The sequence below is a fragment of the Pseudochaenichthys georgianus genome, chromosome 24 (genome assembly GCF_902827115.2).
Source record: "Pseudochaenichthys georgianus chromosome 24, fPseGeo1.2, whole genome shotgun sequence".
Taxonomy (NCBI): domain Eukaryota; kingdom Metazoa; phylum Chordata; class Actinopteri; order Perciformes; family Channichthyidae; genus Pseudochaenichthys; species Pseudochaenichthys georgianus.
Genome location: NC_047526.1, coordinates 4,254,806 through 4,326,894, shown reverse-complemented (window position 1 = coordinate 4,326,894; position 72,089 = coordinate 4,254,806). Strand labels below are relative to the sequence as shown.

At 44.1% G+C, this 72,089-nt stretch overlaps 1 protein-coding gene across 3 annotated transcripts; it reads right to left on the bottom strand.

Annotated features, from left to right (window-relative positions):
* Positions 1 to 24,296: 24,296 nt before the first annotated feature.
* On the bottom strand, positions 24,297 to 54,140 carry map3k7 (mitogen-activated protein kinase kinase kinase 7). 3 transcript variants are annotated; one of them, XM_071201853.1, is made up of 18 exons: positions 53,906 to 54,140; positions 53,296 to 53,415; positions 53,107 to 53,217; positions 52,806 to 52,871; positions 52,644 to 52,689; positions 50,431 to 50,569; positions 44,571 to 44,699; positions 43,214 to 43,338; positions 42,524 to 42,654; positions 41,200 to 41,281; positions 39,788 to 39,918; positions 39,518 to 39,665; positions 38,068 to 38,148; positions 35,008 to 35,075; positions 29,425 to 29,524; positions 27,397 to 27,458; positions 26,734 to 26,849; positions 24,297 to 25,754 (listed from the first exon to the last, which is right to left on the bottom strand). In XM_071201853.1, the coding sequence occupies exons 2-18, from the start codon at positions 53,386 to 53,388 to the stop codon at positions 25,574 to 25,576; spliced, it is 1,809 nt and encodes a 602-aa protein (XP_071057954.1). In that variant the 5' UTR covers positions 53,389 to 53,415; positions 53,906 to 54,140; the 3' UTR covers positions 24,297 to 25,573. The 3 variants fall into 3 exon arrangements, with proteins under 3 accessions (XP_071057954.1, XP_071057953.1, XP_071057955.1); XM_071201852.1 differs by having other exon boundaries at positions 53,933 to 54,140; XM_071201854.1 differs by lacking the exon at positions 38,068 to 38,148 and having other exon boundaries at positions 53,933 to 54,140.
* Between the last annotated feature and the right edge of the window lie 17,949 nt (positions 54,141 to 72,089).

Below are 72,089 nucleotides of genomic sequence, written 5' to 3'. Positions count from 1 at the left end.
TGTTGAAACTCAGGTCAGAGTCCATGACTACACCTAGATGTCTCTGTTGTTTTGAACATTGCAGACTGAAGCTCAGCGCTAACTTTTATACGTTCTGACTTGGCTCCAAAAACCATTACCTCAGTTTTATCTTTGTTTAATTGGAGAAAGTTCTGACACATCCAGTCATTGATTTGTTCAATGCACTTACTCAGTGTTTGAATCGGAGCATAGTCTCCTGGTGAAATTGTTACGTACATTTGTGTGTCATATGCATAGCTATGGTAACTTATTTTGTTGTTCTTCATTATCTGAGCCAGTGGTAGCATGTAGATGTTAAAGAGAAGAGGCCCCAAGATGGAGCCTTGAGGAACCCCACATGTCATATTTGTCAACTCAGATGTGTATTTACCTATAGAAACAAAGTTGTTTCTGTCCTTTAAGTAGGATTCAAACCAATTTAGAACTGTTTCCGAAAGTCCCACCCAGTTTTCCAGTCGGTCTAGTAATATGCTGTGGTCAACAGTGTCAAACGCAGCACTGAGATCTAATAATACTAACACTGAAGTTCTGCCACTGTCTGTGTTTAAGTGGATGTCGTTAAAGACCTTTACAAGAGCAGTCTCAGTGCTGTGGTTTGGACGAAAGCCTGACTGGAACACATCGAAACAGTTATTTAAATGCAAGAAATTACTCAACTGTTGAAAAACAACTTTTTCAATGATTTTACCTAGAAATGGGAGGTTTGATATGGGCCTGTAATTGTTCATTACTGAAGCATCTAGATTATTCTTTTTTAAGAGCGGTTTAATGACTGCAGTTTTCAGGGCCTGTGGAAAAATACCTGAGTGAAGAGATTTGTTTACTATATGAAGTAGATCTGAGGCCATGCAAGGCAAAACATCTTTGAAAAATCCTGTTGGAATAATATCAAGGCAGCAGTAGGAGGATTTCAGAAGTTGTATAATGTCCTCTAGGTTTTTATCATTAATCTGATGGAATTGTGTCATGATGTCTGAATTGATGTTAAGTGGACACAGAGACAACACATTTGCTGTTCCTGATGCAGAGGCACTGACTGCTTGTCTGATTTTCTGAATTTTGTCAGTGAAAAAGGAGGCAAAATCATTGCACGCCCTGGTGGATAGAAATTCAGAGGCTACTGACACTGGGGGGTTAGTTAGTCTGTCGACGGTAGCAAACAAGGCACGTGTGTTGTTTTTGTTTTTGGTAATGATGTCAGAGAAGAACGATTGTCGTGCGTTTTTCAATTCCAAATTATAAAGGCCAAGTCTCTCTTTATAAATGTCAAAGTGAACCTGGAGATTTGTTTTTCGCCACCTGCGTTCAGCTTTTCGACATACTCTTTTTTCTGTTTTTACGGTCATGGCCTTTTCTTCCCAGTCACTTCCTTTACCTTAATTGGAGCAATGGCATCTATAACATTTTTAATTTTTGAATTAAAATGATCTACTAGCTCATTTACTGAGGTGTTAGCAGGGGCAAGTGTGGTAGAAAAATTCTGAGTAAACATTTCCCTAGTATTTTCAGTTAAATATCGCTTTGTGGTTACCTCTTTTTGAACACTTGTGTGAACAGAAATAGAGCTCTCAAAGAAAACACAGGAATGGTCAGACAGTGCAACATCAGTCACCACAACCTTAGAGATATTCAGACCTTTGAGATAATTAAGTCCAGAGTGTGCCCCTTATTGTGCGTGGGCTCCGTCACATGCTGAGTCAGTCCATAGCTATCAAGAACACAAAACAGTTATTTAGCCCCTCTGTCCTGGGGGTTGTCAACATGGATGTTAAAATCACCAACAATGACTAGACGGTCAAAGTCAATACACACTATAGACAGCAGTTCAGTAAAGTCATCAAAAAAGCTTGCACAGTATTTGGGTGGTCTATAAATATTTAGGAACAGAGCTCGAGAGGAGCATTTCAGCTGAAGGGCCACATATTCAAAAGAATCAAAGTTTCCATACGATGTCTTCCTTCATTGAAGGGAATCATTCTTATGCATTCTTTCCTGACTCATAAAACTAAAGTTGGGAGGGGTTGATTCGATAAGAACAGCTGCACTGTTATTTTGTTCAATCCAAGTTTCTGTTAACAACATAGCAGGCAGGGCCCCGACATGTCCTGGAAAGAGTTGAGAGTGCCATACGCCCTTGAGCCTGGACCCCACACATATCAGTAAGAGTTTGTTGTGTTTTGTACACACACATTCCCATCAGGCTTCGGAGACTGCAGACGCCTTCCCGAAGGGAGGGGAGGCGGTTGAGACGGGGGAGATGGTGCGGGGGTGGAGGACATGCTGCCAGGGTGGGGAGGTGGTTGATGTAGGCGCGGTGATGAAAACGGAGGAGATGGTGCGCGTCTCTGCGGTGATTTTGGTGGGCGTCGTTGAGGGGCGGGGGTAAAGGACATGCTGCCAGCCCTGCGTATCGCCTTAGTTTGGTCTTTGAACTCCAGGAAGGAATCGGTGCCAACCCTCTGTATCTCCTTCATGTGTTCAACGATCGCCAGGATGGTGGGCGAGGGTGAAAGGGTGAACGGAGTATCCTCAAAGGCGTTGACAGGGGGGGGGGTGATGGGCGGTGGAGACTCCTCCGTGTGTCTCATATGTCTCCCATAATCAGAACATTCCTCAGGCGGGTGCAGTGATAATTCTTCAGGGTTTTCTGAGCGATGTGTTGTGTCTTTCTCCTGTTTTGATTCCTCTTGCCGCTTGTCCTTGGCAGAGGAAACAGATTGATGACGCAGGCAGTTGAATATGTTAGAGATAAACAATTTCACTCCTGACTTGTTCAGGCAAACTCCATTTGCCTTGAAAAGATGTCTGCGGTCCCAGAAACAAGTTAAAATTGTCAATAAATGAACAGAATGGTCAGTAACGACAGTTGAAAGCCAGGTGTTCAGTGCAAACAATCTGCTGAATCTCTCCACTCCTCTTCTGACTGGCGGTAGAGGGGCCACTGATGAACACATCTGCATTTAGAGAACTGGCAGTTTCCAACAAACATTTAAAGTCTTCTTTTCAGCACTTCTGACTGTTGTTTCACAACATCATTTGTTCCAATGTGCAGTACCACATTCTTCACAGTCGGATGTTCAGCCCCCATATGCAGGATCTTCTAGCCAAAGTCAAGACTACATCCTTGGAAAACCAGAGTATTTTGGGTGTTGTTCTTAGTACCCAGACCTTTTAAACTCTCTTACAGCAGAGTCACCCACAATCAGAGTTTCAGGCCCAGTCGTTAGCTTGCTCCCTCTAGCCTTTTACTTTTGGAGTAGCTATTGGTCCTTACCCTGCTATGTGAAGAGGACAGGTTATCCAGTCTTCAGAAGAGATCTCCGGCCTCGGTCAGCGGAGCGTATCTGTTCTGGGATGGGCACACTTGTGGTTTTGGAGGATTGTTTGTAATTCTCCCTTAGCAGCTGTCCACTGCTGTTTAGGGGGTTGAAGAGGCGCTCTTCCTGGTGATAACATGCAGGCCAGCCGGTCACATCACAGATTTCTGAGCGCTGGGCTCTGCCTGTCATCCGTCCTCCCAATCCCTTGAAAATGATTTACTCTTCGGCCTTGCACCCAGAGAGTTTCCAGGAGGACTACCACGTGTAGATTTATTACCCGATACACAGCCTCCTGTTCCTTGGAATCCTTGTAGCTGCTAACTAGCTGTGAGTTAGCATACCCTTTTTCATTATTTTGCAACACTGGTAAAGTGGTGTCATTCCCCACGACATAGTCCATTCACTTCCAGTTAACTTCCAACCGTTGCATTTTCATTTCCAACACGGCCATCTTCTGTAGAAGTTTGTGGAAGTCCTCTGTAGAGAACGGAGGCATTTTGCTACCAACTAGCTTAAGCTAAATAGCATGCAGTAGCCTACCAGGCTTTAGCTGTTGCTAGGCCATGCTACTGTAAGACTGAGGTCGTCGTAAACATTTTGAAATATGGCTGAAACTCTCCGTCTATTTACGAAGATGAACTGTCCCAGTGATAAGTTAATGTCCAGGAGCCGCTGCTCGAAGTTTTCAGAGAATAAGTAAGCAGAGGCAGGAGCAAGCAGAAAAGTGTCTGCACTGTAAGAAAGATAAGATAAGAGCTGTCCAATCCAACAAGAATCGGGTTTGTTATTATGTAAATATGTTTTTACCACTGCAATCAACTCGCTACCACACAGTATTCTACAACTTTACACTTATTTTATAAATGCTGCTTACTTACTGATTTTCCCTGAATGTGTACTTTGTACATTTTTTTATTTTAAAATAATATGTGCATGCCTTTTTATCTAATAGTGTGTTATTTATTTATTTTATAAACTTTGTTTATTGATTTTCGTACACAAATTAAACAGAGATGACAGAGCAGTTGTGATTGACAGTGTCACATTACAGTTGTGCAGATCACATAACATAATGAAACATTACAAACAAGACAAAAAAAAACAGTCGGCTTGGTCACACAACAAAACACAACCTCATTCTTCTTAATCATGGTAATAGTACAATAAACATTTAAAATGCCTCACATATACATATATATATAATATAACAATACATATCCATACATATACATATAAATAATAATAAAAAAATTCAAAGATATATACACATACATATTCGGGTCTATATTCCGGAATATCCGGGAAGGTCATCCTCCCTGTATAGGCAAATAAAGGCCCCCAGACACTCCGGAACTTCCCGGAGGAGCCTCTCAATGTGTAAGGGATTTTTCTCAAGCTGCAAATTATTAAAAATGTCCCTTATCCACTTTGAAGGTGGTGTTAGTGATTTCCATCTTGTTAGAATAAGACGTCTTCTAGTAATGTTGCAAAGGCTATAAGGTCTGCTTTGAGCCTTGGCAAAGGCAGGTTTGGGATGCCAATAGTGCAGTAATGGATTACCAGTTACTAGTTACCTCTGACAAAGTACTGCAAAATTGAAGTCCAGTAGTTTGTGCAGAGACGTACATGACCAAAACATATGCACCTGGTTTGCAGGTGTTTGGTGACATTTTTCCACAAGAAGGATCTATATGTCAAACACTTTGAACAGCCTGACTTTAGTCCAATGGGTGCGGTGAACAACTTTACACTGAATCAAACCATGTCTTGCGCAGACGGATGAAGTATGCACACGCTTAAGAATATTGCCCCAAAGGTCCTCTGAGATCTCCTGCCCCAAATCCTCCTCCCAAACAGCTTTCAGAGAGTTTAGAGAGGTTGAAGATAGGGTTTGGATTTGATTGTAAATACACGAGATAATTCCTTTCATCACACGGGGCCTGAGTGAGAAAAGCATCTAGAGGCGTGTCATCGGGCAGGTTAGGAAACTGAGCATATCTATTGCGAGCAAAACTCCGAATTTGCAGGTATCTAAAAAAATGATGTTTAGGAAGAGAGAACAATTCTGAGAGCTGTTGAAAAGATGCAAAAGTGTTCTCAATATATAAATCTTTAAATGTTTTAATACCAAGGTTTGACCATATAGAAAATGCACCTTCTGATATGGAGGGGGGGACACCTGATTTGCAGCTAGTGGAGCCGAGGTAGAAAAAGCTTGCAGACCAAAGTGACGTTTAAACTGATTCCAATCCTTAAGGAGGTTTTAACAACTATATTTTTAGCATAGAGGGAAACCGGGCTGTTGATGGGGGAGTGCACAAGTGATGTCAGTGACACAGGCTTAGAGGAAAAAGACTCCATAGCCAGCCAAGCCGGGCGAGGATGAAGTGTATTGGACCTAAGCCAATACTGTAAGATTCTTAGGTTGGAAGCCCAATAGTCAAATCTAAAGTTTGGCGAGGCCATTCCTCCAAGAGGCTTTGGCCTTTGTAGAAAGTCTTTACGAAGTCGAGGTTTCTTTTTGTTCCAAATAAACTCCAAAATTGAGCTATCAATTTTCTGAAAAAACGCTTGAGGAAGAAAAATAGGTATACACTGAAACAGATAGGGGAGAGTATTCATTTTTACTGAGTTGATCCTCGCGGCCAAATTTAAAGGGAGCAGTGACCAGCGTTCAAAGTCTTGTTGCATACGTTCTAAACAGGGTGTAAAATTGGCCTTAAAGAGACTTTTAAATGTGCTAGTAACTTGTATTCCAAGATATGTAAAGCTTTGCAGAGATACTTTAAATGGGAAGTTATGTAAAGGACATTTACGTGCGGTTGAGTTTAGAGGAAATAATTCACTTTTACCAAGATTAAGTTTATATCCTGATATGAAACCAAATGAGTCCAGCGTGGCAAGTGTAGCAGGGATTGAAACAGACAAGTTCGAGAGGTACATAAGAAGGTCGTCCGCATAAAGAGAGACTCTCTGTTCTGCGCCATTTCTGGTTATCCCAGTAATAAGGGGGTTAGAGCGAAGCGCAATGGCGAGGGGCTCAATCGCGAGGGCGAAAAGCAAAGGACTCAAAGGGCAACCCTGTCTGGTGGACCTATGAAGAGGAAATATCCGATTGACTGTTTTTAAGTTCTAACGGAGGCCTGAGGCGAGGAGTAAAGCAGTTTAATCCAGGTCGTAAATTTGTCTAAGGAGTAGAAAGAGATAGCCCCACTCCACACGGTCAAAAGCCTTCTCTGCGTCCAGGGATATTAATGCTTCTGGAGCACTAGAAGAAGATGGGTTATAAATTGTAATTAAACAACCGTCTTAATTAAAAAAAAGAGTGTCTATTTTTTAAAGAAACCTGTTTGATCAGGGGAGATAACAAAGCGCAAAGCTAAGAGTTTAGACAGTAGTTTGAAAGTCTACATTCAGCAAGCTTATAGGACGAAACGAGGCACAGGGCAAAGGGTCCTTATTCTTTTCAAAATGAGGGAAATCGAGGCCTGAGTGAGAGTCCTGGGGTAATTTAACAGATTCAAATGAGTCATTAAACATGTCAATTAAAATAGGAGCCAATTTATGTAAAAATGCCTTATAGAATTCAGCAGTGTAGCCGTCTGGTCCTGGACACTTGCCGCATTGCCATGGACTTGGCTGCAGTAGCCAGTTCCTCAATAGTAATATTTCTTTCCAAATCGTCAACAAAGTCAGGGTGAACGGTGGGTACATGGAGTGAGTTAAAGAAACTATCCAAGTGTGAAGAGTCGGATGTGTTTTCAGAAGTATACAACGATACGTACACATCTTTAAACTCATCATTGATTTTCTTAGGATCAATCGTCGAGCCTGAAGAGGTCCCTAATCTGGGGAATTTGGTGAGACGACAATGTCTGTCGCAATTGATAGGCTAGCAATCTACTAGCCTTATCCCCATGTTCATCAGTATGTCTAGATTTCAGTAACATTTCTGTTGTGTGATCCGTAGCTAAGACCTCAACTCAGTTTGTAAAGAGAGACTGTTACGGCTGCTGTTTGTCTGCTCCTTAATCTGTCTGGGATTGTTTGCAGCTGTGTGTGTGTGTGATTATGCAAATGATCTGTGTGGTAGCCCCAACATCATTGGCTGCCCATCTCCTGGTCTGCCTCTGAAGATGGTGATTGGATCGACGTCGTCCAATCGCAGCGCACAGCCGGCGCACACCTGCTGGGGAGGAGTACAAAGGCTGCGGACTATCACCACTCTGGAGGCTCTGACATGTGGACAGACGCCTCTCGCTACTTGCTCTTATAGAATTATGTTAACTGTGTTTAAACTTGTGTGATTAGTAGTGTCTAGAGTAGCTTAGTTAGAGTGTAGAGTAGTTTAGTTAGTGTTTCGAGTAGCTTAGGAGTTTGTGACTGTTGCCTTTTAGTGGTGATGGTGAGATGAAGCCTTATGAAGCTTTGAAGCTTTCCAGCCAATTGGTTTGCAAAAAGGTTCATCTCATGAGGCTTCATCATGGGCTTCATCTGAACACAAACCCCCTGCTGGTCAAAGTGTGTAAAACAGGCAGATTGGACATCTCAACAGTGTGCTCTATCTCATACCGAGTTCCCAATGAGTAAAGCCTTAGAATAACTCTAAACAACCAACATTAAATCATATTTTCATGTTAACAATATTGTATTTATTCCAGTTGAATGATTGTGATTGAAAAGCCTAAGGAGGCTGGTAAACATTGCAAAGAGGGATTTGTATTCCTTAATAATATTCATAAACGTAACCATGTCGTAGCCTGAGAAAGGCTAAACCATATCAAAGAATACATTTATTAACTACATTATCTCGTTTAGCTGTAGCTTTTATAAACAACAAATATGTATTGTTCAGTCGTTGAACCAGGGACCCTGTGTCATGAGTCAACTGCTTTCACATACTGAATCTCACTGAAAACACTGCAAGATATGTATTCCTGTATTTATTTATTCATGTTTTTATTCCTACATTTATTTATGCTTGTATCTATTTATACTTATGACATGTTCCGACTCATGTTCCGACGAGTGAGGGTCTGAGCTCTCTTGATTCCATCGTGTCACCGGGCCCGGGTACAGGAGGGGTAATATGGTTCTTAGTATACATCCATGGGTATTATGAGCGTTGTGGTTCAACGGTTCAACCGATCTGAATCGCTTCCTGAAGCAGTCACGTGGTATCGACAGGCAGCGAGGCTTCGTTTGTCATCGATGACGTCACTGGCCCAAAACGATACAAGCCTCGATACATGCTTCACAAAAAGCTTCGGGGATTACTCGACACACGCTCCGAAGCCTCAGCGCAATACGTAACATCACTACCTTTTAGTTTAGCTGCGTGTTTTGTATATATTGCCTGTGTTAGTCTGTACCACTTTTAAAGTGAGGTTTTGTTTCGTTCTTTATTTAGCATATTAGTATTTATTTTTCCCTGTATGCCTTTAGACTCCTTTTGAGTCCTCCCTTAGTTTGGTTATCTGTCAACCTGTGCCCTTTTGGCCCTTTTGTTTGTTTCAGGCTGCACGCCTTCCATTTTGTTTACAGCTGCTATTTAAAATAAATCACCTATAAGTATACCAATCTGGTCGTGTCGTTTCCCTTTTGATCCCCCTAGCCAATTGGGAACGTAACACGTGGGGGCTCGTCCGGGATAATTAACTACTTTCCGGGGGTTATAAGTGGTTTTGTACAGCTAAAAACAATTTGGTAAGGTTGTGTGCAGTTTTAGCTGAGTATGGCAACTTTCGATTTTGAGTCGTTCTTGGTCTGGCCGTCCTATGAGCAGCTGGACCGGTGTAAGAAGGATGACCTAATAGAGATAGCGCGGCACTTCAGGCTCGTGGTAAATCGGCAGATGTTAAAGAAAGAATTGAAGGCGTTGGTGGTGGATGAGATGGTGCGAAGAGAGGTACTTGTACCGGCTGTACCAGCTGAGCTACCCGTGTCCGAAGTTCTCACTGAGGGCCTGTTGGTCCGGCAGAGGCAGAGTTTACTTTTACTGAAGGAAGGGGTGGTGACAGCGAGGGGGGCGAGCCGTGGGAGGCACCGCGCACGCCGCCTCGCAGATGCCCACCCTCTCCTGTTGGTAGTACAGAGTCCCGGGAGGGGGCTAAACTCAAGGTACTTCTCGCCCGGCTCCAGTTGGAAGCCAAGGACAGGCAGATTCGGTGGGAAACTGACGACAGGGAGAAAGCCAGGCAGTTACAGCTGGAATTACGCAAGTTGGAAATGGACAAGGAAGTCCGGAAGTTGGACATTGACAAAGAAGTCCGGAAGTTGGAAATTGACAGAGAAGTGCGGATACGTCAGCTGGAGCTAGACTCCGAGCTGCGCGCGTCCGGTGGTCCTGGTAATGTCGGAGGAAGCCTTCCACTTCTTTCTCATCCCTCTGCATTCAACGTAGTCAAAAATATTCCGTTAGTGCCACTTTTCCGTGAGACTGAGGTGGATGCGTACTTTGGTGCTTTTGAGCGCATTGCAGTGGCCCTACGGTGGCCGGCTGAAGCCTGGGCTCTGTTAGCCCAGTGCAAACTTTATGGAAGAGCTCAGGAAGCGGTTGCTGCTCTTTTGTTAGAGGACGGTCTAAATTACGACGTAGTGAAGGATGCCATTCTCAGGGTGTATGAATTAGTTCCCGAAGCGTACCGACAGAAATTTAGGAACCACAGGAAGGGTCTTAATCAGACACATGTCGAGTTCGCCAGGGAGAAGGGAATGATGTTCACTAAGTGGGCGGATTATGCTGCTCTGAGGGAACTGATCATGTTGGAGGAGTTCAAGAGATGTTTGCCTGATCGTATTGTGGTATACTTGAATGAACAGAAGGTAACCTCTCTCTCTGCTGCCACTGTGGTGGCTGATGAATATGTACTCATTCATAAATCTGTGTTTTCTCCTGTGTATACCGAGAGGGTCCCGTCGGGTGTCCGACGCCCCATTTACCGGGCGGTTGAATGTGCATGATGTAGTTACAGAGGAGAGAGAGAGCCGTTATTGTCACCAACCTGGACATGTCATCGCCAACTGTGCAACTCTGACGTATAAGGCGCCGCCACAAAACATGGCCCCCCCAAAAGGCATTGGCCTGATTTAAAGGTGAGTCATCCCTTATCCCGGCATCTGACCGTGACGAGGGTGAGATAGAATCCTGTTTTGAGCCTTTTGTGTTCGAGGGGTTGATATCCTTAACCGGGGAGTCTGCCGATCAGAGACCTGTGCGCATATTACGAGACACTGGAGGCTCCCAGTCTGTGATTGTTGCCTCCGCACTGCCATTTTCCGAACAGTCAGCCTGTGGTTATGGTTCCACATTTTGCGGCATTGAGATGGGGTATATCCCACGGCCCGTACACAGGTACATGTACAGTCAGACCTAGCAACCGGTTTTCTACCCAGTCTCTGTGTGTCCGGCGTTACCGTTAAAAGGGATAGTGTTTTTAATGGGAAATGACATTGCGGGTAGTAAGGTGACCCCTGCACTCAGGGATGACTCAGATGTTTTTGCCTAATCCTGCGATTGTGCCGGTGCTCCCAGACAAGGTTGTGCCCGAGGGAAAGCCAGTAATTGTGGCTTCCCCTCCCCATGAGGATGTCGCGAGCACGGCGCAACCCGTCGGCTCGGACAAGCCTTTCGACTTTCCGACTCTCTCAGTAATCCGAGAGTGTCTGCTGATTTATCGGATACTCATCTTAGTTTTGGTGGTAGCTCTACAGCACGTTGAGATCTGGGTAGGACTCAGCCTGTGGCCAATCATAGTCGTGTTCCTCTGTTATGATCCCTACATAGCCTGTCTTAGCATACACCAGCATGATCAGCGTCTCATGCGCTGGGCTCTGATCGTGCGGGACTACAAAACAAGACATCCGTCTTAAACAGACCTTAGAGAACGCGTTGGCTGATGTATTGTCCAGGTTAGTATGCGATGTTCGGGAGTGATATCAGGTCGGTTTAGTGCTGTTAGTGGGTGTTATTAGGTAGATTTGTTAGTGTGTTTGGTTCACAAGCTGTGGGCTTGTGTTTTAAGGGGGGCGGGGGTGTTACGGCTGCCGTTTGTCTGCTCCTTAATCTGTCTGGGATTGTTTGCAGCTGTGTGCGTGTGTGTGATTATGCAAATGATCTGTGTGGTAGCCCCAACATCATTGGCTGCCCATCTCCTGGTCTGCCTCTGAAGATGGTGATTGGATCGACGTCGTCCAATCGCAGCACACAGCCGGCGCACACCTGCTGGGGAGGAGTACAAAGGCTGCGGACTATCACCACTCTGGAGGCTCTGACATGTGGACAGACGCCTCTCGCTATTATAGAATTCTGTTAACTGTGGTTAAACTTGTGTGATTAGTAGTGTCTAGAGTAGCTTAGGAGTTTGTGACTGTTGCCTTTTAGTTTAGCTGTGTGTTCTGTATATATTGCCTGTGTTAGTCTGTACCACTTTTAAAGTGAGGTTTTGTTTCGTTCTTTATTTAGCATATTAGTATTTATTTTCCCTGTATGCCTTAGAGTCCTTTTTGAGTCCTCCCTTAGTTTGGTTATCTGTCAACCTGTGCCCTTTTGGCCCTTTTGTTTGTTTCAGGCTGCACGCCTTCCATTTTGTTTACCGCTGCTATTTAAAATAAATCACCTATTAGTATACCAATCTGGTCGTGTCGTTTCCCTTTTGATCCCCCTAGCCAATTGGGAACGTAACAGAGACGCTCCTTGTATAAATCTGGAGAAGGAGAAGCAGAATAAATGCTGTGCAATGCGTTTCGTTAAATTATTAAGTCTTTCCCTCCTCACTTTCCTCTCATAGCCGCTGTAAGAAATTATTTCACCTCTGATGTATGCCTTTAAAGGAATGGTATGCCCATGACACTCATTTTTAAATAATTATCATCCAATAAAACAGACCAGTCTCTGCCAGTCTTTCTTTTTTTTTTTTTAATCCGACGACATTATCAGTGATTTTAAACTGATTACATACCGAAATAACATCAACACTGTGGGCGCCGCCATTTTCCGGACGTGACGTAAACCATGCGTTTGGTTTTTCGAAGACACGTTGATCTCCATGTTATTTACTGTAGTTTCTCTCTTCAAATATGCCTCACTGTATCGCGAAATATTGCCACAATCCACGGAATGCTCGGTTCCATCTGTTGCCAAAAGGTAAGCGTAAGAAGTACATTCGGAGGCAGTGGCTAGCGAAATGTGGCCGGCCCGAACCGAGAGATTCACAGGCTCATGTATGCAGCGAACATTTCACATTTCCGGACGACTACTCCGAGAGTATGGTAAAACATAACATGGATTTATGGAACAACCATTACTTAATGGAGATGCAGTACCATCGGTCTTTCTGGTGTCATCACCGACCAGGACACCAGTTCGGCCAGTTGAGAAATCGCCCTCTGCAAGTGTGAAGCGACGGAGGAGCAGAAGTAGTGCTCGGAGTAAGAATAAGGTATGTTATAGCGCATTTCCATTGCAGCGGCTAGCCCCGTTTTAACGTCCTTTAGCGTCCAGGCCAGGACAGTTTTTGGTGGCCTTTCCATATAGCGTAGTACCGGCTAGTGTGTATTTCCCCCCAGTTTTTCCGGCCCCATAAAATCGTGATTCTATGGCCAGGGACAATGAAGCTGAGTATGCTAAACTAGAGAGGGAATCGCTAGCAAGGGTGGTACTACATGCATACATATAGTATCTTATATCATCTTCCCATTATACACACATGCATTTCCAAACATCTGGACTACCTATGTTGCAAATGTATTATCTTTTCAATTTACACACGGCATCTATTGCACGTCTGTCCGTCCTGGGAGAGGGATCCCTCCTCTGTTGCTCTCCCTGAGGTTTCTCCCATGTTCCCTTTAAACTGGGGGTTTTCTTCGGAAGTTTTTCCTTGTACGATGTGAGGGACTAAGGACAGAGGGTGTCGTATTGTGATACTGATATGTATGGCTGAATTCCCCCATCCAATCTCTTCACATTGGTCAAAACTTCTTCCTCTGCTGACGAGTCCGAACTGAAATACTCCACCATGTTTCCGTGTGTTGACAAAGTGAACGCATGGATGACGTCACGACCATCACGTGACTACTGAAAATGGCAACAATGGCGGCGGCCAGACGGAATATACAGGTCTTGATAAAAAATAGCTATAAAATCATTATTTACCGGGGAATATCGCTGATTTCTTCAGGGTATGGTTTAAACATAATGTTTCACTAAATACTGAAGTTTTGATGAATTATCTAATGAGTGGACCATTCCTTTAAGGTCTCCCACAACAGTGACGCGGACACATCAGGAGTTTTGTTTATACTAAGACAGAGATCTATTTGTCCGGAAACAAATTCCACAAAGTCTTCATTTGAAAGCAAACGATTATTGAAACGCCATGGAGCACGGTTTTTATCACACCCTGTGAAATGTATCCTCATAGTGACTGGGGCATGGTCAGATATGACTATCGCATTATGGGAAATTGATTTAACAGAAGGAAGAATTCTATTGTCTACGAGAAAATAATCTATACGAGTAAAAGTGTGGTGGACATTTGAGAAATTAATATTCCTTTCCAGAGGGATTAAAAAAACGCCAGGGGTCAGAAATGGTAAATAGTTTTTTAAAGGATTGAATTGCCTTGGCAATTCAATCCTTTTCTCCTGTGTATACCGAGAGGTCCCGTCGGGTGTCCGACGCCCCATTTACCGGGCGGTTGAATGTGCATGATGTAGTTACAGAGGAGAGAGAGAGCCGTTATTGTCACCAACCTGGACATGTCATCGCCAACTGTGCAACTCTGACGTATAAGGCGCCGCCACAAAACATGGCCCCCCCAAAAGGCATTGGCCTGATTTAAAGGTGAGTCATCCCTTATCCCGGCATCTGACCGTGACGAGGGTGAGATAGAATCCTGTTTTGAGCCTTTTGTGTTCGAGGGGTTGATATCCTTAACCGGGGAGTCTGCCGATCAGAGACCTGTGCGCATATTACGAGACACTGGAGGCTCCCAGTCTGTGATTGTTGCCTCCGCACTGCCATTTTCCGAACAGTCAGCCTGTGGTTATGGTTCCACATTTTGCGGCATTGAGATGGGGTATATCCCACGGCCCGTACACAAGGTACATGTACAGTCAGACCTAGCAACCGGTTTCTACCCAGTCTCTGTGTGTCCGGCGTTACCGTTAAAAGGGATAGTGTTTTTAATGGGAAATGACATTGCGGGTAGTAAGGTGACCCCTGCACTCAGGGATGACTCAGATGTTTTTTGCCTAATCCTGCGATTGTGCCGGTGCTCCCAGACAAGGTTGTGCCCGAGGGAAAGCCAGTAATTGTGGCTTCCCCTCCCCATGAGGATGTCGCGAGCACGGCGCAACCCGTCGGCTCGGACAAGCCTTTCGACTTTCCGACTCTCTCAGTAATCCGAGAGTGTCTGCTGATTTATCGGATACTCATCTTAGTTTTGGTGGTAGCTCTACAGCACGTTGAGATCTGGGTAGGACTCAGCCTGTGGCCAATCATAGTCGTGTTCCTCTGTTATGATCCCTACATAGCCTGTCTTAGCATACACCAGCATGATCAGCGTCTCATGCGCTGGGCTCTGATCGTGCGGGACTACAAAACAAGACATCCGTCTTAAACAGACCTTAGAGAACGCGTTGGCTGATGTATTGTCCAGGTTAGTATGCGATGTTCGGGAGTGATATCAGGTCGGTTTAGTGCTGTTAGTGGGTGTTATTAGGTAGATTTGTTAGTGTGTTTGGTTCACAAGCTGTGGGCTTGTGTTTTAAGGGGGGCGGGGGTGTTACGGCTGCCGTTTGTCTGCTCCTTAATCTGTCTGGGATTGTTTGCAGCTGTGTGCGTGTGTGTGATTATGCAAATGATCTGTGTGGTAGCCCCAACATCATTGGCTGCCCATCTCCTGGTCTGCCTCTGAAGATGGTGATTGGATCGACGTCGTCCAATCGCAGCACACAGCCGGCGCACACCTGCTGGGGAGGAGTACAAAGGCTGCGGACTATCACCACTCTGGAGGCTCTGACATGTGGACAGACGCCTCTCGCTATTATAGAATTCTGTTAACTGTGGTTAAACTTGTGTGATTAGTAGTGTCTAGAGTAGCTTAGGAGTTTGTGACTGTTGCCTTTTAGTTTAGCTGTGTGTTCTGTATATATTGCCTGTGTTAGTCTGTACCACTTTTAAAGTGAGGTTTTGTTTCGTTCTTTATTTAGCATATTAGTATTTATTTTCCCTGTATGCCTTAGAGTCCTTTTTGAGTCCTCCCTTAGTTTGGTTATCTGTCAACCTGTGCCCTTTTGGCCCTTTTGTTTGTTTCAGGCTGCACGCCTTCCATTTTGTTTACCGCTGCTATTTAAAATAAATCACCTATTAGTATACCAATCTGGTCGTGTCGTTTCCCTTTTGATCCCCCTAGCCAATTGGGAACGTAACAGAGACGCTCCTTGTATAAATCTGGAGAAGGAGAAGCAGAATAAATGCTGTGCAATGCGTTTCGTTAAATTATTAAGTCTTTCCCTCCTCACTTTCCTCTCATAGCCGCTGTAAGAAATTATTTCACCTCTGATGTATGCCTTTAAAGGAATGGTATGCCCATGACACTCATTTTTAAATAATTATCATCCAATAAAACAGACCAGTCTCTGCCAGTCTTTTTTTTTTTTTAATCCGACGACATTATCAGTGATTTTAAACTGATTACATACCGAAATAACATCAACACTGTGGGCGCCGCCATTTTCCGGACGTGACGTAAACCATGCGTTTGGTTTTCGAAGACACGTTGATCTCCATGTTATTTACTGTAGTTTCTCTCTTCAAATATGCCTCACTGTATCGCGAAATATTGCCACAATCCACGGAATGCTCGGTTCCATCTGTTGCCAAAAGGTAAGCGTAAGAAGTACATTCGGAGGCAGTGGCTAGCGAAATGTGGCCGGCCCGAACCGAGAGATTCACAGGCTCATGTATGCAGCGAACATTTCACATTTCCGGACGACTACTCCGAGAGTATGGTAAAACATAACATGGATTTATGGAACAACCATTACTTAATGGAGATGCAGTACCATCGGTCTTTCTGGTGTCATCACCGACCAGGACACCAGTTCGGCCAGTTGAGAAATCGCCCTCTGCAAGTGTGAAGCGACGGAGGAGCAGAAGTAGTGCTCGGAGTAAGAATAAGGTATGTTATAGCGCATTTCCATTGCAGCGGCTAGCCCCGTTTTAACGTCCTTTAGCGTCCAGGCCAGGACAGTTTTTGGTGGCCTTTCCATATAGCGTAGTACCGGCTAGTGTGTATTTCCCCCCAGTTTTTCCGGCCCCATAAAATCGTGATTCTATGGCCAGGGACAATGAAGCTGAGTATGCTAAACTAGAGAGGGAATCGCTAGCAAGGGTGGTACTACATGCATACATATAGTATCTTATATCATCTTCCCATTATACACACATGCATTTCCAAACATCTGGACTACCTATGTTGCAAATGTATTATCTTTTCAATTTACACACGGCATCTATTGCACGTCTGTCCGTCCTGGGAGAGGGATCCCTCCTCTGTTGCTCTCCCTGAGGTTTCTCCCATGTTCCCTTTAAACTGGGGGTTTTCTTCAGAAGTTTTTCCTTGTACGATGTGAGGGACTAAGGACAGAGGGTGTCGTATTGTGATACTGATATGTATGGCTGAATTCCCCCATCCAATCTCTTCACATTGGTCAAAACTTCTTCCTCTGCTGACGAGTCCGAACTGAAATACTCCACCATGTTTCCGTGTGTTGACAAAGTGAACGCATGGATGACGTCACGACCATCACGTGACTACTGAAAATGGCAACAATGGCGGCGGCCAGACGGAATATACAGGTCTTGATAAAAAATAGCTATAAAATCATTATTTACCGGGGAATATCGCTGATTTCTTCAGGGTATGGTTTAAACATAATGTTTCACTAAATACTGAAGTTTTGATGAATTATCTAATGAGTGGACCATTCCTTTAAGGTCTCCCACAACAGTGACGCGGACACATCAGGAGTTTTGTTTATACTAAGACAGAGATCTATTTGTCCGGAAACAAATTCCACAAAGTCTTCATTTGAAAGCAAACGATTATTGAAACGCCATGGAGCACGGTTTTTATCACACCCTGTGAAATGTATCCTCATAGTGACTGGGGCATGGTCAGATATGACTATCGCATTATGGGAAATTGATTTAACAGAAGGAAGAATTCTATTGTCTACGAGAAAATAATCTATACGAGTAAAAGTGTGGTGGATATTTGAGAAATTAATATTCCTTTCCAGAGGGATTAAAAAAACGCCAGGGGTCAGAAATGGTAAATAGTTTTTTAAAGGATTGAATTGCCTTGGCAGACCTAGACGGCTTACAATTTCGGGTCGATGATCGGTCCAGTTGAGGATCCAGCCAGCAGTTGAAATCCCCTCCCAAAATAAGGAAATGTGAGGATATATCTGGTAGAATGGGAAATAAATGTGTAAAAAACCCATCGTCATCCCAGTTTGGTCCATATACATTGACAAGAAGCACTGGAGTAGAATTAATTTTACCACTAACAATTAAGTACCTCCCGTTTTGGTCTGCAGTCACATTTGAACACACAAAAGGAATTGACTTGTGCAATAAAATAGTTACTCCCCTAGATTTCGCCCGTGAAAGAAGAGTGGTAGGTATGGCCAATCCAACTGGCCTTTAATCTGCTCTGATCAGAGACCCTAAAATGAGTTTCTTGTAGAAAAATTGTCTGTGCACCCAGGTGCTTGAGATGGTGCAACACTTTGCTGCGCTTAACAGGATTGTTAAGGCCCCTACAGTTCCAGGTACAACATTGAAGCCCCTCTCCATCTTGTTGTATTAATTCAGGTGAAACCATAGAAGCATCTTAAGAGGCAAATAGTGAAACATAATATAACATATTTAGCAGAATGAGGTATAACGAATAACAGCATTTCATCATGTACAATGTTGATAGACCAAGCCGACACGAAAAACACAAAAAAGAAACAACCAAAAAACAACAACACACAATATAGAACAACCCGTTGTGGTAAAAGAACCACGTTACTCCCTCCCACCTTGGCAGAAGTGCCTCCCCATGCGAGACACGGCGATCAAACCTTATAGGAATTGCTAAACGCTCCATCTTAGCTACCATCCTAGGCTACTACTAACACAGCCAAGCTACCCAAAGAGAAAGGTGACTGGGTAAAAGAAGAGTAAACACGCACAAAATAAACAGAACATTAGTACGTTCGTCACGTTTAGACATGTTGTCAGTGACTAATTATCATGGAAAGCTACAATGACTTACTGGGAGATGCAGTCCAAGTTGTCATGAACAAAAAAAGAAGAAGTGTGACAAGGAGCCGGCTCTGCTCCGTCACACAGCATTTGGAGTGACTGCTTTCTTGAGTTTTGTATTGACAAAGTCATTTGCAGCTGTAGGGTCTTCAAACCGATGTGTGTCTCCGCTCGGCAGCGTGATTCGGAGCACCGCTGGGTAGAGAAGTCCAAACTTAATGCCCGGACATGAGTGCAGCTGGCGCTTGACAGTTCCAAAAGCAGCTCGCGTTTTAGCGACGGTGGAGGTGTAGTCAGCAAAGATAGAAATCCTCTTACCCTGACAGAGGAGGGGAGACAGTTCCCCGGCCCGACGTAGGATCTCATTGCGAATGTGAAAGTAATGAACTCTTACGACGAATGGTCGGGGTGCATCTCCCTCTCTGGGCCTGTCCCGCAGTGTACGATGAGCTCGATCTAGCAGGGGCTTTTCATCCAGGCGAAGTATTTCCTGAAGTAGTTTGGCGATAAACTCAGTAGGACGAGGTCCCTCCGATATGCCCACCAGCCGAATATTATTCATTCTGGATCTCCCCTCCAGGTCCTCGCACCGATCATCAGCATGTTTAGCCTGAGCCGTTAGCCTGCTAACTGTAGCTTCCAGCTCCGTTATCCGGCCGCTATGGTCAGTAGCAGCTCGTTCAAGCTCAAGCACAGTTTGCCCGTGTTGCTCGACTTTAGCTTGTAATGGTCCTATTGACTCTTTTAGTTCTTTTCGGACAGAGGTAATCTCGGAGCGTGCGCTGGAAGACAAAGAGTCAACTTTGCCAAAAATGTCGGCTTTCAGGGAGTCCATCATACTTTGTAAAAGTTCGGCATCGAGTGCGTTAGCTTCAGCCACCCCTCGAGTAGCGTTAGCCGGGTCAGGCAAAGGCGAGGTTTTGCTGCGGCCTCCTCTGTGCTTCGGATTTTTGGCGAGAAGAAGACATTTCGGTTGTTTTGGTTAACAAAAGTCACGTACGACGAATCCTTAGTTTATGTTCTATTTCATTTCAACAATAAAATACCAAAATTGTGCAGGATTTATGAAATGAAGTCACATTCTCAGGAGCAGCGGAGAAACACGTCTTACATCCTCAGTGCCCGTGGCTCCTCCCCAATAGTGTGCTATTTGTATTGTTCATTTCTATCTATACTGATGTTACAAAGTCCATTTCCCCTCTTTGGGAGGACTAAAGGAATTCTGATTTGACGCGCATGATGCAGACATAACCGCACTGTCCAAATGTAAACGTTGACTTTAATTAAATGTAACACATTTCACACAACTGTATTAGGTTTAATAATATCAAGTTTAAATAAAGAAATATACGAGATTCAACTTAATATTATTGCTTTCAACTAACATAATAGATTAGTTGAAAATACTTTTGATTAAAGTCAATGTTTCACAGTGTGCTGCTGGTGTAGTGGTGTCATGCAAGGTATCCAGTTCTAGAGACCCTGGTTCCATTCCCGGGCAGTGCAGGGTTTTGGGGGCAACAGTACCTGAGACTTGGGAACCAGTTCGAGTCCTGATTGGAACATGAGCGGAGCGTGGACTAGCTGGAGAGTGTCAGATTGTCCAGGCCGAAGTGTGGGATGTGTATGTGTGTCTGTATCTCAGTCGGACGTGCCTGCAGGAGGTGTGAGGAAGTTGCTGACGCAGCAACAGTGGGCATTTTTTTTTCATTTATAGCGGCTCTCATCACTTCCCACTCATTCAATCCTGAACCTGAGGGCAGAAGATCATCTCACCGTGACTCAGAGAGAAGTCTCACCTCCGAGCCACGGCTCTGCAGCATCAGATCCACATAAACAAATATACAATAATACTGTTGTGATAATCAAGCTGTCTTTATTAAACTCTTAGACTCTTAATTAGATTCTTTTTTTAATGTATTCTTCCTCTAGATGTTTTTTTGCAGTTCAACTAGTTCAGAAAATAAAGGTTTATTTATTGTCCAGCTACCATGACATGCGTTTCCTTTCATGTTCTTTTAAATGGAAGTAAGTCCATTGTCCAAGTTTGGAAAGCCATACATGTCGTACTTTGCATGGGGCACCAACAAACGAATGGATTTCCATGAAGTAATATGTTTTTTCAATTTCTATATTTTGGACATTTTTCAAATATATAATTAGTATGTTGTCCCGATCAGTCTTGATATTCTTTAACTTTTTCATTGTAATTCTGCAGCATGTATAGAACTGTACCTTGTTTTATTACCCAGTTACCTTTAACCTGCATATGTGTATGCATCCATGTGTTTGCACATGGATGCATACAGGTCTTTTAGCAATTGACTTACACTAGTGACACTTCGACTCAGACCTAAAACCTCCAATAAGAGAGGGGAGGGAAGCTTTAAAGATTCAAAGGGCTTGTTTTGGTCATATGCTTAATAGCTACAGCGTATTTGTTGCCGATGAACGAACAGTGCACCATACAATAACACGTACAAAACAAGAGACATCAAATACTGAAAATGGTTCAAGTGAGATGAACAAATGAAAAATAGATGCACTTATAAAAATAGAATACGATGAAACTAAATATACAATTAAACACTGAAGAGTGGAATAAATACAGTTTACTGTAATAATATATAAGTATTGGGATATGAGGACTATAATGAACAGTATGATGGCCCTTCCTACATCCAGGACATGGTTAAACCGTACACCCCAGCACGTGCACTCCGCTCTGCATCAACCAAACGGCTCGCTGCACCCTCGCTGCGAAGGGGACCCAAGTTCCCATCAGCAGAAACACGTGGGTTTTCTATCCTGGCTCCAAAATGGTGGAATGAGCTCCCCACTGACATCAGGACAGCAGATAGCTTACACACCTTCCAGACTGAAAACTCATCTCTTTCGACTCCACTTCGAGCGATAGAACTATTAACAAAGCACTTATATACTAATAAAGGGCTGGCTTATCTAAAGCCAGTTGAGTAGCACTTGAAATGTTTTTGCTCTATGAAGCCTGATGTACTTTTCTTCAAGGTTGTATCTTCTTGGTCGAACGCACTTATTGTCGCTTTGGTTAAAAGCGTCAGCTAAATGTAATGTAATGATGAACACACAGAAAGTGAGTGGTGACGCTTCAGAGCTCAGCAGTTCAACAGTCTAATAGCTTAGTCTCACAGCTGTATCTCTCCTCACGTCAGTGCTCTGATCCAGCTGCTTGAGACACTTGTCGGACAGCACACATCATTTAAGGTTTGAAACGTCATTTTAAAGACTGTTTATAACGGTTTTAAATCTGTCCCTCAGTGTGTGTTTGGTGCCCCCTGCCCTCAGTGTGTGTTTGGTGCCCCCTGCCCTCAGTGTGTGGAGTGGAGATGTAATCACTGAGTCATACCTGCCCCCCCCAGGATGAACACCTTTCTCCCCTATCAAATCACAGGAGGTTAATCTTCTCTTCACAAGTCCATTCAAATGAATCGTTTACTTTAGAAAAGCGTTTGCTACTAGTTTTTGCATCAGAGAAGCAGCAGCTGCTCACTCCCCCCCCCCCAGCCTCATTAGTGCCCCTCTATACCCGTGGTGAAATCATGAATGAGGGAGTTCCAAATAACAAATTAATTATTGATCCCAATTAGCATACTTACACTGTTACTGTATCTAACATGCAGTGTGTAATTACATAATGCATGAAGTGTAGTAAACAGAGAATTGGAAGTGGGGGGGGGGGGGGCGGACTCGTCGAACACCAACAGGGACTGCTGCAGATTAATGGGATCCTAACTGGCACACGACACAGTTTATAGACCAACATGCAAGATTTTATGACCCAAATTCTGTCCATTATTAAAAACGGCAACATCTCTCTCTGCCACTGCTAGCCTATTTATGTCACCCAGTTTCCATGGCTACCATGCTATGGATAAAATCTAAAGCCCTCACAGGTTTCCAAGTGCAACAACTTTCCCTCGCTATGGGAAGGGGGATGACATTACAGCCCAACAATCACTAATGCACTTGAATGAAAATATTAGAAAGGGAGTTAAACAGATCTACATAAACCCAGAGAAAACGGTTAAAGATTACACTGAACAAACTGAAACGTTGTATAAGGTTATCTGAAAGCAATAATATCAAGTTCAAATAAAAAATATTGGGTTCAATATTAGGTTTCAACTAACCTAATCCAGTTATGTTAAGTCTATTGACATAATACATTTGATTACAGTCAACGGTTCAGTTTCTTTCAGTGTTATCTTTAACAGTTTTTGATTCGCTGGGTGATTTTTAGTCATACAATTATAGATTTGACCTAGACTACTAGAACCAAATCCAGCTACACAGGTGTTACAAGACGACATTGTTGTTTCATCAGTGCTTGTGGAAATGAAAGCTGACACAGTGAAATGGACATGTTCCTTCCTTCCTCACACACACACCCTTCCCTCGCAGCCCACACACTGCAGGTCCTCCTGAGAACAAAAGGGCTCAGGACAAAGCTGGCAACAATCCGCGGTCTTCCTTATTTCCACAGTTCAGGGAGGGCAGGCCGCACCACACACACTACCTGCTGCTGCAGAGGGAACATGACATCATTCCTCCACCATCAAGTGACTCATTGTTCCCCATTTAGCTATCGACTTCAAACACACAGGAAGCAACGGAAGCCTTTGTCAGCAGAAAAGCTAAGATCATTTTAAACCTGAGATGTAAACCAGAAGGAGCCGGAGCTCTTTTTACAGCCAACAGTCAAACAGCTCGTCCTCCTGGAGGCCAGACGGCTGATGTAACGGATCCGTTTCTGCATTAGACACATCCGCAGTGTTCACACGTCAGTAAAGTAGGTCGTGCTGGTCGGCAGGACATCATAAGGATTCACTTTGATCCCAGCCATTGATATACTGAGGATGTCTGCTTCTTTGTCTGAGAGAAACGGCTCCTCTGCTGGAGGCTCAGCGCCCCCTGCTGGCTGAGGGGGGCACTGCTGTCTGGGGGAGCAGCACACGGTAGAGTTTGCAAACATACATCAAATACATTACTAAGATGAATAAAAGAACACTCATTTGATGCCTTGATTGAACAAGAAATTACGGGGTTTTTTTAGGGAAACGTAATATTTTATTAAAACCTATTTCTGCAGTGAATCAGCATTTTAACCCATCTGTGGCTTTAATTAAGGAGTGCTTTCTCAACACAAGGAGCATTTATCCATCACCGACTCACCTCGTGTCCACTTGTTTTCCGTCAGGCTTCACGTGAATATCACATGTGCTCCTTTGCAATTGGACAATTGGTTAAAAAGAGAGTACATTTCACCGTGTGCTCGGCTCCAAATCATCCTTCTCCATAACACATTTACTTTTTAGGAATTCTGCACAAACGGTACCAGCAGAGAAGTAGTGCAAGACTTTTCTGCATGTTTGGATTCTTAGTTCATCATCGACACATGCAGGGAAATAAGACATCTTCACAAGTTCACATGCGGCGGGTAATCGATATATAATGATCATTTAGTGAGGACCTTCTTCTATCATCGTCACACGCAGTTCCTACTCGCCTCTCCATGAAGGACCTGGCCGTACACACAATGGAGACGCTGTTAAGTGAAGCAGAACGGTCAAACAGACACGAGGAAAAGTGAGTCTTTTCAGCATTCAGTTTATTTCATAATGCCTTCATCACTGCCATACTGTGGTGTGTGCTAAAGCCATGATCAGGATTACTCCTGCACACAAACACATTTCAAAGTAAGACTCGTCAAGTCTTGCTATTTTAAAATGAGTTTAAATGAGAAATAAAAAGTGTACATGACCAGACAAAGCTAGATTGATTGTGCAAAAGTATTCGTGGGATATGAGACCAAGAAAAGAAAAGGCATTCTTTAGAGTAAATCATAGACGCTTCTCACCCCCTCCGAGAAGCCCGTTAAAACATATCCTCTTCTTTTACCCCCACGACATGTCAAATAAAACAAGCACTTAAAATGCAGGCAACTTCTAAGGCACCATGTGAACTAAAAACAAACGAGACAGTACGGAGGTATACGCTGCTCTATTTGTCCGCAAGGGCATCCCCCGCCAGATACAATATTCCCTAGCGCAAAAATGCCACAAGAGCTATCATACATCTATCATACAAAGTGAACTACTGGATAGAAAAGACGAAAACATCGACACGCTAACAGAAGTGGAGAGGGGGTCCGCCGTCGCTCTGGGAGCCGGGAGTAGTTTGAACAGCACGAGGAGCTGGGCTACACAAACCCCAGCTTTGCTTCATCAGAGACAGGAAGTACACGCCTCTGGCCTCAAGGCCTGCGGGGCCCACGCCAGGTGGCTCATGCTCACGATTAGAACACAGCTGGAGACACATGTGTTGACTTAAGGGGTGGGGGGTTTGCATACGAGGGAATCCATGCGCCCAAACCTCCTCAGGGACCCTGCACATTGTTCACTGAGCAGCCTGCGTCTTGGTTTTCACATCGTGGACGACGGCGCGGCTGTCCGGAGCAAACATGTGGACGCGCTCATCAGAGGGGGGGGGGGGGGGGGGGGGGGGGGGCAGTGATTGTTTGGTCTGCGCTCACCGAACACACTGTGAGGATGTGCAAATGTTCAGAGGACGTCACTTCCTGCCCCACCGGAGCGAGGGTCTTCAACATGCAGGACACAGTGCAGGTCTCCGACAGCACAGTGTGTGTGTGTGTGTGTGTGTGTGTGTGTGTGTGTGTGTGTGTGTGTGTGTGTGTGTGTGTGTGTGTGTGTGTGTGTGTGTGTGTGTGTGTGTGTGTGTGTGTGTGTGTGTGTGTGTGAGTGAGTGAGTGAGTGAGAGATGCATGAGGGTGGGTAGTGTTCTGTTGCTGGGGTGAGGAGGAGGGGGGGGGCAGGGGAGGGGGGGTAGGAGTCCGTTTGTCTCCGCCTCATCAGGACGTGCCCTGTCTCTTCTGCTGCTGCACCCGGATCAGATCCAGCTGTTTCTTGCACTTCTGGTAGTAGGTGGACAGGCTCTTGTTCTCCTCCAGCAGCTTCTTGTGCTCCTGCACCAGACGGGACGTGTTCTGCTGGTCCTTCTCGTCCTGGTCCAGTTCGACGATGAGCTCCTTCCTGCGCAGGGACACATGTAGAAACGTTACCTCTCCTGCGTACACCTGACTTACAGATCACCACATCAGGACATCAATTGTTTATCTTCTCAATTTGAAACAAGACCCACATTCCGGCACTAGACGGACTTTCTTCCACTTTCATATTTCCTATTTTATTTGACCGCACTCAGTTTCTTACATATTGTCTTTATTTGTTACAAAAGTCTTTCAAATAGTTTTTGTAATAGCGTACGTCTCTCCTCTTTGCATCGATAGGGTTTCTTCTTGCTGTGTGTGCGCCATCTACACCGAGCTCACTCATCGCTTGTGTAACCCTACTTGTAATCAAAACTATTCTGAATCTTCAATTGCTGCGTGGCATTTATCGACTTCTACGTTTTAAAAGATACAAAATAAAACATTGCGGATGTGATTCCACCCTCTTTAACCCTCCAGTCATTAAAGGGTTTCTTTACGGCTAGAATATATATGTTTGAAGGCATCAGTCCAACTGTTACAGGTCAATAACTAACGACACAACCACTCGATAGTACGTGCACACAAAACAGTCAGCAGCAGCCTAATATTATTTACCAATGTACAACTTCACCTTTCCCAAGTCAAAACACGAGTATTGTAGTATTTGGAAATATGAATTTAAACTTATTTTCCTTGGTCAAAATAAGGAAAAAGATGCAGTGGTTTTACACCACAGACAATGCAGCTTTTTGGCAAATAACTCTCAAATAAATTACATTTATTTAGAATAAATGTCAGTGGTTTAAAGAATAAAACCAAAAAGTTAATTTTATTTAAAAACATACAGCTATTCAATGTAAAACTAGAGAAACAAATATTTTTTAGATTTTCTGGAGCCCGTGATAGTTTTCCTCGTTCTGTACACTTCTCTGGGGGGGGGCCGGTTATTGTGCTTAGAGGTCAACTGGAGGGGCTCAACACTGAACACTGCGTGGATCAGAAGGAGCGGCTGGACCTACTTCCTCTGGATGAGCAGGGCGATCTCAGTCTGCACCTTCAGGTATTCCTGCGCCATCTTGCAGTGCTGCTCAAACACGGCCATGGACTCTTGGGAGTTGGGACAGGGAGCGAGAGGCTACACACACACACACACACACACACACACACACACACACACACACACACACACACACACACACACACACACACACACACACACACACACACACACACACACACACACACACACACACACACACACACACACACACACACACACACACACACACACACACACACACACACACACACACACACACACACACACACACACACACACACACACACACACACACACACACACACACACACACACACACACACACACACACACACACACACACACACACACACACACACACACACACACACACACACACACACACACACACACACACACTATATCAGCTGTGTATAGTCTGGGCAGATAAGAACACAGCAGAGAGCTCAGAGATGTCCGGGGTAATCCCTTCATAATGAAGTCATTTACAATGTCCTTCAATGCTTCCTGGGAGTGAGGCGGGAACGCCACAGTGAGAGCTGATGCAATGCTGACAATATTTCAGTTATTAAAAATCAAATGAGTTTCAGGTGGTGCCGTGTGCTGGAGGGGGGGGGTGTACCTGCAGCTGGTGATCCAGAGTCAGATAGGCCATGGGAATGGAGTTGTCTGAGCCGTTTGTGTCTGAGGACAGAGAATCAGAGGGGGGAGGGGGGGGTTATCTTCAAGAGTGCTGGCAGTCCACACACTTCTCCTCAGGAATAATCTCCCGGGTGACCAACAGGAGTGGCCCCTTTTTCATAAAAAACTGTTAACAAAATACCATCATGGCCCCCTGGTAGACCCGCACGGATAAAGGTATTCTGATTCAAAAAGTAAATAATCACCTATTCCTGCCTCTTGCACCGATATGGCCTTTCGGACTTGGTTTGACAAAGGGTTAACCACATTTAGGGACCTCTACAACCAGGGGACTTTTATGTCCTTCCCGGAGCTCTCGAAGAAATTCGACCTGCCTAGAACCCACCTATTTCGTTTTTTTCAGACGAGGCATTTTGTCCAGAATCAGAACCCCAAATTCCCGAGTCGTCCCCCAGAAACCCTGGTGGACTTGTTAGTGGCGCTTGATCCCGAACAAAAGCGGCTAATTTCTAGCATTTACAGCCTTATCAGTTCTGCTATTGACGGCCCAGCGACCGGCCCCAGGGATTCTTGGGAGCAGGAGCTTGGAATCACACTGCCCGATGATTATTGGCAACAAGTTTTACGGTTGGTTCACTCCTCTTCAATCTGTGCAAGGCACGGCCTCATACAGTGTAAAGTGGTGCACAAAGTTCACTACACTAACTTGAGGCTTTCTCGGATTTACCCCAATGTAACTGACTCTTGTAATAGGTGCAAACAATCCCCAGCCAATCATTCCCATATGTTCTGTCTCTGCCCTAGGCTCACCACATTCTGGTCCGATGTCTTCAAAACTCTTAGCACAGCATATAATACTACTATCCTCTCTTGGTCTTGTTTGGTGCCCCCCTGCAGCCTGTTACCTCTAAAGTTATACAGACTGTTCTAGCCTTTGCCACCCTGTTAGCCAGGCGACTTATACTCCTCAATTGGAAACACGCTCAACCTCCATCTCATAGCAGGTGGGTGAAAGAAATGTTACTGTCCATTAAACTCGAAAAGCTTAGGTTTTCCCTCAACTGTTCCTTAAGTTCTTTTGAAAAAACGTGGAGACCTTTCTTAAATCATATTGAATCTCTGACATCCCTGCCTGACTGTGACGACTGAGCCACCCCCCCCCCTTTTTTTATTTTTTTTTTAAATTTCCATACTTATGTATTTGTTATATGTATTTTGTACTGTTTTCATTTTGTGTACTGAGAAGTGTTCTCCTTTGGGTGGGATTGTGGGAGGGATAAAACGACAGGGGAAAATGGATGAATGGAAGTTATCTGTGACACTGCTCTGTTGTTTTGTTGGTGTAATTGCTTCCAATAAAAACATTTAAAAAAAAGAAGCTTCCTGGGGGGGGGGTCTTTCACACCCAATCCGTTAGTGGAAAAGAACAGGTGCGTGTGTACTACTCCACGCACAGGTTCCAGCTGTTTCCGTGATAAAGTGACGCCTATGTCTTTTAGTGGAGCATATCTTTTGTTCCATACAGAAGTTGGGGCGCGCTTGTTTTGTTACTTACATAACTATAAGATACTCTATTGTTGGATCAAGTCACCTTTCTTTCATCATATAGCTCCGTTTGGAACTTCAACATGGACACATGTTTAGGACAAGGGAACAGACATCCATCCTTACATTACAATCACTAAACATTTGATCTGGGATTTAACTGCATTTCATTTAAGTATTGCTTTTATAATCTATGCAGGCTTTTAACTATTTGTTTCAAATAATTGTTTCACAATGAGAACCAAGCAGTGGCCTGAACGGGCCACAGTACGAGCATTAGACATCGAGTCACGCATCTTCATCCTTTTATGTGTACAATGATTACAAAGTAGGATGTGAGTGTTGTCTTGTTCGAAAGCGGAAAACACTTACTCTAAACACATTTAAGTTAAGTGTAAGTAAATGTTGGGAAAAACATTGTTGGGTGAAATTGTGATATTTGATCATTGACTCTACTAATCACCTGTGGGGTCATCGGGGCAGAAGTACCCTCTGCTGCTGGTCTTATCGGGGGGCATCATCCTCACACTGGGACTGGAGGAGCGGCTGCTGTTCCTGCTCCCCTGCAGGAGAACACACACACACACATTCAAACAGGAAGCAAAGGACATCTCCAGAGATGCATGGTTGGCAGCAGCTTGGAAGCAGGAGTGGGAGTCAACCGGGCCCTCCCGAATCCACCGTTACATCTGGGACCCAGGAGATGGCACCATTGGAGGACCGCTCTGAACCGTCTGCGAACTGGGGTCGGTCGCTTTAAAACCTCGATGAAGACGTGGGGCTTGGCGGACAGTGCGGCATGCGAGTGCGGTGACCCTGAGCAGACCGCTGTCCATATAATCACCATCTGCCCCTTATACAGACCACCCTCGGAAGCCAGCCTCTTCCACCTAGGACCAGAGATGCGGGCATGGCTACACGACACCGAGTTGGACATCTAACGTTATACGAAAGAAGAAGAAGGAAGCAAAGCAGTCTTCGAGTCACGCACACCTGGAGGCTAAACAGAGCTTCCAGAAGAAAAGGAACCGTGTCTGTGCCGTGAGCTGAGGAGGAGAATGTCTCCGACAGACTCCATGCCATCAACGTGATGCTGTTGGAGAGCGACAGCTCAGTGTCACAGTGGGAAACAGGACTGGCGTTTAAAAGGTGGGACATCTCAATGATGTGTAACAGCTGAAGTTCCTCTTCTGAAGTCAAACACCAGCTGACGGAAGATATCTGCAGCTGACTGCACATTTCTCCACAGAAACCACTGCCAGAGCTTTCCGTTTCATGTCTTTATCTCAAGGATGTCTCGACACTGGATCACAGACTATCTTCTCCTTTTCCATTTGGGCTTCTGCATATTTGTCTGACTACGTTTTTCACCAACTGCAAGATATCTGCTCCCAGACTTTGCTTGAATGAGTTTCACTGCTCAGTCTGAGAGCCCTCGCCCGCTGATACAAGCACCACGTGAAATGGCAGCAACATCAGCCGACCTGCTCAAACGGATCGGCTTCTGGGCTTTTGTTCTGACCGTGTTGTCTGAGAGCCACCGCGGAGTCAGTCTGATTTCTACGGTAACATCAGTGGCACTTTTCTGTTCATCTTGAAGTGACCCGAGTGGCCGCACAGAAAGGGCTCAGGACAAGGGGGCAGGGGGGCAGGCGGGGGCGCGACATGGCACGCGGTCACACGTGAAGAAAGATGCTGGCTCTCAGAAGAAGGCGTGTCAAGCTCAGAGCCTGCAGGTGGCAAACCACATCTGCAACACGCAATGGAGGAATGTACGCCATGTTGGATATTATCCACACACAATAGAACATAAGTCAATTTTTCAAATACAATGCATCCAAAAAAAAGATGTATAATAATGACAAACCAAACTATGAACATTCTAAAGTCTAAAATGCAACAGGATTTTAGACTTTTTGTATTCAGAGAAACTCCAAATTGACTCTGAGCTGAACCGGCCACACAGTGGTGCAGAGCGACTCTCCATATGGAAGAGAGGCAACATGATAACAAAGCCACTCACACCAACACCCCTCCATGATGAGCGGTGCCGTCAGACGGAGCAATGGACCCACGGGCTCAACAGCACGATCCGTCTTCTCTCTGTACAGAGCCGTTATGGGGAACTCTCAATGAGCCTTTGATGCTCAGCGGTGGGAGTTTCCTCCCAAACACACGGAGACTAATGTTTGGGAACGCAGGCGGACTCCTCTGAAGCAGGGGTCCTGTTCGAGGCTGGGTGTTTGAGCAGAGCGCACGGATGTCTTCATCTTCTTGGAGCTGACATATCAAACACATGTCATCCTGTGGAACTCTGTCTCCCATCTCGACAAAGATGGCATCAAATATGGGAGACGATGGCATCAGTCAAGAACCCGCAAGACAGGAGGAGAGTTACGATACAATACCCTCCTTCGACTGGGTGCTCGCAGAGTTCAGCTTTTTGTTGAGAATTACACAAAGAACATTGGTAATAGTTATGATCACATCTATTCCAGTCCAACTGAAATCACCACCAATCCTTTTTAGAATGTAAAATAAGTGTTATTTAAAATGATTGGCCTCATGGCGACCTTTGATTGACAGCTGTACCAGCATGAGAGACAGTAACTCATGTCTGCCGTTAACTGTACAGTCGTCTCCAAGCAATGAGCACGGGCTCAGAACCGTCTCATAACACACACATGCACACAGAAGGATCCACACTTGTGTTTTTCAATGCACACACACGTGTTCCGTTTCATATACATGTAAATACAATCCAAATACAGAAACAACTTTTACATGTGTATTTTTGATCCTCACATATTTGTTTTCCGTTTAAATCCTGCACCTGCAAACACAACCCGCTTTCTGTGCACGGATCGCTGTGCATTCGTGTGTGGGTTTTTTGAGACTCCCCTGACGGTCAGCCGACTCGTACTTGTTTCTATCTATAGCCAATCAGATGGCTCCTCAATTCTAAGCCAATCACATGAGCGCGCCCGAACGAGGGTAGATTTCTTGCGTTCATGACGTAGCGCTTCATGTACGCATTTTGCGCAGTCGGGAGCTGACAGGACCATGGAGCCTGGACCTGGTGTCAGGACACCTCCAGTCCACTCTCAGTACAGCACCACTTTCCAAACCATTGATGAATGCTTGTGTGTTCACAAAAACAGCAGGCACAACCGTTTTAAATGTGTGTTTCCTGTGTGGCGAATACAGCTGCTTTATTTATGTCTGTATGAAGTTGTTGTGAGTGTGGAGGGAGCAGCTACAGGTTAGCTTAGCCTGATCGATCCGTGCACTACGAAGCCAGGGCTAGACAGTGACCTGTCAACGGGGGGGGGGGAGCCCCGCCGGTCATTATCGGCCGATATTCACTCGTAATAGTTTGATCGGTGCTCTCTATAAAGGCCGACCAGGAGAGCTGGATCTGATCGATATGAACATAAACCGAGTGAAGTTTTAGCGAGCTGCATGAGAAAGTGACGGGCTGTCAGGAGAGAGGAAAAGAGAGGATCCGTTACTCCCGTCTTATTATCCATATCCGGTCATAGTCCGGTGATTACCTGCTAACGGAAACTCTGCTACACAATTCTAATTCTTATTATTGGAACATGAGCGGTAAGTTTCAAATGTGTCCGGTAAAATAAATTCTGTCCGCGGAAACCCAGCTCCGGACTGTGCAAAATGCGTGTATGAAGTGTCATGAACGCAAGACATCTACCCTCGTGGGGGCGCGCTCATGTGATTGGTTTAGAATGACGGAGACATCTGATTGGCTATAGATAGAACACATTACAAGTACGAGTCGGCTGAGCGTCAGGGGAGTCTCAAAAAACCCACACACGAATGCAAAGCGATCCGTGCACAGGAAGCGGGTTGTGTTGCAGGTTCAGGGGTTTTAAACGGAAAACTAATATGTGAGGATCAAAAACACATGTACAACTTGTTTCTGTATTTGGATTGTATTTACAAGTATATGAAACGGAACACATTTGTGTGCGTGTGTGCATGATGAGACGGTTCTGAGCTCATAATGGCGGATCACGCTGGTTCTGCACATTGAGCATCTAAAGCGACCGACCCATGCTGATACGCTGTCTGTCTTTGAACTGCTCGATGAGCTGCAGCTAACTAGCCAATAAGAGACCTGCTTTTGCAAAATGACGTGAGCAGCGCACTCTCCCCATGCTGGATGTGTGTAGCCTCACAAAGAGCAGCAAGACATCGTCCAGCTGTCCAAGAGATGGCGACTCTGTTGTTTCTGTATTGCGTTAAGCGAGGGATTAACACGTTGATCAAACAACGCACTAGGGCTGGGCGATTATGGCAAAAATCATTATCACGATTATTTTGGTCAATAATTGATATCACGATTATTAAAAACGATTATCCATTTACTTTGAAAACATCCATTTATGGAAATAAAAAAGTGAACCGTATGTTTTTAAGAGTTTATTAACCTGAACTGTAAGTATAATTCAACTGAAAAAACAATAAAAAAATAATTCCTTTTTTATTTTTTAAATAAAAATAATCGTTTTATTTCGATTACGTTGTTTTTGTAATCGTTGCAAGCCAAAATCGTAATCGCGATTAAAATACGATTAATTGCACAGCCCTACAACGCACCACGAGACCGATGTACTGTAATTCACTCTTGTGGTTATCTTTCCCACGGTGACACTTTTCATTATTTGACTTCATTTGCGATGGAACGAAGGAGGACTCCAGCCCTACTCATACAACTACTGTCAAACATTCAATGTGTTCGCTCATTGTAAAGGAAGCAATTGGATTTATGAAAAGCCTTTTTCCATACCTTTTTTAAAGTATTACAAAAATGATATTTGTTTCACACAAAAGTAAAGACTGCATATTAAGATGGTGGTGCCGTGCAGCCACGCAGACGTCTTGCAATTTAAGGCAATAGTTCCAACCACTGGATGATTGATCTCCAAGGGAACGATAGGGAGACCCAGTCAGACATGTTTCACATACATGACTCGTCTGTTGTGCAAAGCAGAACAACACATAGCAGGGTTCTAAGTGCAGCCAGCATCCTTCAGCGATCACTTCCCACTCACTGACGCACAGGTGCAACATCCAATGATCTACCATGTTTCACTCTCTATACTAATGCTAACTGTCCTATCCTTATGTCTGTAACCAGTGGTGCAAAGTAACTAAGTACATTTACTCAAGTACTGTATTTAAGTACAATTTTTGCATATCATATATATTATTCTGAAATAATATTCTGAAATAAATACCCTTGGACCGATCTGCACAATGACTACTTTTACTTTAGGAACTTTATGTATATTTTGATGCCAATACTTTTGTACTTTTTCTTGAGGAACATTTTTGAATTCAGGACTGTTACTTTTAACAGAGTATTAATACACTGGTACTTTTACTTAAAGGTGGGGTAGGTAAGTTTGAGAAACCGGCTCGAGATCGCTAGAATTTGAAAATACACAACCGGAGAAAATCTGCCACTTCCTTATAGAGCCCCTCCTCCAACACACACGAACCAATGAGGGCACGAGATAAGTTTGTGCCCCGATGGAAGGCTGACAGGCAGGTAGGCCATCCAATCCAAGCCGGCCCGGCTAAACGGATTGGTTGTACTTTTTACAGTATTACAGCTTCTACAGATGACATTTATTTATGGATCTTTTGTCAAAGCACTTCAGATATTCATTGCTATCGGGATGTTAAGAGCATTCCATGGAATATAACAAAAAGTGTATCTCGAGCCGGTTTCTGAAACTTACCTACCCCACCTTTAAGTACAAGATCTGAGTACTTATTCCACCTCTGTCCATAACTGGATGGAAATTGACTTTCAAACAAATTAAAATCTAGCCTGGCTGGGTACGTACGTTAGATCTGTGCACATACATCCCCTTTTCTGTAGAACAATGTTAAAACCCCTCTAGAGAGAAACTCTGCCCTACATAAGTAAGGTATAGTCAAGGACATAAACATCAACACACAGACCGAGTGACCCTCCCTGTCTTAGCACACCCCTCCGCAGCGGGCCTGGTCTTACCTGGCTGGACTCTGAGCAGATGCCGGGCAGATCCTGCACCGAGCGCCGTCTCTGAGGCTCGCATGTGGCTGTGGACAGGATGAACAGAGGACAGAGGGTGAGAGCAGTGGAGATGGCAGATAGTGATGGTGGGAGATTGGTGCCCATGTTTGCTCAACAGATATCCAGGCTCAGCGAGCGTCACAGGGACAGCTGCACTGATGTAACCCTGTAGGTCCTGGTCTGTCAACATGTGCTGTGGCATGGCTACACCATGACCACAGCGCTAAAAGCATCCCGCCACACGGACAGTGAACTGCAAACATACACACATCCCCGTACCACACATGTCAAACTCCAAATCTGGCTTCTTGATTCATTTGGTCTGAAGTTTTGGCCTGACTCGATGTAGCAGCACTTGCATCAAAGAAGTCATGACATCACATAACATGTATCATTATTTCTTTATGTCTGGTCACTAGAAATATAAGTATGTTACTTAATAGCATTATATTTAAGTTGGGTAAATATATATAATATTTGATTGATTGCAAAGTCTTTTTTTTTTGCAATTGTTTGTATTTTATGTGCATGACACAACCATTGACTTTTGAGTTGGGTGTATGTAAACCAATTATCCATCTGTTTACTTTAAGTACTTTAACATCTTTAAATGTGTTCATGCCCAGATGCATGCCGTGATAGTAGGACTACAGTGTATTACTATACATGCAACTAAACATTCAGCATTATTTATTGATCATAAATCCAAGTGCTTTTGAGTTCGATGGTGCTTATATGTCTCAATCTACAGTATAAGATGTTCTACTGAAGCCGAAACACAAACACACATAAGGCATACATAGTTCCTACACTATAGCAATATTCAACATCAAGTCATGTGGGTTGCACTTTTGTTCCTCTTCCCCGACCTCTACACGACCTCGAACACATCAGGTGCATTCCACTAACACTAGGCTTACTACAGACTCCGTCTAAAAGAATCACCACATACCAACACAATCTGTCTCTTGGAATTCATTTTTCATGAAACAATATTGAATTTGTATATTCTCTGATTTAGTTTTTATTCAGATAAATGCATTTTAAATCAAATGAAGTGAAAACGTGTTTCCAGTTGTTGCTCACTGGCAGGGGGGTAACGGTACATGCATCAGTTCCAGATGTTTCTTTAATATGAGACTTTCTTCAGTTTGTGTGTCACTAATATATTGTACCTTAGCCTCGGCCTAATGTACGAGGAACACATTCGAGAGAGAATTCTTCTTGGCAGCTTTGGCAGAAGGACAGGATATGTGTGTGTTGTGAGTGTTGGACTTGTTTGCATCACTCGTGCCACGCCTCTCAGGTGTGTGTGTGGTGTCTCTCAGGTGTGTGTGTGGTGTCACACGGGCAGCGCTGCTTTTCATAATGCTGGCTGGCTTTATATTCATGGATTGAAGTGTGCAAGTAACCTCCCTTTCACAACACTGTCCTGCAAACACTTTATTAATTACGAAAACCCTGGAAGGCTTTATGTTGAAATGGAAACAGGAAGTGCAGATTGAAAATGCAATAATAAAAAGCATTTCACGGCTTTGGCACAGAGACATGTCACGGCAGTATTGTTGCTGTGAGATCTCAAAATACTGTGGAAAGTTCCTCTTCCATGTGTGACAAGCGGTGAGTCTTTGAAACTGTGAAGAGGCAATGTGGCAGAGGTGAAATAAATAACCAATTATCTATCATTTACATTAAAAGATATATATATTTTATCTTCTGCATCGTTTTGTTTATACCTTAGAACTGTGCATTTGACATCCCGTTACACCCCTCCTTTATGACCACCAATGATGGATTTGCTTGGTAAAGACCGGGTGTCCACGTGCGATGATGTTCCCTACCGTTAACAACATGCCTCATTTAACCTCCTTATCAGTGGATACAACCGGCCACAGATAAAGTGTCTCACCCAGCTCCAAAGAAGACACTTTTGTTCAGGACATCCAGAGCTGTCCCCATTCCTCTCATCCGTATCTGCTTGTAATAATAGCTTTGACCCTCATGTGAGAGAAATGAATCAGAATGACTTTGTCAAAGTTAATGGATGTGGAAAGAGCAAGAGGGGAGAAAAGTAGCCAAGCTTTCTCAAAGTCCTTTATGCATGGAAGGCAAGGACAAGCGGACATTCAGAGAACTGGTGCACTGCAAAGCCAGAGAGGGAGGAGAAGACAGAGCCATGAGTTAGAGGGTCAGCTCATCCGTGTCACCTGACCCGATGCTATACACTGGTTGACAGGTGACACAGATGACGGGAAGACATCGTGACTTGAGAACACGTTGTTATTTTCTCACCAGATGTGAATACTAACTCATGTTCTGCCTTCTATAAACAGAGACATCGAGCGTGTGTGTTACTCCAGGGCCAGCTCAACTGTATTCAGGTTTGGGGGGGGTGCCGGTTACATGTAACGAGATTACGTAATCTGTTTCTGATTACAATTACGCTAAGAAATAATAGTGCAGTAGGTGGACACCTGATTTATTAAACAACAAATCAGTCTATGCTTTGGATTAATGTAGTAATTAGTTTGTAAACTATTACTTGGACTACATTTTTATATATTATCTTAAATGTCTTGGTTTTTTCTTTTCTAAAAGTTACATTGTTATTTGCACTTAAAAAATAAGTAAAACACATGTTATTGTTATTTAATTTCTCCTGTTTTATTTGCATTGCATTTGATATTGAGGTCATCCAAAAGTAACAAAGTAATCAGGTTCTATTTTGATACTCAGGTTACTGATAAATGTTTTTGAAGTGTAACTAATTATTGTAACTCAAGGTTCTTTATTTGTCAAACGAACATAGCTACAGTGTAGTTATGTCGATTAGGCAACTGATTACTTTTTAAAGTCACCCTCCCAACCCTGATTAATGTTTGTAGAATATAAAATGTTGTGTTGGCATCGTATGGAGTGACACACAGGAGAGCTCCATGTCAGAGCACAGCAGCCCAAGCCAGCAAAGCAGAGCCAGCTGCACCCGGTCACCATGGAAACCCGGGGGTCCAGTGGTACCTGTGATGACGATCTTGGGGACATCCAGAATGGTGCCGTATGATGCCGTTTTACGATGGCCTCGTTTAAACTGCGGACGTGCTGCGGAACACACACATACACACATACAGCTGCGAACACAACGAGCATGCAGACTGACACAGACTGGGGGGCCACGGCTGCACCGGACATGTGGGCCCCTCTCATGCAGAGCATACATTGTACGTGCAAGGGCAGCATGCTCTCCGTCCCTTCCCGGCGCCGTGGAGTGTTGCTGCTTACACCTCCAGCAGCACCACACTACCCTCTGAGCCCGACCAGCAGCAGGCAGAGGGCCCTGCTGCTGGTGGGCTCAGAGCTGCACACGGCAGTCTCAGGACTGCAGGTGCTGATGGTGGACATACAGTAACCTTATTCATGTGTAGCCTAGCTGTCAGCTCATAGTCTTATTGTGATATGTTGAGTACACCAACGTGTTGTGACAGAAACATATAGTGGGGGTCCCCAGCACACAGACACTGCAGGATGCCAACTTTCATATGCTGGGCAATTTGCACAATTAGCATAAGTTGTGTTCATTAGCATATGCAGACAATAGTTACAAAATGGCTTGGCTGATTTGGACAATTTGGGTGTGGTTTTTAAGGTTATTGAAGAAGTTGAATCCATTTCAGGATCAAGAATGGCAGTGATGAGTCCCCTAGGACTTCAGAACTATTAGTTTGCTATTGTCTGCATATGTGAATGAATGCTAATTAACGCAACTTAGAATAATTGTGCAAATTGCCCAACATATGCAATTTAGCATCCGTCAGTTTCTATGTGCTGAGGGCATATACTACACATTTCTAACTTGGTGGCCACAATAGGAATCTACGAGCTGGCAACTGACCATTAAGTTACAGGACAGCAGAAAAATAAAAAAGGCAACAAACAAAAAGACCTGACATGGAGTGCCATTGCAGCAGAGCGGTGACAGCACGTGCCACATAACCGCACGTCCCTGTTCTAGACTTGGGACCTTTCCTTTCTATTGTGTCCCTACACTGGCCAACAATTGTGAAAGAATAACATTAAAATAGACAAAAAGGAACCTGACATTTTTGTGTGCTTAAATCAAATCAAACCACATGCTTAGAGCTCCTGAGGTTTAATTTCAGTGGCACTATTGAGCTTGCCGTTTCCGTCAGAACATTGCAATGCGTGGAGATGGCTGACAGAAGGGTCTGATGGGCCTTAGTGTCCAAGGTCAGACCTGTGTTTCTGTGAGGCATCCAGTTCCACCTCTAAGTGATGAACGCACATAAGAGTAAGACTGACTGAGGCCTCATTCCAATAAGACTGCACTGACATTACTGCAGCATGGCTTTGCTGAACAAGTAGCTTCTTTCAAAATCTGGTAGGAGCATACTCATTTGCTTTGATGCGCTCTTGTTCCTGTTGTCGTGTGCTGTGTGACGTTAGGCATTACCTGCAGGTGCAAATGGCAGCTTGGGCTCCAGCTCCGACAGGTCGGCGCTCATTCTCTTGCTGTCAGACGAGGTCAGGCACTGTGTCCGTGCAGGCAGACTCTCCACACTGCCCCCCCTCGACAGAGGCAGAGCCCTCAACGGGTCTGCCTAGGAGAACAAGAGGAACATCTCACTACAGAAGCTTGGTTTCACAATATGTGCTTGTCGTGCCGCTAAATGACGGATAGCTGTAAAACTGAAATGAATGTATTTTGTGTAGTATTGGTTACCTTTGGCTTGAAGTACGGAGCAAACTGAGGCATGATCTTGATAGTATCGTTACTCCCTTGGGAATCACTGTGCTCCATGTTCGCGTCGCTTTTGTTGCTGGTGCTGGTGCCGGTGTTGTCCACATAGGAACCTGTGGTTCCCCAGGAAACAGGACGTGTCTTTCATCAAAGATTTACAATGCCTTCTCTTTGATGCTTCCCAACACTGCAAAGCTAACCAAAGCTTAACATCATAGACATGGCTGTTTCAGACATGATACAATTACTGGGTGCTGGCAGAAAATACAAAAACGATTTCAAGATTGTATAATAATGCTGCTTTCCAGGAGACTAGCACCAGTACAGGTTAGGGGTTTCACCAACTAATCGACTAGTCGACTACCTTTACCACTAGTCGGCGCTGTAGGCCCTAGTCAACTAGTCGTGAACAAAATGGAGGTGAACGAGGTGCCGCAAAATGCTCCAAAAAACGTCCGACATTCATATGTATGGCAGTACTTCAAAGAAGACGTAACCAACTCCACAGTTAAGTGTCAGTTGTGTACATCTGTACTAAAGTACAACAAAAATACTTCTGCTATGCGCAACCACCTAAAAATGAAACACCCGCTGCCGACAGCTAGCACTAGCAGTAATGCTAGCAGCACCAGTGAGCAACGGACCGCCGTCAGCACAGGACAGAGACAGACGAGCATTATTGATTTTTCCAAGCGCCCCGTTACGGACAAAAGAAGACGGCAGATAACAGACTTGCTTATCAACTTTGTCGTCAAGGATGTTCGACCACTTTCTGCCCTTTCCGGAGAAGGCTTCAGGGACATTATGAAGTTTTTCGAGCCAGGCTATAAGATCCCGTCACATGCTACACTTTGGAGCAACATCATGCTACAGTACAACACTGTGAAAGCGAGGATTGTCAATGAGATGAAAGATAAAAGTGTCTCACTAACCACTGATCTGTGGACATCTTGCACCATGGATCCATACATCACCATAACTGCCCACTACATCACAGACACCTGGGAGATAAAATCCAGAGTGCTGCGAAGTTCGCGGAGGACAGCGAATAATGTGTTGCGCAATGGATTTACGTGGCATTTAAGTTTGCGAGTTTTTTGCTGTACATTTTGGTGAGTCCAGTTACCGTTTCTTATTTACGAAGTCACTGTTTGTTATGTACTAAGGCACTGTTTGTTATTTACTCAGCCATGTCACACACATTTAAAATAAAATACAGTTGAACACCTCTCTTTGTGTGTCTTTATTATGACGCAACGACTAGTCGACTGCTATTTTGAAAAATAGTCGACTAGTAAATATTGGTAGTTGTGAAACCCCTAGTACAGGTTCCTTCTATATCCTGCTGTGCCGATACATGCTGGCTTTAACTGCTTTGAGGATGACTCTTGTACCTGTACTGGTAGCAGAGTTGCTCTGTCCGTCATCTGAATACTGGTATGGATACTGCAGCGGTTCATCATATCCAGGGAAGTACTGCCAAGAAAAAATGTATTGAAGACAGAGTGAGCTTGGTTGGATTGAACATCTTTCTATCTTTCAGAGTGAAGTCAAGTCAAAACATAATCCATACTAATAACTTCAGTTCCCAGCATATTAGGTACGTCAAGCTAAGATGACTGCCATATAATAGAGCTGTGCAGTGATGATGTATTTTGTAGACCCGACAGGACGTTAGCATCGTAAGGGTTCAGAAAATAGGACGTGGCACAAGTTAATGACACTTAAACATTTCAGTCGGCATGATAATCTCCACATCAACACCACTTTCATGCTTCTTGAAATGTAAACGCAATAACAGAAGTCAAACGCGACCGTTACAGCACGGTCACATGGCTGCACATCACCACCGCTAAGCTAACGGTGGCTTATGTTCGGTGCGATGGACGATGTTTAGTAGTGTTTACCCGTGCATTACTACACGTAACAGTCCTGCAATAAGACGTCCTTTCATGCATGTAGCTTCTAATGTTCAGTATTGTTGAAACTGGGATGGGTTGATTTGAATGCATGGTCTTTTAAGAGGAGCGGGTTGTAGTGCTTTGGGATTGCATTTTCAATGTTTCTATTGCGCTGTCCATCCTAATTATACCTTTGTGTCCTTCTTTTTTGGGGATGGGGGGGTTTGTACAAAATCTTTGCAATTCTTTTAATGTATTTAGTGATATAACAATTATAGGAAAAGTGCATTCAAGTACAGTGTCCTAGAGAGTAACGAGTATTCCCACGTGAAGACAAATAACTAAATACACATGGAGACCAGAAACTAAACAGAGAAAGAAAATCTGTGTATAATAACAAAATAATATAGTTTTGTTATAAATAGTAAATTATTGTAAATATAGATGGAAAAAATGTAATCCTGTAAATACAAAAATATACAATAAAAGTAATAATAATAATAATAAGTCATAAAGATAATACTAATAATAATAAGAATGATGATAATAATAATAATAACAGAAACCCATGGATGGTGTGCTCTCTGGTTTGTGCATTGACTGTATGTACAGTAGAAGGTCGGGGGGGGAGGGGAGATTCCTGATGATATCCTGAACATCATAACACTTCTATTTGAAAGGCAATGCATTCAAACTGTTCCTGTCCCGTTACATTCTGCTCTCTGAGATGTGAGTATTTGTTCAGGGTTATTGAGTTATTCACTGCAGTTGAATGAAAGCCTTGTAGAGAGGGACAGCGTGTGTGAGGACAGATTACCTTCATTAGATGAGTCATGATCTTCACTATCTCCTCCATGGAAGGCCGCTGAGAGGGGTCTTTAGACCAGCAGCGAGTCATCAGACTCTCAAGGGGCTTGGGCACATTTTTGATTAAAGGAGGTCTTGTGCCTGAATGTTAGAAATAAAGGTAAAGGAAGCTCAGGCACGGTCACAGGAACAGATGACATGTTAGCATCCCCTGGTTCCTGCTGTTAAAGCTATGATGACAGGCAGGCAGATTCAGAGGTGAACATGTGAAACTTGTCCCCAGGTATCATTAGTGGCCCATTAGTATTCTCCTTCATCCATCTCTGAACTACACTCGTCTGCAGGGTGTGCTGCAGGTGAACCTGCCTCTTGCTCCATTTGTGTTCAGTCTCCCAGCGGGCCGAGTGGTCGTTAAGATTGTAACTGTATCAGTTCTTTTTTTTGTTTATTCAGGGGAAAACTAAACAAGTGGAAACAACAATTGACATTGCTTTTTTATATTTATTATGTAAAATAAATAACATTTTTGTAACAAACCATGATAGACTAATGTGATGATGGAAATGCAAAACAAATACAATTGTTATCTTTAATAATTAGCCCCGGGTCGTTGAATACCCATCCCTTTTGCCGACAGCTGGATATGACCTTTGCATCCTAGCTACCCCAAACACACACACTCACCCAGGTGGTCACTCACCATTGTGCACGGCCCACATAATGCGAAAAGCCGGTCCTCCGATTTCATCGAAGGGCTTCCTGCGAGTGATCACTTCCCAGAGAATGATCCCCCAGCTGAACACATCACACTTCTCGCTGTAATTGCTGCCTGCAAGGAGAGAAGAACCCGCAGCAGCACTTAGGTCCTTTTCAAACAGGGACAACATCGCTGACTGACTGATAAAGGCAATTCTCTGTGGCACAATAGAGATGAGATCGAGGGTGCGTCTAGGAGGGGATGAGGATGGAAATAGGGGAGCAATTTGACCAAGGAACAGCTCCTGTGTTGCGTAATTACTGGGCCTATTATGGCCAAATTAAAGTGCACATCACACACCTCTCTTAAGGTAGCTGCGCTGCACACACCGATGCAAATGAGTTGTGAAGAGTTCACGGTGAGGGCATACGTGAGGTGTTTAATTGCTTGTCTTGTACCTTGCCTCCAAAAAACAAGACAATGCTAAGGGCTAAATTCTTCTTTCCTCCATGCGCCCTCGCCAAGAACATGTCTCATCATGTAGAAATACGCTAGGCTCTTGGCTGAATGAGAACACCATTTGTACACGTCCCATCCCGAGGGAAATAAAGCCACCGCCATCTCGCCATTCATCTCCTCGCCGTGCTTAGGAGACCACTATCAATAACACAGTAAGGTGAGATGCAGACCGGGAGCACTGAGCTACATTAAGGGGAAACGTAGCAACATCAAAGGTGTGTGTAAGAAAAAGCACTACGAACAGAGGTGGAAGAAGTATTCAGATGCTTTACTTAAGTAAAAGTCCTGCATTCAAAATCTTACTTAAGTAAAAGTACAAACTGTTATCGGCGAAATGTGCTTAAAATAGAAAAAGTACTCTGTGCAGAAAAATGACCTTTTAGCGTGTATATAATTATATTTATAAATGACATCATTTCTACATAATATTTTTGCATCAAGTAGCATTTTACTGTTGTAGACAAACAAAGCTCAGATTGACTTGTTGTAAAGAATTTAAAGAGTTAGTGCACTAGTTACATTTCTAGAGAAGCATTTCGTTAAAAGTCCTGTTCGTTAAAGTATATGTTTAATAAATGAAGTGGAGTAGAAGTATAAAGTAGCATTAAATGGAAATACTCAAGTAAAGTACAAGTACCTCAATGTTACTGAAATATAGTACTTGAGTAAATGTACTTCGTTCATTTTCACCTCTGACAAAGAAATATGCAAGATGGTTATTTGGCCTAAAAGGATTCAGTGAGCGTTTATAGAAAGCAACTGGATACTTATGTGAACACGTTTCAGGTCAAAACAAATAACGGGGCAGGTATCCAAAGAACTACTTGACTGCCTCTTATACTTGCCTTCAAACACCTCTGGGGCCATCCATGCTGCACTTCCTTTGTTGTTGGTCATGTGGGTCTGAATGTCGCATGCGGTTCCAAAGTCACATATCTTCAACACAGTGCCGCCTGCCACCAGAAGCAGACTGAACGGAAACAAGAAATACACCTTATTAGACACTGAAAATGGCAACAACTTGAAATGATTAATAATACAAATAACACTTTCTGAATTGTAAAAGCTAAACCTTTTCACTTGATACATTTGTTTGTCCTTTAGGGACCTCTTGGAGAAGGGTTTTTGACACAGTTGGTAAGATAAGATAATATAATGACTCTGCTGTGATTACACATCATTGATAGCTTAACGGTGCCATCCATGTACTTTAAATTGCACAATATATCAGCTTGTTGACACAATCTCATCACAGGACATGGGGATGCAAGTGTGGGACAGGTAGTAAATCTGTGGCGATCATTAAAAGGAGCATATAAATGATTGGACGATAAACCCTTGTTGACAATTTGTCACAATGTGAGACCTTGTAATTCCTAGAAACTCTGCAGCACTTCTCTAGGAAACAGAACAGCTGGTTGTTCCCAGAGAGTCCGGCCAAGAGCCTTCTCTCACTAGTCTCTTCTGGGATCCAACCTTTCTTCAGTACCAGCCTGACACTGGGGTTCAAACCAAGCAGCAAACTGCAGGGCAGATCAGTGAAGCCCATAGGATGCTCTGAGGGGCCGTACAGGCCGTAATTCATACTGGTCCTCTCACACCCATATATTCTCCTTTTACATACATACATTTTCACTCTTACACACGTATATATTTACACTCACACATTCTGTTCTCATATTCATATATTTTAATGCTCATTTATACATTTTGCTCTCATGCACATTCATTCAATGTTTACATTTATTATTATTATAAATAATATATGCATGTATGAAGACAATATATGTATGCATGTATGTGTGAGGAAAAGTATAGAGGAAACGGATGGAGTATGGTTGAAACGGAAGGCAGGTCATTATCGGCCTGTGATTGGCTCAGAAGGTCGAGCGGGGCGAGCTCATGTTCAGAACTTCGGATTAAAATCAACATGATGGAGGGAGATGAATCCGTGTATCTACGGACCATTTGTTTTTCTTTATTAAAAAAGTAAACGGAAGAGCGTCTGAGAGGCATTTTTGCCCTTTCGCTTTTTACCTTACTAAATGGTCATTGGAGCGAGGGGGGAGGGGGGGGCCGCAAAACTCGCAGAAGTGATTTCAAAACAAAAAGCACTCGTTTGCTTGGAACGGTGATATTATAAACAAGGGGAAACGAGGGGAATTTAGCGATCACAACGACTAAGACACACATTGAGCCCAGAAAATGAATGTTATTAAGGGCTGTAAATATAATAGGCCTGTGTCTAAAATGGACAACATTGTTAGGAGATTTAAACTATACAGCGGTTCTGCACTGCGGTCACTCAGCCGTCTCTCGAGTTTTTTTTTCAAATCAGCTGTTCTTTTTTCCCCTGCTATATTTAATGATCGATACAAATATTTGTTACCACAAGTTCTCAATAAAAGTGACACTGTTGGACTCGGGACTAGTTTGACTGCTATCAAGTACTTTTACTGTGTACTTTTTAAGTAAGTTGCAGTAGTCTAGGCGTGAGATGACGAGAGCCTGGACCAGAACCTGCGTCGCTTTCTGGGTCAGCTGGGAACGTATCCTCCTGATGATGTAAAGCGTGTATCTGCAGCAGCGGGTTGTAGCAGCGATGTTTGCAGTGAAGGACAGGTTGTTATCTAGGATCACACCCAGATTCCTTGCAGTCTGAGTCGGGGAAACAACAGAGGGGCCGATGTTGATTGTTAGGTCAAGAGTGGGACAATCTTTTCCCGGAAGGAAAAACAGTTCAGTCTTGTCAAGGTTGAGCTTGAGGTGATGATCAGACATCCACTGAGAGATGTCAGCTAGACAAGCAGAGATGCGTGCAGCGACCTGGGTCTCTGAGCGGGGAAAGGACAGAAGTAATTGGGTGTCGTCAGCGTAGCAGTGGTATGAAAAACCATGCGGGCTAATGACTGATCCGAGCGAGTTTGTGTACAGAGAGAAGAGGAGGGGACCAAGGACAGAGCCCTGAGGGACCCCGGTAGTTAATTGACAAGGGTCAGACTCGGACCCTCTCCAAGTTACCCTCTAGGTATGGTCTTTGAGGTATGAGGTGAGGAGGGAAAGTGCAGAGCCTGAAACTCCAAGTTCTTGGAGAGTGCGAAGGAGGATCTGATGATTCACCGTGTCGAATGCAGCAGACAGGTCCAAAAGGATGATGACAGAGGAGAGGGATATTGATATACTTTATTAATCCCAGTGGGGAAATTGTTTCTCTGCATTTGACCCATCCTAGTGTTAGGAGCAGTGTGCTGCCATTTTGAACGGCGCCGGGGGAGCAGTGTAGGGAACGGTGCCTTGCTCAGGGACACCTCGGTAGCACTTGGTCTTGCCGGGACTTGAACTGGTGACCTTCCAGTTGACAAGTCCCTATCGACTTCGCCACCACCGCCCTAAGGTGGTGGAGGCTGCTTTAGCAGTGTGCAGTTCCTCAGAGACAGCAAGGAGGGCAGTTTCTGTGGAGTGACCTGCCTTGAAACCAGACTGGTGCGGATCCAGAAGGTTGTTCTGATGGAGATAGCAGGAGAGTTGTCTAAAGACAGCGCGTTCAAGTGTTTTAGACAGGAACGGGAGGAGAGAGACAGGCCTGTAGTTTATAACATCTGACGGGTTGAGAGTGGGTTTCTTTAGGAGAGGGTTTACTCTTGCCTCCTTGAGACTGTTTGGAAAGTGACCAGAAGTTAGAGAAGTGTTGATGAAATGGGTGAGAAACAGTAGAATATCAGGAGCGATAGTCTGAAGGAGGTTTGAGGGGATAGGGTCCAGAGGACAGGTGGTAGGGTGGGCAGAGGTAATGAGGGTAAGAACCTCACTTGGAGAGAGAGGGGAAAAGGAGGTCAGTGTGTGGGTGAAAGGAGGGTCTGGTGACTCAGCGGTGAGTAAAGGTGAGTCAGAAAAAGAAGAGCGAATATCATCAACCTTTTTTTCAAAGTAGTTAACAAAGTCGCTTGGAAGAAAGGAGGAGGGTGAAGGGGCCTTGGGGGGTTTGAGGAGGGTGGAAACGATTGAAAATAGTTTTTGGGATTGGAATAGGAAGATAGGATCTTATCTTGAAAGAAAGAGAGATCGAAGCAGAGAAAGAGGAGAGGAGAGCCTGATAGGTTAGGAGGTCGTCACGGTGTTTGGATTTCCACCGTTTCCGCTCTGCTGCCCGAAGGACGGTTCTATTAGCACGCAGTGCATCATTTAGCCAGGGAGCAGGAGGGGACTGACGAGCCTGCCGAGATGTGAGAGGACAGAGAAAGTCCAGAGAGGATGAGAGAGTTTCTGCAGCAGAGTTTGGAGGCAGGAGTTGGAACGAGTCAGAGGAAGGGAGGGCTGAGAGCACCGATGAGGCAAAGGTAGAGGGGGAGAGGGAACGGAGGTTACGGCGGACAGGTGCAGGATGAGAAGAGATTAGTTTGTTATGTTTGGAAAGGGGTGGAGAGAAAGAAATGAAGAAGTGATCAGATGTGTGGAGCGGGTTTACACAGAGGTTAGAAGTAGTGCAGTTCCTTGAGAATATGAGATCAAGGACATTGCCAGCTTTATGAGTTGGTGGGGACGGAGACAGTGAGAAAGCAAAGGCGGTTAAAAGAGATGTTAGTTCGTCTATCTTCCCCGTCTGGAGGTTGAAGTCTCCGAGAAGTACAGCGGGAGGGCCAGATTCAGGGATGTGTGAGAGGAGATTATCTAAGATCTAAGATCTATGATTATCTAAGTCTCCCAAGGCGCCTGGTGGACGGTAGAGGACAACAATGGTTAATTGTATAGGATGGGTTACTGTGACGGCATGGAATTCAAAGGTGGAAGGAGTGAAGTTAGGTAGCTTGAAGAGGGAAAAGCTCCATTTGGGAGAGAGCAGGAGACCAGTGCCACCTCCTCTGCCAGTGGGTCTGGGTGTATGGGAGAAGGAATATGCTGTGGAGAGAGCTGCTGGGGTGGATGTGTTGGATGGAGTAATCCAGGTCTCAGTGAGAGCAAGGAAATCCAGAGACTGCAGGGAAGCGTAGCCAGAGATGAAGTCAGCCTTAGGAACAGCTGACTGGCAGTTCCACAGGCCACCTGAAACTAGATGTTGGATCTCAGTGGAGCATGTGGGATAGACGAGAGCAGGCCGGTTATATCGATTAGGAGATACCCGGGGCCAGTGATAATTGCGAGGAGACACATAAACAGGAATGGAGAATATACACATGTTTTAGCATGAGGGGCTAAAAAACACCAGCGATACTTAGCTCATTTAAAGTAGGATTTGCCTCCTCTTTGCCTCCCTCGTGACTCCCGCAGGACTCTATTGTCTTTGTCAGTCTTCGTCTGTCTGACGCTCCAGGAAAGAGCTGCCTAAAATGGCCACCAGTCCTGATTGCTGAGTTGTCACAGCTGTGGGCCCACGCCCCTTTAATCAGTTAACTCTCTGCAGCTGATGGGCACTAGTAGAAACTGTGTGACTTCAATCAGATTGAGCCTTCGGGCCTATTGTACTGCACTTTTCACAGACAAATGTCAGAATAAACCCTTGTTACAGAGGTTTTAAGTTAACACTACTACAATTTAATCAAAGTGAACCCTAACAAGCAAATGGTTCAGTTTTAAGATTTCTGAAAAAACAAGTTACCCAGATTTCTGCCTGAAATTATACAGAGTAGAATGAATGAAACCGAGAGGTGGAGAAACTAAAATAGAACTTACACAGGTTTCTGAATCAGCAGTGAGTCCTATCTGGTCGAGATTGCACACTGCAAATAGTGAACAGGTTCTCAAAAAGGGAAGAACCTGAAACCACCACTGAACAAGACCCATGAGTTGAAACGTCAAGACTGGGCCAAGAAATATCTGAAGAAAGATTTTTCAAAGGTTTTATGGACTGATGAGATGAGGGTGACTCAAAATCAACTCCCACATCTACTGCTGGTTTTTAGAAGACACTTTCTTCCATCAGTGGAACAGGAAAAAGTCTGCATCTTTCAAGAAGACCATGATTTTATGCAGGACAATGCTCCATCACATGCATCAAAGTACTCCTCTGCTTGGCTAGGCAGTAAAGCCCTTAAAGATGAAAGAATAAAGACATGGCCCCCTTCCTCACCTGACCTAAACTCTATTGAGAAAGTGCGGGCCCTTCTTAAATGGGAGATTTACAGTGATGGGAAACAGTCAACATCTCTGAACAGAGTAGATGGGACAGTGACGTGGGAACATTTTCGTTTTTTCCTTTAGTTGCATAATTATTCTGCACACTAATAGTTGCCTAATAATTGTGCACACGTAGATATTCTCTCCTAAGAAAGCCAAAACCTCACTTTTACTTCCTTAAATATTCAGGTTTGAGGTTTATTAACATTTTGGATTGACCAAGACCACTGTAGTTGTTTAATACTTAAAATAATCCTCAAAATTGGTTCAGACCCACCCTGTCTACTTGGAACACTCAGCACACCTGTCCACACCTGTTTAGACACAATAATCCTATATGTCCAGATATAAAGATCTTGCAAGACAACATCTGAGGAACTACACATTATTTTAGTGATTTGCATTACTGTGTAGCTCTATAAAACACATATACTTTAGGCACGCAACATAAAGACAGTCGGACCATTGGAAAGTACAGTATTTGTTGAACATCTGTAACTAAAGCAAACACATTTGAAAGGAAACCACCAGGCACTGTGTTGGCACAGTGAAAGAGGAGACAAGAGTGTGTGAGGTGAGGAGGAGCATACTTGGGTGGCTTGAGGTCCCTGTGAATGAGAGCCTTTGGTTTCATGCCATGGAGGTAGGCCACGCCCTGGGAACACTGAAAACACCAGCTCATGGCATGGGAAGCAGTGTAATAGGGGAGGGGTTCAGCACCATGCAGCACTGTGGACAAGAGAGCACAGTCACAACCACCACCACACACAATGAACCTGAAGGGAAACAACAGAACATCAAGACGCTGTCAGACACACATACATACATACATAAAAAGGGCTGGCGACCTTTTTTCTAAGTATTTCAACAAGGCAATTCCAGATGGAAATATTTAGCTAACATTGTTCAAAAACTGTTTTTACAACTCAACTGAATGTCATCAAAGTGATGGTGCCATAGGAATAACTTTGATACAGATTCAGTGAGTGAGGAAAAGAGGTGATGGTAAGGTGTAAAGCACAGCAGACTTTCATTGTTGGTTTCACAAATAAAGAACTTGGCAATCTGAACCTCTTGGGATTCAAATATGTTCCAAACATTGATGTCTGGGAAAGGAGAGAATAGCCTATAAACAGTATGAAACACTCATGCACACATCAATAACTTCCAGGTTATTAACACATCGTTTTTAGTTTTGTTTCTTTTAGTTTTGGCCATCAATTAAAAACTGCTGCATCAAAGTCCAATGTGGCAAACGCTTGTAAATGATCAGACAGGTTGTAAATAAACATGGGTTTATGCAGATTTCCAATATATCACTTTACAGAAAGTAAACCATCCAATATGTTGGCAAGCCTTCAGAGGAAAACAGCGTTCATGCATTTCTGGTCAAAGTTAAAGAAGTTGGCTGCGGTGTGTGTTCATTTTACCATTCGCCTACATAAACAAAAAAAGGTTAAACAAACCTGTCCATCGTCTGATTACTCATAATTCTTGACCCTGTGGGACTTTTTTAGCAATTCTAATATTTCAACAATACATTTTGGAAATGCAATGTTATTATAATGATAGCAATAATGGTCAAAACTAACTAATCGTGACCCAAAACGGCAATACCAATAGGTGACATTTAACTGAAACCAGTGAAGGGCGGACTATTTAAGAAACTGTTAGCAATCAAGTCAGGTCAGCTTTCGTGGTCCATATGCACCATTCAGACTAATGTATGTCCTACTTATTAAACACAAGGTAAATGTTTGAGTTCATATCTGCACAAGTTTTAAGACACAAATTGTAAAGACATTGCTGTTTGCATATTGCTATTTCCTAGGTCCATGTGGATATGTTCTACAGGGACTAACAAGGAAGTGCTGCATGCCACTGTGCAAAGAGATTGGACAGGTGACTGAACATGCAAACAGTGGAGGGGTCAACTGAACAGGGCTGCTTCTTACTGTATGTGTGAGCCAAGCTGTGTTCACTTCACTAATAGAGTGGCAAAGTCACGCCCATCTACTTCCGACCCATGGGACCTTATTTCTGAAAAATGATGCATTGAAGTCAATGGGGAGAGAAAGATTACCTTTCGATCCCGTTTGAATTGTGCCATGAATTACACATATGATGTTTGTCAATCTTAAAAAATAATTTCCATGTCAAAAAAGTCACAGTTTGTCGTAAAACTGTTGAAATATAAGACTATGACAAAATACGCAACTAGAAAGACTACAAAACCCAGAGTAAGTGAATTTAGCTAGCTGACATTAATGTTACACATTACACTCGTGTTACTGACCGAAACCTTGTAAAGCCGGGCCCGCATGCTGGCTCTTACGGAACCGACTAACTCCCCTTGTGTGTATGTACGGCTCTCAACATGGCCAGACTTGGAGTGATTTTCACCTCTTTTAATACTTTTCACTTCATTCTGAAAGAAAGAGGTGAAATGTGCCAACGTGACGGACATCTTGGTGTTAGTGACGTGTGCAAGACCAGAGATGTAGTTCATTGAGCGCTTCACACACAAAAATGTGTTACTTCACAGTTTTACGACACATTATTATTTTTTTTTGACTTGTAAAATTATCTTTTAAATTGACAAACATCATATGTGTAATTTGTTGCACAATTCAAACGGGATCCAAAGATAATCTTTCTCTCTCCATTGACTTCAATACATACTTTTTCCGAAATAAGGTCCCATGGATGTCCCCCGGAAGGGGAGGGACTTCACCACTCTATAGTAAGGCAAAACAAATACTGACGTGTAATATAAAAGTATTGTTCAGTAGTCCACACTCACCATTGTACAATGAGCCGCCTTCAGCATATTCCATCACAAGGCAGACCTGAGCAGAGAGCATAGAATCAGAAACATCAGAGACACAATACAGACACTAGACTGTATTTTGATGTGTGAAGTTTAGAGATCAGATAACACATAATAACATTCCAGTAAACTCACTGGATTATTGCATGAGCCATACAACTTCACAATGTTGGGATGATTCACACGTGAAAGCTGCCGGAGCTGGAGACAAAGAGGATACGTTGTACACAATCCCATCTGTATGCGTGCTATTCAATACTTTAAGTACACAAATATGTATCACCAAGTGTGTCATTACAAGTATTCTGCCACGTGACTACTGATAGCACTGTCATGAAGTGAAGCAATTTAACTGTAATTGGATATGGCCAGTGTTTGTCAACTAAACATGTTGCAGTAATGAGACAAACTCAAGTATCAGCAATTACAACAATACCTCAACAATGAAGGCCTTCCTCTCCGATTCACTCTCGATGGTCTTGATGGCCACATCTTTGCCTTTCCATTTGGCTCTGCAAACAACTCCAAAAGCTCCTCTTCCCACCACCTGGAAATGGACAATTCAGATAACAGTTACTTGCTTGTCTGCAACTCATTCATCTCGAGTGAAATAAACACAACCTACCTCCTCAACTTCAATATCCTCATAGTTGATTTCTTCAAACGGATATCCAGGAGGTGTTTCAAGTATATCGGCAGATGGTAACGTTAGAGACATTACTAGCTAACGACAGCTAGTAACTTACTGCAAAGAGAGCAACATGCAGACAATATAAAATGTTAGCGTCTATTTTGATAAAGGATGCCCAGACTTGATTCAAGATAGCACACAATGATACAACTGGATGACTAACGTGTAGTTAGCCAGGGACATGCTAAGTAACATAATGACAAACGTTATCTAACTCAACTTAAAAAGGATAGCACTATTCGTAACATAGTCTGTCGCAGACTGTCAAACATCTCCTCAGCTTTAGCCTCCTGTCAGTTCACTCAGTGTGATGCAGCCAGCCAACTGCTCACAGCCTAGCTTCCTTAGCAGGGCTGCACTAGCAAAACTGTCACTGAAAGTTATCAAAGTTAGCTTTTGACTCACTTAACACAGGCCTACAACATCATTATAGACCATACTTTATCATTACTATGCCAGAAGCGCAAGTAAAAACAAGCTACTCAAGGCCTAGAGTGTATTAGCTAACCAGCTTGCTAACGCTGGCCTTGCTAACGCTAGTTACCGGGACTTATTAGCTTAACGATCTGACCATTCGCAGTTGACTTGTCACCAGTGCCGGCTCTCTGGACATGGGGGTGGTTTCTGCTGTTAATGTACGGAGAAGCGAGGAGTAACGTCCATGTTCAAAATCAGTCTATCTCTATCCACTTGACAGCCAGACATAACTTTTTTACAACTCGTCTAGCTGGCTTGCTAGGAGTGTATTTTTATTCTCCGCAGGAAGTGAGTGTGCACTGCAAATGTGTCCCCCCCACAATGAGCAGCACACCTCATCCCAGCCTTGGGTCCCCAATATTTATTGATTTGACATGATATTTTTACAAATAATTTGTTAAATTGTGCTCAAGTAAAAAGGTTCCTTCATTCCTGAGTGACCACTTTTGTTTTCTTCTGTTTTCTGTTCATAATGCCCTCAGTTTTGAATTAATGTTATGAAAAGTAATGCATGTCTTTTCCTGATGTATTGAAATACTTGTTCAATAAAATTGAAAAAAAGCCTCATTCCAGGCTTTGCAAGGGAAATATTTTTCTTGAACATTATAAGGTATTATGAGGTGAAACAAAAAAACAAGTGATCTTCGGCAGAAAAAGTAATGTTTATAGGCAGTGACTTAATATAGAGAACATATTGAAAGAGTTGAGGTTGTAACGTTTTTAAGTGTTTGGTTGATGTTGAGAAAATGGTACGGAGTTTTGAAAAGGTGATAAATATTAGTAAAAAAACAGAGCTAGACCTGACATTGTTGGGGAGGTATTAATGATGGTGTTTGGACGGCTGAGGCAGGGATGTTGTGAAGGTATCTTATAGGTGGAAGCACATGCAGGCGGGAAGGGCAATAAGTTGCCTGACTGAAGTACAAACACTGTATATGCAATATGCCTACTTTAAAGTGGTGATTAAGTAGCTTACAGTATTTGAAAAATAATTAGTTATATTCCACCACTCTAATTCAACAACATTTAAATCCATTATTTTACATCCATTCAGCTTTCACGTTTGAATGCTGATTGTAAGTTGCTTTGGATAAAAGCAGGAGCTAAATCAAATTTAGTGCAATGCTACATGTTAATAAGTACATATCTAATATGATAATACATCAGAATGTAACATTGTCAAGGGCCTTTCTAATGCCTAATGAATACTTCTTTGCAAATGTTTTATTGTATTCCAGTTATTGCATTTGATGTTCCTACTAATTTCCATAGTGCTACTGCCCTGCTCCTGACCCTCGTGGGAAAGCCCTCCCATTGAATTCCCTTCCCCATTTGTTTCCTTATGTGCTAATATTCTGATTACTCTAGATCTCCCAGGCTAGTTTCATTTTAGAATTGTTGCATATCTTAGTGGGCCGTAAATATGTTATAAATGCTAATTAAAGGCTAACTAACTTGACTATTGACTTGACAATTGACTTTGTGAGAAATACAACTTGTAGGAGCATCTCACTCTTGCCTTTCTTTACACACTTTGAGTTCTGCTGAAGTTGTGTGTAACAATTTAGCCTTGCAAGCTAGACCCTTCTTGATCAGGCACGAAACCCTTATGTAAAGTCAAAATTACATTTGTGAGGAGGGATATAATATGAATACAACACTTGATGAATGCTAATTACATGCTCCACTCACAGGGAGTAATACAACAAGCTCCCGATGGAGGCTTTCCAAACCACTAGGCAAGCACAACTCATACTAATGAGCGCCAACTCATTTGTTGTGATATTGAATAGAGAGTTGTTAATAGCAGGAGCCATCCTCTCCCCTCAAAATAATTATTCTAATCTCTCATTTCAACGGTGATTAAAAGGCTCTCACCTGGCAGTTTTTATGGGACCTCAGTTACAAAACATATGGTTTGGGACGTGCGGCCAACAGGAAGTTATTTGTTTACCCTCTGCTATCTAAAATCTTTGAAGAGACCCTTCTCTCCTTCTGGACAGGTTACTTTCACTGCTAGCAAAGGATCATCATGTGACAAAATAGTCTAGTTGAGTACCCCAACGTTTTATGTTGTGTATGTGTACAGGTCCCCAGGCCCAGCACACATAGTGACTGCCGTATACTAACTTGCATATGGCAATTTGCACAATTAAGTTCTGTTAACCCTTAAGGCCCTGACACACCAGGCCGATTTCGGCTGTTTTCGTAAGTCGGAAGACGAAGCGTGTCCTGTCGCCCAAACTCAATTTGGTTTCAATTTGGTTCGTTTATGTCCATATCGATCAGATCCAGCTCTCCTGGTCGGCCTTTATAGAGAGCACCGATCAAACTATTAAGAGTGAATATCGGCCGATAATGACCGGCGGGGCTCCCCCCTGTTAACAGGTCACTGTCTAGCCCTGGCTTCGTAGTGCACGGATCGATCAGGCTAAGCTAACCTGTAGCTGCTCCCTCCACACTCACAACAACTTCATACAGACATAAATAAAGCAGCTGTATTCGCCACACAGGAAACACACATTTAAAACGGTTTTGCCTGCTGTTTTTGTGTACACACAAGCATTCATCAATGGTTTGGAAAGTGGCGCTGTACCTTAATAATATAAAGGCTTGTATTTGCGTGCATTTCCTGTTCGGAAAGTGGCGCTGTACTGAGAGTGGAGGGTGTCCTGAGATTAGCAGCTCCGGACTGCGCAAAATGCGTACATGAAGCGCTACGTCATGAACGCAATAAATCTACCCTCGTGGGGTCGCGCTCATGTGATTGGCTTAGAATTGAGGAGACATCTGATTGGCTATAGATATAAATAATTACAAGTACGAATCGGCTGACCTTCAGGGGAGTCTCAAAAAAACCACACACGAATGCACAGCGATCCGTGCACAGAAAGCTGTTTGTGTTTGCAGGTGCAGAGGTTTTAAACGGAAAACAAATATGTGAGGATCAAAAATACACATGTAAAACTTTTTTCTGTATTTGGATTTTATTTACATGTATATGAAACGAATACATTTGTGTGTGCATTGAAAAACACAAGTGTGGATCCGGAAATACAAGTTTGAATCCTTTTGCGGATCATGAAATACAAGTGTGAATCCTTCTGTGCGCATGTGTGTATTATGAGACTGTTCTGAGCCCATATTTATCAATGCCTACATGATGATAACCTGTCAACATGACATTAATACAGAGCGGGCAGAACCCAAATCTAGCTCCAGTGCCGCACGAAACATGTTTTCGATGGACGAGAGTGAAAATGGAACACACACGCCAGAGCCATATAATAGAAGAGTTACGACATCTCCGATCACTCCAATGGACCACTTTTCTACAGCAATGGCGGATCGTGGAGCCTCTCAATCGTTCCCCGGAAGTTAGCACCAAGGCTGGCAGAGCTGTGGAGTTGCAGCATAATACACCGTTCGTGACGGACTTTTAAAGGTAAGAAGAAGTTTAAAGATTTATATTGCGGATATTATCAGTACATCTGATTCAAATCAACATGTGTATTAAAGGATGTCAGTGGATTATCCCTAAATTAGTAGATTTAGGGAACATTTACAGATAACAAATTAAGCTAGGATACCGATCAAGTTAGCAACACACGTTGAACAGCCTTTTAATTGTAAATTCCGTTCTCTTAATGTCATTTCGTCCAACGTTGTTGAATTAGAGAAGAGGGGCTTCTAAACGGGATTGTATGCGGGGGTGGAGGGAGTTAAATATTAGATAAATATAACTTTGGTGCGTGTAAGAGTGAGTGTTTTTAGCAGAGCCATATTGTGTCCTTGTGATTATGTTGATTATTACCTGTCTGTATAATGTTACAGCACAGCTGATTTTGGATTGATGGCAAGGGGAGAGGGACTTAAGTGAGAGTGAAAACACAAGGTAAGTTTAATACTATTGTTTTATATAAGTAAGCATACTAAACATGTATTATATCACTGTATTATATAAGTAATCTTGTTAGTAACCTACTGTATGGCAGGTGGAGGGGCAGTGATGTTACAGGTGGAGGAGCGAAACTGCAAGACTGCAAACTCACAAGACAGAGAAATCAAAGTTTGTTCTCCAGAGGAGGTTGATTTCACTTCAATGTTTTATTTCATATTTTCTAAAGATGTGGAAATGGCAAAAAAAAAAACTTGAGAGCTGTAACCAAGACAACTGTAACAACACGAGTAGAGAGCCACCAAGGTTTTTCAAGTCCCTCTCTTACTCCATTTTGCCAACCCAAACTTCCAGGTACATGACGGGACACCTTGCTTGTTTTTGTTGTTTGCGCTCCTCTGGCTGGGTGCTGGCAGGTGGAGGGCAGGGATGTTACGGGTGGAGGGGCAGTGATGTTAGCTGGGTGCTGGCAGGTGGAAGAGCAATGTTTAGTCCAAATATTTCCATTGCAACGGCTAATGGAAATGATTGCAGCTGTGGATCTGTTTGGGGTTGCTGGATGTGGTAGCTTGGCTGCTGTTGTTCCTTTTCACCTTTTTGGATTGGCTCTTGCTTCCAAAATGGCCATCTTTTAATTTTATTTTTTTTCTGTCATTTCTGATTTGTTTGGCCTCAATTATCAGCCTCAGCCGTATGAATCTTTTTACGAGTTTTTGTTGTACTCCACAGCATGACGGAAGCCTGCTGGAGAGGGCCTGAGCTTCTTTCTCCAAGACACCCACTGCGTTGGGGAGCTGCATGAGGGAGGAACCAGTCTTGGTCCTAAATAGTTCCTCAATTTGGTGAATGAAGTCAAAGGCTTCTTGGGAGGGACGACAAAGAGCACCTGCCTTGAAGTCTTTCAAGTCCAGTAACAAGCTGTTGTCACCAGAAGGACTCTCATCATGGTGCTCTGTTGCAATTTTGCATTTTTCACAGATGCTGGCAAACTTGATGATTTTGTGGACGATGTAGCCTGCAAGATGGAAGAGAATACATTTCTCAGTTTGTGTGAGGTCAGGTGCTGCTGCTCTGTTCACCGCCATCAGCTGTTCCACTCTGACTGATGGAGTGATTTTTGGCTCCCCTGTGTCCAGGAAGTCTGCCAAAAAGCTACTGTGGTCTTCCTGGTAGCTCCCAGAGCTGATGGTGGTGAGGAACTGCCCCACCGATATGATTCTCAGTGCATGATGGAATTCCACTGGAGTTGGGACAGGATTTTTAGACCTCACACAGCTGAATGTATTTTCAAGGCAGTCTTGTGGGAACCTTGACGTTAACACAAACCTGTGTCCTTGTGTAAGCATCTCCTCTTGAAATGGCCAAAATTGATGTTGTTGCCATTATCACCCCTGTTTGAACAGGCTTCCAACCTCCCTTTTGACCTATCTTTATCCCACGAAACAGATGGACGATGTTCTGGAGGAAGGTGATGGCCTTTTGGTACTCCTCCATCTTGAGCCTGCTCAGGGCTGTAATTGGATGGCGAGATGACATCAGATCAAACCAACGATCAACCTGCTCCAGGAACCACGCTGTCGTCAGGTATGACAGAGGGCGGTTTTCTTGCTGCACCATGTATTTCAGCCCAGCACTTGTAGCCTTACTGAACACATTTAGAGCAAGACCAACCTTCATCTTATCAAAGTGACTTGGCTCGATGGCTGCAGTTGAAAGGTGGGGAGCTATTTTTAAGGCCATCCCTTCCTGAAAGGTCAATAATTCCTTAATGGGGACCACAGAAACATCGTTAGAGGGGAGGTTCTCTCTGTTAACAACATCCTCAGGAATTATGAAGACCTGCCCACGGACAAGGGCATTTTTTAATTTTTTTACCAGCTGCCTGTCTGGTTTTGCTGGATGTGGCACCGATGTTTTATTTTGGTCCACCCCAAAGGATTTCCACATGGCTCGGTTAGGGCTACCCATGTCGGTGGTGACATCAAGCACATGTAGCCCTATGGATGCTGCCCTCTGTATTATATCAATAATGATTGGCCTGTACTCTGCTCCATTGGTAGAATTGCCAGTGTAATGATATGCCACTACTTGCTTCCACCGTGTTGTGTTTCCAGCCAACATAAACACACAAGCATGTGTTGCCACCCCTGTGTGACCTGGTAAAGTCACATCACCGTACAGTTTGCCTGTAATCATGTCTAACTCCACACTTGGTGTGATTGCCATTTCATCCAAGGTCAACACACACTCCCTTTCAAGGTCTGTCAATCTATCTGCCTTCAATTTTAGGAAATCAAAGACCTCTTGTCAACACACCAGGCTCAAACTTAACACATTGCGTCCTTATTCCTGGAAGGGGAATCTTCAGTTCCTGCAGAGTTTTGTAACCCGTTGGTCCGCTCGCAAAGCGAATTTTTAAAGCCTTCTTAATTGTCTCATTGCTCCATTTCATCCCCTTTGTGGTGAGTCTGCGTAATGCCTTCAGTTGGTCTTTTGAAAACGTTTTCTTATATTTCTTGTCCCGAATTTTCATTGTTTTCTTGAGAGCTGCATTTTCCTTCCTGATTTTTCTTAGTGCAGCCTTTGCTTTTTTGGTGATTCCTTCTTGGCTCTTGAATTGTCTCTTTAATTGTTGTAATAGATCTGTTTGACTGGCTGCTGGTTCCCTCGTATTGTGACTGGCTGGTGGTTCCCTCGTATTGTGACTGGCTGGTGGTTCCCTCGTATTGTGACTGGCTGGTGGTTCCCTCGTATGCTGACTGGCTGCTGGTTCCCTCGTATGCTGACTGGCTGCTGGTTCCCTCGTATGCTGGTTCCCTCGTATGCTGACTGGCTGCTGGTTCCCTCGTATGCTGACTGGCTGCTGGCTGAGTGGGTGGTGTCCGCCCTCCCTGTCTCTCCTCACTAGCCATGTCCTCTCTTTCTTCACCCTCACTTTCCTTTCTCTCAGTCTCCTCATCCCTTCTTCCCTCAATCTTGTTGATGTATCAATGTATCATTTAGTTACAAATATGTGATATATCTGAACAACAAAGTGGTCAAAAATCATTTTATTCATTTTTTGGAAACATTTTCATGATCGCTTTTTTCGTTTTACATTTTCATTTATTGTCATTTCCATTCAGTCAATCATTAAGTGCTATTAAAATGTTAATGTGCTACATATCCACACAAACACACAAAGTGTGCAATCCAATGAATGTTAATCTAACGGTTTTGATAGATAACATATCTCTTTTTCTTCTCTGAATTATTTTATTTATTTGGGCACTCTAATCAATATTAAAGTGTATACATTTTAAGAATGGCGTTTATCTTTTTTGAGAATTAGTTCTTATTTTATTTTATTTATTTGGGTCTACAACAGATGATACAAATGTTGTGTCAGTAAATGTGTACTAACAGAGGCGGGGGTGTGTGTGGAAACAACGGAGACAGAGCTGCTGTCAGACGATCAGCTGTGCGGCGTCATCACAAACGGATGTCGCTTCACGTGACGCTCCGGAGGAAAGGACGTCCCATTGCTCTTAAAACTCATTTCCCTGCTTCTCGTGGTTCCTTGCGTCTCTCCATGCTTCCCTGGTGGGAGGGACTAGTCGCAGGGAAACAACGCAAGTGAGGGACTCAAGGAATCCATTTAACCGAAGAGAGAAGGGCCCAGGGTCTTCTGAGTCAGTCATTGAAGAGATCCGGATCATACGAGTCATTTGAGTCATATGAGTCAGCATCACCAAGAGCTTAGAAATCCTACCGGTGAAACCGAAAACTTGTTGCATTTCACGAGCATATTAAACTGACGTTACATTAACCTCCGCTACAAAGTGTCTTTTGCTTTAATAAAAAATGTTGAGCACAAACAAAAAGGGTCATTTTGAGAATCTCAGTCTGCTGTTGACTCGTGCATGAGGACGAGTCTGCTGGATCTCTGGATCTGCTGCTATATGGTTACGGCTCTGAGTCCGCACGAGTCTGCTGTGTTTTGCACAGTGAGTCAGGATTTGCGAATTTCTCAGTCTGCTGTTGACTCCTGCATGACGACGAGTCTGCTGGATCTTTGGATCTGCTGCTATACGGTTACGGCTCTGAGTCCGCACGAGTCTGCTGTGTTTTTCACAGTGAGTCAGGATTTGCGAATCTGAGTCTGTGAAGTTCCGCTGATTAACGGCCCGTCTACACAGCGGCGTGCGTTGAAGCTTTCAACGCTTCTGCCCATTCACTTTGAATGGGGTGACGTCACTTTTAGCAGAACTGCATTGCGGGAGCAAAGCGTAGCTTCACTCGCGTTGCTCGCTTCAAAAGTAGAGCAATGTTCTACTTTTGACGCCTCAGTGGAGGCGTCAGCCAATCAAATCCCGTTAATGCAAATCTGCCAGTAGAAGCGCTAGCCAATCAAACCGCGTGTATGCTGGGAGTGACAGACTGCAGTTCATTTCCTCATCCAAAAAATGGAGGAGAAAATTATCATAGCGGTAGGGAATCACCCGGTGCTATATGACCAGTCCCTATTCATCGACAGAGATCTAAACCGAAGGAGCCAGGCATGGAGGGAGGTGGCAGAGACAGTGGGTGAAACTGGTAGGTTTTCGTCTGTTTGGAGAGTTTATATCCAGTTTACTTCGTTTGAATGGACAGCTAGCATAGACAGTATATTTAGCCAGCATGGAATGTTGCATTAAACAGCACCAGACATTAATGTCATTAATGTTCATCATATAAAGTGTAACATGTCAAACCTGTTATGCAATTGACAGTGATAAAGGGATTTGGTTTTCATTAATGGAGGAACAATTTAGTAAATTCTTCAAGTAATTAACTTTATTATTTCATTTCATTTCATTAGAGGAAGTATGCAGGACAAAGTGGAAGTCGATGAGGGACAGGTTCCGAAAGGAGAAGGCAAGGGAGAAGGAGACAAAGAGAAGCGGGGCAGGGTCATCCGGGGGATTTAAGCCCTGGCGTTTCACGGCGGTGATGGGTTTTTTAACCCCATTTCTCATTGACCGTGAGACGTCCAGTAATGTCCCCCGGCAAACCCTGCCACCATCCAACCTGGTGCCAGAGGCAGAGAGCCAGCAAGAAAGTGTGCTAGACAGTCAGCCAACAGCCAGCCAGCCAGCCAGCCAGCCAGCCAGCCAGCCAGCCAGCCGACAGTCAGCCGGCCCAGGCAGGGGAGACAGGACAGGAGGGGGTGGCAATTGTTCAGGACCAGGACTGGGGAAAAAGGAGAAGGGGAAGGGAGATGTCCTCATTTGAAAAGGGCTTGATGTCAGCCATCAGTCCTCTGCTCACGCCACCACCTCGTCCTCATCCTCCACCACCCCTACCAATAGTGGTGGGGGATGAGGACGAGTTATTTTTAAGGAGCTTCTTGCCTGCCATCCGAAGAATGTCGCTGTCCCAGAGGGCAAGAGTCCGTTTTCAGTTCCACAAAATATTTTTTGAGTCAGAGCAGACGGTGGAAGAGAACTGATTTTTTTTTTTATCCACACACATACTACACTACATGTTTTACATGTATCCACTCATCACACACTGACATAAATACAAGTTATTTTAAAAGTATGTTATGGCTATACTGTGTCTTCACTTGTTCATGTGGTTTGTCAGTTGCAACATACCAGAAGCTTCATGTATGTTGATTTATAATGTGCTGTCTTCTGTATAATTGTCCATGTGAAAACCTGTTGAAATCACGAGTGGTTTATCAGTAAAAACAGGGCTGAAGGAAAAGGGTTGTTAGCAATGCATAATATCAATTCAAGAAACATGTTTATTAGGAATGTCTTATTTTTAAATGGCTCATATGGAATATTTGCTTTTTAAAGAAAATATGGGTAGCTCTTAAAAGAGCTTTTGGTTTGGAGGCTCTTAAAAGAGCCGCGGTGACCCTACACCACATTATGCTGCCATGGCACTGCACCCTCCTCATTGAAATAGCTGCAGAAGGTGTCCCGCAGTTGGAGCGATCTGCGTGTGGCGTTGTTGGAGCCCATCCTTGGTGCATCACACAGGGTTGGAGTATCTGGAGCTTCATCCGTGGACTCCTCGCCAGGTGTGCGTGATGTCCTTCCCATCGTCTTCCTGCGGAGGAAGTTGTGCAACACACAGGTGGCCTTCACACACAACTCTGTTACCTCTGGGCTGGTGGTGATGGCACGCCTGAACATTCTCCACCGAGATGAGAGGATGCCAAACGCACATTCAACCACCAACCTGGCCCAGCTGAGGCGGTAATTGAAGATCCTCCTTTCGCGCGTGAGCTGACGTCCAGGGAACGGACGCAGCAGGTTGTCCAGCAGCGGAAAAGCCTCATCTCCAACAAACACATGGGGAAGAAGGCCGAGCCGCTCTGCTCCTGGGATGACGGTGTCAGGTGGTAGCTGCAGACTGCCATCTCGGAGGCTCTCTCCAAAAGCGGAATTCCTCAGGCTCCCACCGTCGCTGCTCCTTCCAAAGCCTCCGACATCCACTACCCTGAAGAGGTACTGGGCATCCACGACAGCCAGCAGTACCAAGGAGTGGGTGGACTTGTAGTTGAAATACAGGGACCCAGAATTTGCCGGAGCCTGGATCACCACGTGCTTCCCATCAATGGCACCAACACAATTTGGAAAGTTCCAGCGCTCCTGAAACCCAGCAGCGATGGCTCTCCAGTCCTCGGTCTGTGGTACCGGCATGGTTTCCTCAACCAGGGCGGTCCAGATGGCACCCGCAACCTCCCTGATGATGACAGCCACGGTTATATAACCAACCCTATAGCTGAATGATATGGTCCTGTACGAGTCACCGGTTGCCAGGTACCTGAGAAAAAAGTAATATACATGAATACAAAAATAAAACAATTTCAGATCACACACACACACACACACACACACACACAGACCCCCCCCCACACACACACACCACTGCTGACGCACCCCTCTCTGCCTTTCTCACACAGACCCCACAGACACACACACACACACACCCCCCCCCCCCCCACAGACAGACAGACAGACAGACAGACACACACACCCTACAGACACACACCCCACAGACACACACACACACACACACACAGACCCCACACACGCACACAGACCCTCCCCACACAGGGGAGCAATACTGTGTTTACCTAGCTATCTTAATTAATGTTATCCATCTGAACTAAATCACAGACTTCATTCATCATTCATCCATGGCATGCATTCTCTCTCTTTCTATACAGAGTCATATTACAGAAGTAGAAATACACAAAACTTACCGTAGAAAGATGGCGAGTCGCTCGGCGGGTCCGATTGACAAACGCATGGTGGTGTCCGCCTTTGTAATCAGTGGACCCACTTTGCCGAGCAACTCGTCGAAATGGTCTTTGCTCATCCTGAAGTACTGCTGAAACAGTTCATCATCCAGACGGAGCTCTTGGACCAAAACGTGGTATTCCCCCCGTTGCAGACGTTTTCGGAGTATCGGATGTACCCAACAGCGACGCACACGACGTCGCCTCCCGAGATACAATGCATACCAATGCCACCCTTGCTACCAAACCGGCATCCATTTTGGCTAGAGTGGATAGAAGAACCGGGATTTTTTTGTTTACTATGTCCGGGGCGGGACATTCATGTGATTAATTGTTGGTCGCGTTGCTCGCGTTCACTCCCCCAAGCTCCAGACACGCCCAACGCTAAGCGTTAACGCCCGCGGCCGTGTGTAGGGGCCGTAACTCGTAGGCTACTGGTCTCTCTCGATCATTGTCCTGGATTCACGGATCCCTCGATTTTGATTAAGTCCATTATTGATGATGATGATGATGATGATGATGATGATGATGATGATGATGATGATGATGATGATGATGATGATGATGGATGATGATGGATGATTCAACTTATTGTCATTACGTAGTACAGGTACTATTAACGGTTTCTCTGCATTTGACCCATAGTGTTAGGAGCAGTGGGCTGCCATTATGTTTCCGGCTCTAAATGAAGTTTCAGTGTAGACTTCTAACAAAATTGTCATGTTGTGCAACAGTCTCCTGCGTGTAATAGCTGCATTTCCAATAAGGATCTTACTTGGCAAAACGTTTATTTTGAACATAGCACACAAAAATAAACAAACAATGACAAATGATAGAAAATTGAAAAACAGTTAGAATATATATAATGTCTTAATTATACAATTATTATTATTATTAAAACACAATTGTGCACAATTTGCTTTAGTAAAGGAACATATTAAAATAACTATATACATATAATGCAAAACACTTATTTTTTAAAATGCACTCACTAAAAAAATTAAGCATATCTTCACCCAGTATCTCCAGCCATGATAAAATAACTATGAAAAATAAGAAATTAATTAAAATGAACATATATACATATTTGGGTCATGAAAACAGTGTATGTAGATCTAATCATATGCCCCCCCCCCTATTTTCTCATGGACTGCGTAATCATTGCAATACTGGTGTTTGTATGTGTTAAATGTGCGTAAAGCATGCCCGGCGCCGTGGGAGGGCCAGGCCCTCCCATTTGACATTCCTGCCTTCCATCCATCCATCCATCCATCTTCTCCCGCTTATCCGTGGTCGGGTCGCGGGGGTAGCACTTCTAGCAGAGAGCCCCAAACTTTCTTTTCCCTGACGACATCAACCAGCTCTGACTGGGGGATCCCAAGGCGCTCCCAGGCCAGCGAAGAGATATAATCCCTCCACCTGGTCCTAGGTTTACTCCTTGGTCTCTTCCCAGCTGGACATGCCTGGAACACCTCCCTAGGGAGGCGCCCAGGTGGCATCCTAACTAGGTGCCCGAACCACCTCAACTGGCTCCTTTCGACGCGAAGGAGGAGCGGCTCAACTCCGAGTCCCTCCCGGATGACCGAACTTCTCACCTTATTCGTAAGGGAGACACCAGCCACCCTGCGGAGAAAACCCATCTCGGCCGCTTGTATCCGCGATCTCGTTCTTTCGGTCATGACCCATCCTTCATGACCATAGGTGAGGGTAGGAACGGAAATGGCCCGGTAGACAGAGAGCTTTGCCTTCTGGCTCAGCTCCCTTTTCGTCACAACGGTGCGGTAAAGCAACTGCAGTACCGCTCCCGCTGCTCCGACTCTCCGGCCCATCTCACGCTCCATTGTTCCCTCACTCGAGAACAAGACCCCGAGATACTTGGAACTCCTTCACTTGGGGTAAGGACTCATTCCCTACTTGGAGTGGACAGTCCATCGGTTTCCTGCTGAGAACCATGGCCTCAGATTTGGAGGTGCTGATCCTCATCCCAGCCGCTTCACACTCGGTTGCGAACTGATCCAGTGAGTGCTGAAGGTCACAGACCGATGAAGCCATCAGAACCACATCATCTGCAAAAAGCAGTGGTGCAATCCTTAGTCCACCGAACTGCAGACCCCCTCCCCCACGACTACGCCTCGAAATCCGATCCATGTATATTACAAACAGGATTGGTGACAAAGCGCAGCCCTGGCGGAGGCCAACCCTCACCGGAAATGGGTCCGACTTACTGCCGAGGACCCGGACACAGCTCTCGCTTTGGGAGTACAGAGATTGGATGGCCCTAAGTAGAGACCCCCTCATCCCATACTCCCGCAGCACCTCCCACAGTAACTCCCTGGGAACTCGGTCACACGCCTTCTCCAAGTCTACAAAACACATGTAGACCGGATAAGCGTACTCCCAGGCCCCCTCCACGATCCTTGCGAGAGTAAAAAGCTGATCCACCGTTCCACGACCAGGACGGAATCCGCATTGTTCCTCCTCAATCTGAGGTTCGACAATCGGCCTGACCCTCCTTTCGAGTACCTTGGAGTAAACTTTCCCGGGGAGGCTGAGTAGTGTGATGCCTCTGTAATTGGCACACACCCTCTGATCCCCCTTTTTAAAAAGGAGAACCACCACCCCGGTCTGCCACTCCTTCGGTACTGTTTCCGACTTCCCCCAATTATTATTATTTATAAAAATTTAAAAATATATATATTTTATTTTTTTAATTATAAATAAACTGTGAACTTTTATGCTACGATGTATGTGATGTCAGAACTAAAAAAAAAAATCACAGACTACGTCAAATAAATGCATGTGTCTGTTGTGATTTGTGATTCGTCCACATTTAGACCAATCACAGCGTCACACTCTGCTGCCTATTCTGGATTTGTTTATTGTTTATTGTGCATTCTGTAGACTCCCATTTCTGTTTGAATTACAAAATGGACATCAGAAATTGGCTTAAAAAGTCTAAGGATTTATTCAAACGAAATAGCGATGAAAGAACTGCAGCCGATGGTGCTGCTGGCGACCCTGCACCTGCCGTTGCAGCAGCACGCCTTAATGTCACAAGCTTGACCTCGGCAAACCCCGGGGCTGAGTTAGCGATGATCTTGGGGTTAATAAACCCAAGCAGGTGAAGCTGGATCGTTTTCCAGGGAGATTGTTTTCAGGAAAGAAGCGCACTTTTGCCGCTGCATGGTACAACAACAGACCATGGCTTGAAGATTCGTTAAAAGCAGACGCAGCCTTTTGATTCCCCTGTAGACAGTTTAAAGTGAATACGTCTTCATCTGATGCGGCTTTTACTGTCAAAGGTTTTTGCGACTGGAAACACACATTACAGACTGATAAAGGACTGCTAAGGCATTCCGCATCAAAAGAACACATTTCATGTGAGAGGTTGTGGAGAGAGAGACAGATACGCGAGGAAACAAATAAGGAAATGAGTACTTTGGTGCAGATCAGCTGGCACTGTCGTTGATATTATAGCTTTTTTAGCTGTCAACCAACTCCCTCTCAGAGGTGACTCGATTCACTCAACAGCATGTCCGAGTGCAGTGCATAGAAACATAAACCATGCCCAAGGCGGGCTAAACAGTTCATCGTCTCCGTCTCTATTTCTCTCCGAGTGCAGCGATGAGGACGCTGCCATCCGTAACCAGTGTGCCTTGCTCGTGATTTACCAGTGTCTGTGCTGCCATGCACACAATGTTTCAAAGTGGTTGCTATGTTGCCCTTTATTTGTGTATGTTTGCGATAAGTGTGCGTCTTTACGCAATGCTGTTGGCCTTGCTGTTTGATATATATTGTGCCGCAGGCCCGCAGCACGTGACGGTTTTGTGTGCCCTCCATAGAGTGCCCTCCCATGAAAATCATATGCCCTCCCTTTAGATTTGTTCTGGCGCCGGGTCTGGTGTAAAGTCGTGTATTTTGCTTTAATAAAACATGTTGATCACAAAAAGGGTAATTTTGCGAATCCCAGTCTGCTGTTGACTCCTGCATGACGACGAGTCTGCTGGATCTCTGGATCTGCTGCTCTACGGTTACAGCTCTGAGTCCGCACAAGTATGCTATGTTTTGCACAGTGAGTCAGGATTTGCGAATCTCTGAGTCTGCTGTTGACTCGTGCATAATATAGCCGCGGGAGCTGGAGGAGGGGCTGCAACATCTCTCCCCACTTTTGGCCACACCCCTAAGTAAAATGTCTTCCCGGCCGCAGCTATGCTCGTGCACATGACGAGTATGGATCTCTGGATCTGCTATGCTATTACGGTTACGGCTCCTCTGAGTCCCCACGAGTCTGCAGGAAGTTTCACTGATCCGTGTCCCCTCCCCTGAGCCAAACGATAACTTCCGGAAGCTATCCTACTTGCTAAAGGGTAGGCAGATGGACTGGGGTACGTTGTAATGTTATTTTACATGTTATAAAGAGAGTAGCGAGTGACGCAATTTATAGTTTTAATTTGTACGTCACACCAGGTGTAGGACTTAAGGACTCAGGTTAATGGAGAGGGGAGACTCGTCACGACCAGCTCATTTCTAGGATCCGGGTTAATGATCCGGATGAATCAGGACTCGCCCATCTCTACTCTGAGCGGGCAAGCGGCGCTGAGCGAATTTGTTGGACATTTTGCGGACAGAAACATCGACATGTGGCCGAATTTGGATGTGAAGTTCTTGGGACACTTGTCGACCTCGTTTGCATAATCAGGTAAGTGTGTGTATTACCTAACAAGTTATGTTAACAGTAAAGTGCACTGTACTATTTAAACCAAAAGATAGATAGCCTACAATGAGTTCAACTACCCACCACAGTTAGCTTTGCTAGCTTAGCTACAGATGGCGTCGAATTTATGTTCAAGCACCTGAAGGCGTTTATAATGCATTTTGATGGTGAGATGACCGGTGTTATAGTAAACCGAGCCAGACGTATAACGCTATAACTTTACACACAGCATTGATTGGGATATGACAATGTTGCCGCTGTGTTGGAACTTAGCCTTGACTTGTATTTTTACAGGCCAGCCTTGTTCGATGTTGGGTTGTATACGGTTTCCCCGTTGAAATATGGCGGCGACATACCATGGCGGAAATGTATGTGTTATCACTGTGAGCCGTGTTCGTACGTTTTTATAAAGAACTTGTGTATGTGACGATACGCGGAATGGGGGGGGGGGGGGAATGTTGTTAAGCGGTTAGTAACGTCCGTTTATTGGGGTAGCCGGTGTTCCGGATTAACTGGTTTCCCGATCAACTGGGTCACAGATGTGGATGCGTGGCCTACCAACTGAAATACACATTTCGATCGCTTCTTCTGTCATTTACTTAAATCTTTTGGTATATTTGGCTGGATAGGAACACTTTGATGCACATTCAGTACCAGTGTGTGAGGTTGTGGTTACGATGGCGATTTCCGGACGCGAACAGCGAGGACTACAAAAAGAAAAACGAGTTGACTGGGGATGTCTGTTCAAAACATTGCGAGCTCCAATAAATCATTTAAACCAGCTATTGTTGGCAGACTTATTACTGAATATCGTTCTTAATGTGATACCAAGTCCATCTGAGACCTGTGTACACCTTCAGCAGCCTCCAAGTGAAGCGTACAACGTTGTTTACTCACAGTTTGAAAGCAGCGTGGAGAAGTCTTCAGCTGTGTTAAGCTGTGATCCGCTCGAATAAATCATTAAAACCAGCTATTGTTGCCCGACTTATCACTGAATATCGTTCCTAATGTGATACCAAGTCCATCTGAGACCTGTGTACACCTTCAGACAGCCTCCCAGTGAAGCGTACGTTGTTTACTCAGAGTTTGAAAGCAGCGTGGAGAAGTTTTCAGCGGTGTTAAACTGTGATCCTCTCAAGTAAACTGCGATTCGCCCAGGGTCAACTAGTGCTGCACGATTCTTGCTCAAATGTGAATCACGATTGTCCTCCATAAGAATTGAGATCACGATTCTCACATGATTCTCATAGTTTCAATGAAAATATTGAATGCACTCTTTTTTTGCAGCTTTATAATAACAAAATGTAAACTTTGCAGTAGCACCTGTCCACAGTGGACACCCAACTACTGTACAACAACACCAATCTGTTTGTTACAGGAAGTTACTCAAAATACCTCACCACAGTGCTGAATATAAAAACAAAACAGTCACAGCTTTAGAATAATAATATAAAAAAAGCCTAGCCGGCTAGCACCCAGTTCAACTACTGCACTTAAAGGTTCTTGTACTGAAAAAAACATAAACTTAAACAAAGTGCTAGACTCCACTGAGTAGTAATGTCACTGAATCAAAAGGATTAACTTAAATACTACAGTCAGTACTGAATATAAAAACGGAACAGAACATAAAGTTACAGCTTCAGAATACATGTAGATAAAGCCTAGCTGCCTAGCTACTACTCCGGGCTTTCGGAGTCGACCAGAAGTTCATGTTACTGTTCTATCATGCAGTGTTGGAGAGCATCATTAGGTATGGTATCACTGCCTGGTACGGTAACTTGACAGTGCAGTCAAAGTCACAGATCGCTCGCCTGGTACAGATTGCTATGAAAATTATGGGGGTTAAAAAACACCCATCTCTCCAAAACATATACGAGCAGTCCATTATCAGACAGGCAAACAAAATAGTGTCTGATCCCACCCACATACTCCACCCAGAATTCCAGCTCCTACCTTCTGGTAGAAGATTCAGGGTTCCCAAGAGCAGGCTGAACCGCTATAAGCACTCATTCCTACCAATGTCCGTTAAGCTTCTTAACATTCACAGGAAATGAAATGTAGTCAAAAGTCAAATGTAATGAAATGTACTTTTTAAATGTTGACCATAAGGGTTGTGCAATAGGTCGCCATTGTCACCATTGTCAGTATGTGCGTCTGTGTGTATTGTGTTTGTTCAAACGGTATATGATTGATGATATGTGTATGAATGTCCACTATGTTTGTATATTATGTACATGTATGCGGAACTGCTGGACGGAGCCTAGAACAAATTTCCTTACGGGGACAATAAAGTATATCGTATCGTATCGTACTAGCACAGTCCATCTACTGCACTTTAAGATTCTTGGCTAAGAACACCA

Coding starts and splice junctions, on each gene's coding strand:
- map3k7 (XM_071201853.1), bottom strand. CDS start 53,388: ATGTCTCTAACGTTACCATCTGCCGATATACTTGAAACACCTCCTGGA. Junction 42,655..43,213: donor TATGTGGGCCGTGCACAATG/GTGAGTGACCAC, acceptor TCTAACATTCAG/GCACAAGACCTCCTTTAATC. Junction 25,755..26,733: donor GCCCTGCTCATCCAGAGGAA/GTAGGTCCAGCC, acceptor GTCCCTGCGCAG/GAAGGAGCTCATCGTCGAAC.